Source organism: Lotus japonicus, chromosome 2 (genome assembly GCF_012489685.1).
Source record: "Lotus japonicus ecotype B-129 chromosome 2, LjGifu_v1.2".
NCBI classification, from domain to species: domain Eukaryota; kingdom Viridiplantae; phylum Streptophyta; class Magnoliopsida; order Fabales; family Fabaceae; genus Lotus; species Lotus japonicus.
In genome coordinates, this window is record NC_080042.1 from 56,295,224 (window position 1) to 56,365,462 (window position 70,239).

General features: G+C 37.8%; 7 protein-coding genes, 1 long non-coding RNA gene and 1 pseudogene across 18 annotated transcripts in view; 2 read left to right on the top strand and 7 right to left on the bottom strand.

The window, feature by feature from the left end:
• Positions 1-88, bottom strand: part of LOC130738456 (uncharacterized) — a 2,385-nt gene extending 2,297 nt beyond the window's left edge. The window contains exon 1 of the mRNA XM_057590434.1: positions 1-88. This exon is cut by the window's left edge and continues 164 nt beyond it. The gene's annotated coding sequence lies outside the window, so the exon portion shown is untranslated.
• A 4,186-nt stretch (positions 89-4,274) lies between these two features.
• On the top strand, positions 4,275-9,618 carry LOC130738457 (protein YLS7). Of its 4 annotated transcripts, none has more exons than XR_009019414.1 (5): positions 4,275-4,585; positions 4,809-5,607; positions 6,368-6,642; positions 7,501-8,403; positions 9,239-9,618. XR_009019414.1 is itself a non-coding variant. In XM_057590435.1 (4 exons), exons 2-4 carry the CDS (start codon positions 4,938-4,940, stop codon positions 8,302-8,304), a joined length of 1,749 nt encoding a protein of 582 aa, XP_057446418.1. In that variant the 5' UTR covers positions 4,275-4,521; positions 4,809-4,937; the 3' UTR covers positions 8,305-8,600. The 4 variants fall into 4 exon arrangements, 1 of the variants encoding a protein (XP_057446418.1); XR_009019413.1 differs by having other exon boundaries at positions 4,275-4,521; XR_009019415.1 differs by lacking the exon at positions 4,275-4,585 and adding an exon at positions 4,616-4,700.
• A 1,340-nt stretch (positions 9,619-10,958) lies between these two features.
• On the top strand, positions 10,959-17,057 carry LOC130738458 (65-kDa microtubule-associated protein 3-like). Of its 8 annotated transcripts, none has more exons than XR_009019416.1 (14): positions 10,959-11,389; positions 12,009-12,099; positions 12,217-12,423; positions 12,776-13,021; positions 13,108-13,317; positions 13,410-13,565; positions 13,655-13,814; positions 13,898-14,049; positions 14,274-14,361; positions 14,553-14,626; positions 14,749-14,823; positions 15,001-15,280; positions 16,072-16,238; positions 16,368-16,506. XR_009019416.1 is itself a non-coding variant. In XM_057590443.1 (14 exons), exons 2-14 carry the CDS (start codon positions 12,028-12,030, stop codon positions 16,760-16,762), a joined length of 2,013 nt encoding a protein of 670 aa, XP_057446426.1. In that variant the 5' UTR covers positions 10,964-11,389; positions 12,009-12,027; the 3' UTR covers positions 16,763-17,057. The 8 variants fall into 8 exon arrangements, 7 of the variants coding, with proteins under 7 accessions (XP_057446426.1, XP_057446424.1, XP_057446419.1 ...); XM_057590443.1 differs by lacking the exon at positions 16,072-16,238 and adding an exon at positions 16,632-17,057 and having other exon boundaries at positions 10,964-11,389; positions 16,368-16,529; XM_057590441.1 differs by lacking the exon at positions 16,072-16,238 and having other exon boundaries at positions 10,967-11,389; positions 11,993-12,099; positions 16,368-17,057.
• Positions 17,058-21,332: 4,275 nt separating this feature from the next.
• On the bottom strand, positions 21,333-22,970 carry LOC130736682 (pentatricopeptide repeat-containing protein At1g12300, mitochondrial-like). The gene is made up of 2 exons (XM_057588482.1): positions 22,085-22,970; positions 21,333-22,030 (listed from the first exon to the last, which is right to left on the bottom strand). Exons 1-2 carry the CDS (start codon positions 22,968-22,970, stop codon positions 21,333-21,335), a joined length of 1,584 nt encoding a protein of 527 aa, XP_057444465.1.
• A 2,680-nt stretch (positions 22,971-25,650) lies between these two features.
• On the bottom strand, positions 25,651-26,720 carry LOC130736683 (putative pentatricopeptide repeat-containing protein At1g12700, mitochondrial). The gene is made up of 2 exons (XM_057588484.1): positions 26,100-26,720; positions 25,651-25,782 (listed from the first exon to the last, which is right to left on the bottom strand). The coding sequence occupies exons 1-2, from the start codon at positions 26,718-26,720 to the stop codon at positions 25,651-25,653; spliced, it is 753 nt and encodes a 250-aa protein (XP_057444467.1).
• A 7,747-nt stretch (positions 26,721-34,467) lies between these two features.
• LOC130735469 (uncharacterized) lies at positions 34,468-36,890 on the bottom strand. The gene is made up of 4 exons (XR_009018467.1): positions 36,445-36,890; positions 36,208-36,349; positions 36,048-36,123; positions 34,468-35,232 (listed from the first exon to the last, which is right to left on the bottom strand). It is a non-coding gene; the product is annotated as an uncharacterized LOC130735469 (long non-coding RNA).
• Positions 36,891-41,779: 4,889 nt separating this feature from the next.
• On the bottom strand, positions 41,780-43,408 carry LOC130736684 (pentatricopeptide repeat-containing protein At1g12300, mitochondrial-like; annotated as a pseudogene).
• Positions 43,409-46,088: 2,680 nt separating this feature from the next.
• Positions 46,089-47,159, bottom strand: LOC130736685 (putative pentatricopeptide repeat-containing protein At1g12700, mitochondrial). Its single transcript, XM_057588485.1, has 2 exons — positions 46,539-47,159; positions 46,089-46,220 (listed from the first exon to the last, which is right to left on the bottom strand). The coding sequence occupies exons 1-2, from the start codon at positions 47,157-47,159 to the stop codon at positions 46,089-46,091; spliced, it is 753 nt and encodes a 250-aa protein (XP_057444468.1).
• Positions 47,160-49,299: 2,140 nt separating this feature from the next.
• LOC130738459 (uncharacterized) lies at positions 49,300-50,328 on the bottom strand. The gene has a single exon (XM_057590444.1). It carries the CDS (start codon positions 50,307-50,309, stop codon positions 49,686-49,688), a length of 624 nt encoding a protein of 207 aa, XP_057446427.1. The 5' UTR covers positions 50,310-50,328; the 3' UTR covers positions 49,300-49,685.
• Between the last annotated feature and the right edge of the window lie 19,911 nt (positions 50,329-70,239).

Genomic DNA, 70,239 nt, shown 5'->3' on the forward strand with positions numbered 1-70,239 from the left:
GATGAGATTATAGGAAGTGATGTGAATTTGGAACTAGCTAACTCAAGTTCTTTGAAGAATAGATTGCAAATTCTAAGTAAAGAAGCACTAAATGGACTTGTTTAAGACACTTGGGTTGGGTTAAATAAAATTCTCTCCAAGCTCAATCACATTCTCACTATCAATTGGACCATAGAATGAGCTTTTGAATGAGTTTTGGGCCATAAACACTCAAATTAAGGAGTTTGGACCATATAGCAATCAAACTAATTCACAAAATGTGGTTGCGAGTATTCAATTTTTGGTTTTCAATGAAAATAAAATGTGTTTGACAAAAATTGAGCTGAAATAGTATTCAATTTTAAAATGATTTTAGCCTAACTTTTAAAATTAGTACAAAATACAGTTTTGTAATTATTGTTTTTTATTTTTATAATTGTAACATCACCACTACCACCCTCCACCACCACCCTCCATCACAACTACCACCACAACTATCGTCATCGCCGCCAGACCACCGATGCCAAGGGGTGAAAATGGGCTGGGCTGGGCTAGGCATTGCGAGGCCTAGGCCTGGCCTACATTCAAAACTCACAGCCCAAGCCTTGTGGCATTTCATAGGCCAAATTTTAAGGCTCGGTCTGGTAGGTTGCGAGGTAATATGTCAGCAGACTTATAATCTTTCACAACTATCATTGAATTTATATTTTGAATATTGGAGAATCCAGTTAAAAAATTCATCATCAACAATACTAAAATGATTTCTTCTTAGGAGAGAATGTTTTTAATTTAGGTTTTCATCTTAGTATTTCTTCTCTTTTTTTGTTTTTTTTTTCTACTTTTTTGTACTTTTTAGACATGATATTAAATTTATTAATATTTTTTTTGTTACAACTAAATTTATCAATATATTAATATATTTATTAAATTATAAAAAAATTTAGGTAAATAGACCGGCTTATCAAGCCTAATAGGCTTTATTGTAAGCCACGGACTGGCCCTTTTAGCTAATCAAGTTTTTTAAAAAGCCTAAGCCTGACCTTTTTAGCAAAAATGTTTGGCTTAGGTCTGGCCTTTGGTAGGCTAGGTCATAGGCCCCTGACGAGCCGTCTGGCCTATTTCCACCCCTAGGCCATGCCACTCTCCATCGCCATCACCTCCACCTCCACCACTAGCTCCACCATCTCCATCACCGCCCCCACCACACCTCTGATGTTTGCATCACAACTATCATCCCCACTACAACCTCTACCCTCCACCGCCGCGATCGTCACCACCTCCTTCACCACTATCGCTGCCATTGCTACCCTCCACTATTGTTGTTGCTGCCACCATTGCTTCTAGGTAATATCGACATTTATCACCACTGTCGTATGACCCCTTCAATATCCTATCGTTGCTACAATGCACTTTCGTGAATTTACAAAATTGATAACTACAGTGACTAATGTGAATTTACTTAGTTTGGTATGTTGTATAGTATAAGGACTGATAGTATAAGGTTTGAGATAGTATCAGACTAGATAAAATTTTAATATTATACAGCATTTGGTGACACACTATATAACTTATCATTTCATTTAAATAAATAAATAATTATGCTTTGTGAAATAATGAATAATGATATGTATTATAAAAATGAAGATGGTGTTAGTGGGTGGTAAAGATGGCGGTGGCAGTTAAGGTGGCTGCGATAATGGGGTGGTGGTGGTGTGGTGGTTGTAAAGGTGGCAGCGGTGATGTTGAGTGGTGGTTAGGGTGGTCGTAGAGGTGGTGTTGGAAGTGATGGTGGTGGCGGCGGTGGAGGGTAGTGGTTTAGGTGGTGGTAGCAACGGTGGTGGTGTTAGCAGTGATGGTGATGATGGTGGTGACGATGGTAGAGGAATGTGGTTGTGGCTGTAATGGTGATATTGGGTCATGGCTTTATGTAGTAGTAGTTGTGATGACAATGACAGTTGAAGTGGTGGAGACGATGGTGGTGGTGGAAGGTGATGGTGGTGGCAGTGGCGGGTGGTGGTGGTGGTGGTGGCAATGACGATAGCGATGACGACAACGACAACGGTGACAGTTGCAGCGGCGGTGACGGCGAATGCTGTGGTGGTGGTGGTGGAGAGTGGTGGTAGCAACAGTGGATGGTGATGTGATGGCAATGATGAAAGATTGTGTTTGTGGCTTATACTTGACACTCTTATCATATCTTATCCATCATCTATATGGTGGATTAAATAGTCTATCATTTTAATGTATAAGAAGGGATTGATGTATAAACTTATACAATACAATGTTAGTACAAGTCCATTATATATATATATATATATATATTGTATAAACTTATACTATCATGTCTAATACGGTGTGCCAAACGAGTCCTTAATTGATAAAAACTCTATTAAGATTGAAAACCACATAAACTAAATTTATCAAATTGAAAACTATTTTTTATTTTATTTTTAATTTCAAAACATAAGTTAAAACCATCCGAACGTCCTTAAGATTTTTTAATCCAAAAAATGAAAGAAAATGACTTTTATTAACAATTTTTTATGCAAAAAGTTTGTAATTTTTTTTTAATTCTACTTTTTTCTCATGACAACCAACAAACTAATAGCATGATTTAACATTCAATTAGAGGAATACTTCTAAACCACCCACACGACATCTCACCATTCATTTTCGAACACTTCACCTATTTTCCCATAGTAAAGTAGTACTATAATGTGCATGGAGTATGTGTTTTTTCCATCTTCTTTCATTTATGGTGTGTGCCCAAATCGAATTAAAAGAAAGAATATTGTAATTAAAGTTGAGCAGTTCAATTCAATCTACGAGGCACCAACTTCGAGATTGATGAAAGTTGAGCAGGTATAGTGCTGTTTCCACATGGATGAATTTATGAAATCACTACTTCCACCATATATAGATTCATAGGAATTTTTTAAAGCATGACATCTTGACACGTATGCTAGCTTATTAGTAGTATTTAATTTTAATGTACTGAGTTTTCAGTACAAGCTGAATAGCTTGACTCCCAGGACAGTTTTCGACTTTTCGTTTGCTGAGAAATTGTAATATTACCGGGGAGAATAATAATACATGAAGATTTTATACATTTATTTTCATCTCATTTTCACAATTTTCATAAATATGATATTTTTTTCTAATTCACCATCCTAATATTTCTCACTTTTCTCTCTACTATTCTTAACTCTCTAGATTCCTAAATAAAAGTATGTATGTGACTATGTTTGTGTGAACTATCTCCTCTTTTCTCATTGTTCATTTGAATTAATTTTCTATTTATACTTAGAATAAAATTATATTATCTAGCAAAATAGTAAAATACCGAAAAAAAAATAAGAATCGCTACTGATTCTTCCTCTAAGTTTGATAACATGTTTACAAGTAAGTTTGTCAGTTTACTCGAATGTCTTATTATAAAGCAGACTTTTGAATAGGTTTTCAGGCCGGACCAAACTATCTAAAGGCTCATGCCTAAAAGGAAGTCTATGACAGGTAACAGGTCAGACTCATACCTTAAATTTTCAAGTAGGTCAGACCTATTTAAGGAAAACATAGTCTAGCCTATTCCACCCCTACTGGTAGGTGGCAATGTCTCTTACTTAACAAGTCGCAAGTTCAAACCTCCGCTTCTTGTTGTAAGGTAATGTAAAATTTATGTAACTGCTCTTTAGCCCCAACAACTTTCTCTGCCTTGAACTGATGCATCTTTTCCTCACCCTAAATTTTTGTAAAAAAATCTACTTAAATTGGTTTTTCAGCATATCTCAACTCTTATCCAACTTGATGATTTTTTTCAATTTATTCATTTTTTATCGTCCAATACTTTGGCTGATTTAGACAACCCATTCTTAAAATTATTTTTATAAATATATATTTATTGTTTCAAATATTTAGAAAAAATATCATATTTTTTAAAAATCTTATTTTAATAAAATATAGAATCATAAAATTAAAAAAATTCAGATATTTATATCTACAAAATAGTTCTACTTTACTATCAATGCCGTCATTGAAAGATAGCTTGAGTAGTAAAAGTTAGAAGACAAATGAAATGATGAAGGTCCAGAAATCAATTCGGAAAAAATTAACGGATAAAATTAACTGTAATTACAAAATTTTCTTTTCAAATATTATTTTCGAACCCAAATTGTTATTTTTAGAAGTAAATTCTTTTATCTTTCAAAAAGAAGTAAATTCTTTTAAAAGAAAAATTTATTCATTCATGATTCATCCCTAGTCATTTATTTTCAAAGTCAACTTATTTCTTCCTCAAATTCTCTCAATTTTCCAAATTAATTCAAGAAAACTGTGACCTGAAGCTTGGGAATGCAAAGCGTGCACACAAGAATCTCATTCACTCACCATCTCTTTCAACGTGAACCTCTCACCCTTCCACAACCATAGGACAAACCTGCATGATTTCATTGATGTTCCTTGTCACCCCTTTGCACTACAAATCACTGGTTCCAATTCCTGTCTTGATTCAGATTCTGGAATGAGAGCTTGCTAGTTCTCTCACAGGTTTCTGCCCCTTTTCCCCAATTGGTTTCTGCTACTTCACTTTTCTGCTACTTCAATTTTGTGGGTAAAAAAATGTGTTTTTCCTGGTGGGGTTTGAGTTTTGAAGCTAAAGTTTGATCCTTTATGATTTCTTAGTTTGTTGTAACATGTTAATTGGCTGCAAGAGCAAGTTTTCAAGTGTGAGCCTTTTTGCTCCACTGTTGCATCTTTCAGCTCATTTTCACTTCATTCATTTAGTTTGGATTCATTTTTTCATTTTTTAATTATTTTTTTATCTATTGTTGTAGATGATGGGGTGGTATTATTCATTGGTGGAAGTTGTGTTGTACTAAGCTGTGCCTGTGGGTATTTTCTATCTTTAGGAAAGTCTTCAACTCTTTATGATTCAGGGTTTAGTTTAAAGCTAGGTGGATTGAATGAGAGACATGACTTGGGGGGCTGCACTCAAAGGTTCCCCCAAAGTTTATTCCCATTCAAGACCTATCTCTTGGATTGTGGTTTCAGTAGGAGTACTAGCAGTGTTCTTCTTGACTTTTGCTTGCTGGACTATGGTGTCATACCCTATTGGTTCAACCCTTCATGGATATTTCTATGGTTCAGAGAGTTCAGAAAATTCTTATATATCAGTTTCTCTGATCAATGAAACTTCTACCGATCTTACCGCGAATGTAAGTTTAGATCTTGCAGCTAGTAAAGCATCCCCTGATCTGCAACCTTCCAAAGTTTCCAATGGTGTGTCAAATGATAGCGAGATAGATCACACTCATACTGAATCAAGATCACAAGTACCCTACAGTGAAACTGCCTCACCAATTATTCCAGAATCCAAGGAGGTGGATGCCCTAGTAAATTCTGTTGTGGCGACTTCTAATTCGCAAGATCCTGTGACCTCATTTGGAAACAGCACAAATGTGATTAACAGTAGCTTGCCTGCTCACTCCGATTCACCAATTGATTTGGCTTCAGCTGCACCTACTCCAGTCGCTGGATCCAATTCTTCCAGTGTGACGGATAATAATGGAATGGAGGATCCAAATATAGTAGCTTCTATGAATAAGTCCAACACTCTATTTACAGCATCAAAAGGTATCTTTCTGTCTCCTTCAGATTCATTAACAGCAGCCATTCATGCATCATCTGACAAGTGAAATAATGAATCATATGCTGTCTCTGTTAATTCAGGTTGCATTTGCTGTTATCTTGCAGGCTTTCAGAAACTTGTTTTCGACTTATAATTTTACTGACCATTTGTAATTTATATGGGGACCTCATAGTCTTTTTAATGGAAAAAGCACTTTTATTTCGAATATATTCACTTCTGAAAACTTTTACTGTATTTTTTTCAACTTTAGAAAAAAATTAAAATTTTGAAGATAATCACATTTTTTTTAATATTTTGAGAAACTACAGTGAGCAGTTTTTGGAAAAAAGCAGAAATCATAACTGCCTTTTAAAATAAAGATTTTTTTAAATAATTGTAACCAAATGAAAAATAACCTCTTTTACATAAAATCTCTAAAAAATAAGTCACTCTTTTACACAGTCATGAAAAACAAACAGGCCCATGATCATTATGTAACATTATTTATTTTTGGTTTTCTTTATGTTATTCTCTTTTGAATGCAATTGAGCCAAAATGTCATGAGTTGTTTCATTTTATCAGTTTTACTTTGTTAAGCATTTTTTAATATGCTCAAGCTCAACATATGCCTTTGTATCTTGTTAGTTAAGAATTTCACATAGACAGTAGATTTATGAACTTCTATTTCAAATGATTTGCTTTGGAATTAGTGTATAACTGTATATCTTCTCAGTTTGTTGACTGGTGTTTTTCATTGTTATGTAGACTGTGATCTGTACCATGGAAATTGGATCTATGATCCATTAGGACCATTATACACAAACAACTCATGCCCTGTGCTGACACAAACGCAGAACTGCTTGGGTAATGGGAGGCCTGATAAGGATTATGAGAACTGGCGATGGAAACCCCTTCAGTGTGACCTTCCACGATTTGATCCCAGCAAGTTTTTAGAGCTAATGAGAGGAAAGACATTGGCTTTCATTGGTGATTCAGTGGCTCGGAACCAGATGGAGTCAATGCTGTGTATTCTTTGGCAGGTTATTTTCATTATCCCTTACTGATCTGATTTGCAGGACAAATAGAATGATTTCAAGATGGAATAAAAAATTTAAATATCTTCCCATGATTCCTATGCTGTTTAAAATTGTGATTTTGAATTTTCTTAAAGCGGACATAGGCATACATGATAGTTGATACATACAACATAATCAAGTATTCCAATTATGATTGAGGTTATCCATATGGGTGCTAAGATACGTAAACGTTGAAATCATAGATAGTTCACTTGACAAATGAAGGACACTGATGCTCAATCCCCAGGAAATTGCTTTCCACCTTGCAAGAGCTTGGTGTAATGACTTTTTGTAGAAATAAATGGGATAGCTGCCAATATTTCTTGAATGGATGTGAGGATGTAGTTTACAGTGTATACTTATTACATATTATTGTCCTTTTTGGCATTGTCTACACAAATAAGTTAACTCTCTTGTTGTTAGGTATGCTTAAGTTATGAAGAAACATTCTGGTTTCAGTTGTATGAAATCCTAGCTTAAATTTGAAACTTCTACGGAACTCATCTTAGTACTTATTAGTTATTAACTGCTATACGGCTAAACCTCCAGGAAGGTTACTCCTTTAATGCATCTTGGAGCCTTGATTTAGTTATTAATTGTTGATATCTTCAAGTGAGATCAAATATGTTGATTGCAGCATTGACCAAGTTGGAATGTCAAATTATCTTATAAAAAGGCATTTTTAGGCTCTAGGTCAGGATTGATCTTCATGTATATAATATATATGGACTGACACACACAAAATGAATGTATGTATATGTGTGTGTGCGCCCACTTCCTTTTTTCAAGTGAGATGCTTATCTGCAAAATACGATCTTTCAGGTAGAAGAACCCATGAATCAGGGAACTCGTAACATGCAGCGATATTATTTTAAGTCTGCATCTGTAACGGTTATACGGATATGGTCGTCATGGCTTGTCAAACACAATACTGAACCATTTAACTTTGCCTCATCTGGTGTGGAGAAGATCTATCTTGATGCCCCTGATGAGAGGTTGATGGAGTTGATCTCAACATTTGATGTGCTTGTTCTTTCTTCTGGCCATTGGTTTGCTAAGCAGTCTGTATATATTTTGAACAACGAGATTGTGGGAGGACAACTGTGGTGGCCGGACAAGTCTCGGCACATGAAGATCAACAATGTTGAAGCATTTGGTATTTCTGTGGAAACAGTTTTCACTGCTCTTGTTACACATCCAAATTATACAGGGCTCACAATTTTGCGCTCTTATTCCCCGGATCACTACGAGGGTGGGGCCTGGAACACAGGTGGATCATGCACTGGAAAAGTTAAGCCTCTTGCCCCCGGTGAGTTGGTGGAAAATAAGCATACCGATGCGATGCATGAGCAACAGGTAGCAGGTTTTAATCGAGCGATAAAAAAGACAACAAATAGATCAAAAATGAGACTGATGGATATTACTGAAGCCTTTCAGTACCGGGTTGATGGTCATCCTGGCCCATACAGGAGCCCTGACCCGAACAAGATTACAACACGCGGCCCAAATGGAAGGCCACCGCCACAGGATTGCTTGCATTGGTGCATGCCAGGCCCTGTAGATACCTGGAATCAAATTGTGTTTGAAATCATTAAGAGAGAATATGAAGGTGACAGGGCAGCATGAGATCTATTTTTTTTCCTTGACAGCCAAGCTACATTCACCTTCTGCACTCAGGAGGGTGACTTTTGCAGAAATGTGCCTGTCTGAAGAGGGGTAAAACTGGTCAGTTTTTTTCACATAGATGATTAGATGTATAGTATAGAGAAGTTTTGATTTTTTAGAAGATTAGCATGGTAAGCTGCTAGCTTATTCTGCAAGTTTCACGATTATCAGTACTCCTGAAGATGCTAAATCTGTTCATGAGTTAGAGCAGTTGTATTTTCAATATGAATCCATATCTCTTTTCATATATGACCTTACATTGTTCGGATTTGTTTCTCTAAATTGAGTTGCTGTTCTTGTTTTTTTAACTTAGTTGTAGTGATTGTTTGTTACAACATCATTGCTGGCTATAGAAAGCACGCAATTTAAGTTTATCAATCTCAAGGATAAAGTTAAAAAATAGATTCTAGTAGAAAGATACATTTAACAACTTGTATTCTCCTCCCCCATTTTTCTCGACATTAGCAATTGTAGTTTGTATCTTTTTTATCCCATTTATTTTTGCTTTCTTGAACTACTTAGATTATGTTTGAATATCTGTTGGAACCGTCACTATGCACTTCAAGATTAAAAAGTAAACGAAAATATACTTACTTATTTGAATATTATCTACTACTGTTAAGTCTCTGGGTCAGAATTCTTGTGGCACTGTCTTACAGCTTCTTTTTTAAAATAACCATAGATTCTTTTTGCTGCTGACACTCAGTGAACATGCTTGCTTTAAATCTTTCTGTTATTATCCTTTATGATCCCTGTACTTTGCAATTGCATCTCTTTGTTCAACTATATCTGTGGGGCAGTAGGGGGTATTGCATATTATCACATTATAGCATATAGATGTACCAAGCTGTCAAATACTGTACGAGCTTTACTTGTCTATTGTGTTTGTGAGCAGAAATGAAGATGGGAAGTTCGATTGGCTGTTTGGTATAAGATGCATTTGGGATTTTGAAGCCAAAGTTTGGAAATTGGAGTGCCACCATTCTAGTAGAATGGGAATTCAAGATCTCCAAATTCATGGTATCTGATGTATATTTTGAGTAGTTTTCTACTGTCACGCCAAGGAGATGTTAGTTCATAAATACTGTAGTATGTAGTCCGGGAATATGTCACTTGAACATGTAACCAAGAGGGATGCATAGTAAACGCCCCCCCAGGTTCACTCTTTTTAAACTCTTAGTAACATGAGGATTATGGTTATGTTTCACTTAGTATACTACATGGGGCATGTACTGAATTTTATGAGGAATGAAGGAAGTCTGTTTTTACTTTTTATTGCACTTGTTTTGTGTTTCCTCTTCATAGCATGACTAGCTTTGTGTAGATGATTGAAACCAAGTTTCATTGCTGGTGGATACCGGATACAGTACATATTGAGAGGAGAAATTGGGAGGTAGGTAGGTATCTGTAATTTGGTTGAAGTGATGTTTTTTTTTAATATAAACTGATTAATTAAATGAAAGACGAAATAACTCCAATACAAGCGCTAAAAGTGACTATGGTTTAACTTATGCTACTGTATCCTATCCTATACTATATACTATTTCCGAAATAAAAAAGTGGCAACTCCAACAAGTGTTATTCGCTCATTCTATGTCTTTCTTCATAAGCTTTCCCTCTCGTACTATAATTAGTAGGTAGATGATGTCATATTCATATTTTTGATTTTTTAGTAATTTAAATATTAAATAATTTCATATTTTTGAAAATAATTAATATATTAATATTGCATTTAATAGTTATTAATGACATTAGAATAATTAATAAAAGTTAATTATTTTTTTTTTCAAAAATAACTATATATTAATTTGACATGATTTTTAATGACATTAAAATAATTAATAAAAGTCAATTGTAACTTTTATACCATTAAGATGTATGCTGACGTCATTTCAAAAAAAAAGATGTATGTTGATAAACTCTTTTTTTTTTTTCCGATACATCGGAAAACATGACAAAATCTTCTTTAATGATTATGGTTTCTTTATATAACAAAATAAAAAAATTATATCAAATAATTTTAAAGGATTGATTTGGAAATTAACTCGAAAATTTAGTATTTTATGTTATCGTATATACATATGCAAGATTAAAATAGTTTTGGTATATTGATTCAAATCAAAGAAAAAAGGGAATTAGAATGTAAACAGGATTATAAAAAAGCTTAAATATGTGATATACGTAGTTAAAAAAGAAAAGTGAGAGAGAAAATATGAAAATGTGTTGTGTATATCGACAAAGTACTCTTATTCCATCTATACATGACGTGAGATCAATACTAGTAGTAACTAACTCAAAACATTTGAAGAGGGTCTTTACTTCATGGTGGTGAATATTGGTCATTTATACACTTCCAAGTTCCAAACACTTCCGGCCACAAAGCCACATTTGTTCCCAAATTTTCACAATACGAAGGACCACAACGCAATCCTGATGCAATAATTTTTTTTGACATACAATCGTGATGCAACCATTACCATCACTGCAACCGTAATTTAAAACTTTGGCGGTAAAATGAACCTATCATTTTAATGTATATGAGTATATTGATGGATAAACTTATACAATACAATGTTAACATCAACCAACAGATAAACTCATAATGTGTTGGATAAACTTATACTATCCTGCCTAATACAACATACCAAACGAGTCTCGCATCGAAGATTCAATCAATGAGTGGTGTTATGAAAAATGATTTGTTGGGAGATGTCTACCTATTTAATGTGATCATAGAATCTCGAGATGATTAATCTCATGCTGATTGGCGCTGTGATATTAGTGAAAAAAAACCAAAACATCAAGAAAAAAAACAAATAAAAAAATAAAAAAAGCAAATCAAAATACAACCTCAGCGCTCTTAACGGTTCCCATTCTTCTTAAAACGGCTACATTCCCTCTCTCTCTCTCTCTCTTCCCAAACTCACAAAACTGCATTTTCCTGGAAAATCCATTGTCATTTTCTCAGGAAAAAGCACAACAATTCCTCCTTTCATCCCAATCCCTTTGCTCACATTCACAGGTCAGCACTTCCTTCACTAAATTGGTAAATTTCTCCTCTTTTCTTTCTGGGTTCCCTCAAAGTTTAACCCTTTCGGTTTCTATTTTCTAAGGAAAGTGCGGGTAACAGAAAAGTTTCCAACGTAGGTTCCACAAATTCCCCCAAGAGAGAGAGAGAGAGAGAGAGAGAGAGAAAACATGAACCTTAATTTAGCATCTTTCTATGTAGTTTCTGTGTTCTTCACATCCTAGGTCATTGGATTATTCTATATTTTCCTCTTTCCCACATTCTTAATTGGTCATGTAATGTCTGTGTTTCTGTTTTCAATTGTCCATTTGGGTTGCCGTTTCTTCGCGCTTGCTTTTAAGTTTGAATTTGAGTTCTATTGAATCTCAGGCTTCAATTTGTTATGTTTGGTTGTCTTCAATTTTTGCCTCATTGGATTAAGTAATTTTATTAACAACTATGATTCCTCTTGCATGGTTATCTGTTTGAATCATTAATCATGGGTTTTAACTTTTAAATCTGCTGCAAGATTTTGTTGATTTATATTTCTGTGATGAGTCAATTTCTAGTCAGTTTATTTAGAATGTTGATTAATGTGTTGCAAGTTTCACTTTATTAAATTTTCTTTTGGAATGTTTAAAGAACATTCTTTTTTTAGTAGGTAAAAGTGTTCCAAAATGTCTATATCTCAAAATGATCCTCTTTTGCAAGCTGAAACAACATGTAAATCACTTCTTCAAGAGCTTCAGGTACACATAAATTTTGCTGCAATTTTCTTTGCTACTCCCCCTTCCACAAGCCAATTAAAGAGCATTCAGTAAACTGTGAATATAACAATACTTTTGTTGGTTTATTTTTCACACTAGATAATATGGGGTGAAGTTGGAGAGTCTGAGACTGAAAAAGATAGAATGTTGTTTGAGATTGATCAAGAGTGTCTAGATGTATACCGAAGAAAGGTAGATAAAGCTAATCGGTCTAGAGCTCAACTAAGGCAGGAAATCGCTGATTGTGAGGCAGAACTCGCAGCTATCTGTTTAGCTATGGCAGAGAGACCAGTACATATGAGGCAGGTTGGATATCTACAAATTGCTCCTTTTTTAATGCTGTGTTAGGGCATGTATTTGTATTGTTGCTTAAACAGGTGGAAAAATGAGGTTAAGTAAATAAAAACATGTTTAATGTAATTTGTGTGACAATAATTTGGAATGGTTTCGTGATGTATTAATTAAATTAGTTTCTTCGCATTAATAAGAGTGTGTGCACATATTTGTATCTAAACTGTTTTAGTGATTACTATACTATGTATTAATGTGGCTGTTGAATTTCAAAGTTGTTACTGTTGAATTCTGCTGGCAAGATTATTTGCTATCCAATTGATATAATGAGAAAAGGATTGGTTGTTTTTTGCCTCTATTTTTCTAGTCTGATCAAAAGGCTGGAAGCTTGAAGGAGGAGCTAGCAAGAATTCACCCAGAACTGGAAGAAATGAGAAAAAGGAAACTTGAGCGTAGAAATCATTTTGTAGAAGTCCAGGAGCAGATTCAAAGTACTTCAAATGAGATTTATGGCCTGGTAGAATATATTCCAGCCATTGTAGATGAAACTGATTTATCTTTGAGAAAGCTTGAAGAATTGCACAGACAGCTTCATGCACTTCAAAAGGAGAAGGTCTATATTTACTTCTACTTCACACACATACTTCAAATTTTTATCACACTATTTTACTCTTCATTTCTGATTTTTTTTTCATGCAGAGTGATCGTCTCAAGAAGGTCCAAGAGCACCTGTACACTTTAAATTCTCTTTGTTCAGTGCTTGGCTTGAACTTCAAGCAGACAGCCAGTGGAGTCCATCCAAGTTTAGGAAATTCAGAAGGATCTAAAAGTGTAAATAATGACACCATCGGCAAATTGGTTGTTGCTATACAAGAGCTGCGGGAAGTAAAATTACAGAGAATGCAGAAGGTAAGGCCTCTTTAAGATATGAAACATAACTCTAGTTGTAATTCATGTTATTTCTTCTAGTTTAAAGTCATGAGTTGTTTATGGTCTGGCAGCTACAAGATCTAGCGACAACAATGCTGGAGCTCTGGAATCTGATGGATACACCCATTGAAGACCAACAGAGGTTTCAGAATGTTACTAGTAATATAGCTGCTTCAGAACATGAAGTAACTGAACCAAACACCTTGTCTGAGGACTTCATCAATTACGTGAGTTATAATTTTCTGGAGAAAATAAGAACTACATCTCTTAATTCTTTGTCGTTCCGAATTCCTGAAGCAGTGGTAATTCCATGCAGGTTGAGGCAGAAGTATCTAGATTAGAAGAGTTAAAATCAAGCAAAATGAAAGAGCTAGTCTTGAAGAAAAGAGCAGAGCTAGAGGAAATCTGTCGAAGAACTCGTTTAATTCCAGAAATTGATAGTGAAGTGGAAAATGCTGTAGAAGCTATAGAGTCTGGTAACTCCCATGTGAGATACCACTGGATGATTGCAATTATTTCTTCTGTAAACCTTAAGTCTGTATTCTTCTTTCTTATGCAGGATCTGTAGATCCTGTTAGTGTGCTTGAGCGCATTGAACTTCAGATCGCCCAAGTCAAAGAGGAAGCTTTCAGCAGAAAAGAAATACTTGAAAAGGTTGAGAAATGGTTGTCAGCATGTGATGAAGAGTCCTGGCTTGAGGAGTACAACAAGGTTAGCTTTTTTCATCTTCCTAGTTTTGGTAGCTTACATTAGGTGATTTAGGTTGCAGTCTTGAACACTTACTATACTGTTTAATAACTTGTTATAAACATTTATTGGCGTAATTTCGCCAGTGGTGGTGAAATTGAATGTTTATATTGATATCAGTGTAAGTGGGTCCTCCCTCAAGTAATTGTCAAACTCATAGTGTATTAATTTTATTGTCTTTCTTCCAGGATGAAAATCGTTACAATGCTGGGAGAGGTACTCATCTTACTCTCAAGCGAGCTGAGAAAGCCCGTGCACTGGTTAACAAAATTCCAGGTATTTATAGACCGTAGTTCTCGGTCATATCTGTTAGCTCAATGATTTTAAAACAATTATGTTTTTTCTGTGAGTCTGTGCGTGTTTAATAGTGTAGATTGTAGAATGTCTTTTTCTTTTGTCTTATTCACATTTAGCACATTTCTTACTTGTTTAGAACATGTTTTTGATTTTATTTTGTTTGTACACAGCAATGGTAGACAATTTGACTTCAAAAACTGTAGCATGGGAAAAGGATAGAGGTGCGGAGTTCATGTATGATGATGTAAGTATCCTCTACCTGCAATGAGATAGTGGCATAAGGAATTATTGGAGGTCATCTCTATAAGTCGGTTACTCAAGTAAATTTTGTGTCAAACTAATTTGTACTGTTATGTGACTTTCTAGATCCGTCTGCTCTGTATGCTTGAAGATTACACACTACTAAGACAAGAAAAGGAGCAAGAACGCCGTAGGCATAGGGTACAGACCGTTATTGCATTTAAATGTTTCTCCAAAATAAATTTTCTAGTTATAAGAAAAGCTTGAGCTTTTATCTCAAAATTGAAATCCATGCAAAATTTTATCTATTTGTATCATCCAACAAATAGAAGGCTTGTGTTTTTTCTCCTCTAGTTAAAATGTTACATTTCTGTTTAGGACCTGAAGAAACTTCAGGGACAATTGATAGCCGAACAGGAAGTAATATATGGGTCAAAAAGTCCTTTGAAGAAGTCCCCGAGTGTAAAAAAGACACCTAGGACGCCAACTAGTAGTACCCCTCGAACGCCAACTGGAATTGCAGCTAGTAGAAGAGTCTCAACTCCAAGATCTGATTTGAAAAGTACCCTATCATGCACCCCAAAGAAGACTGACAAAGTGCACCAAATTCAGCCACTAAATTACCTAGATGATGATGGAGATTCATATATATCATCAGGTAGTTTCTCTGGAGTACTTTTTTTTTTTTCCACCTACTTTTTTAGCCACTGGCTTGCAGACTTCTCTCGCCTTATTATGTATGGGTTTAATAATCGTTTTTCTTCCTGTTTGGTTCGGAAGGAAGCAATCTGTTGAGGATTTGTTACCCTTAGTTTTGGCTGAAGTGTGGCAAGGGGATTGTTTGGGATATGTTAGGTTCTCTAGGTCCAATACTTTTATTCGTTTGAGAAAGAAAGGCAACCTTAATATTGTCAGATTCGAACACAATGACATGTTTCTCTGCATTTTTTTTTTCAAAACTGTTTTCGGTTTTTAAGAATTTAAAAATTTAAAAACATGTTTTCAAAATGTGATTTAAAAACAGTTCTTATTTTCAGTTTTTAAAACTAAAATCTCAAAACATCTATGAGATTTTTAACGTTGTAAAACAATAATTTGGACTTCTATTTCTGTTTCTATAAAACTTCATCTATAAAACTTCTATTTCTGTTTTTAGTTTTCAAATTACAGTTTTTTAACGTTGTAAAACATTTCATACAAACTGTTATTTTCTTGAGATTTTAAAACATTTTATGGACTAAAACAGAAATCAAACAAGCCATGAGGGTTTAGAAGAATGTAGTAATGTGCCAAAAAATAATTAATGCGGAACTATAAGATTGTCGGATGCCTTTTTATGTTTTTCTTGGATTTAGAAGAAGATTCTCTGTTGGTTGTGTCAACTTGTTGCCATCTAAAACAGAACTTCAAAGATTGTTGGATGCCTATTTATGTGTTCCTTTGTTTTAGACGAAGATTCTCCAACGGATTCTCCCAAGTACTCTTGATGGATGGCCTTTTGGTAAGGCTGTATGTGGCACCAAGGAATTGTTTAGGCCCTTATTTTTGGTTTTGATGTTGAAGGTGGAGGCCAAAGCCACATCTCAGCTGCTAGATTTTTGCATAATTTCTTGCTGGTACATCTAGCATTTCTTTGATGTTTCTACTTCACATAATTTGCACAAACAGCTTTATACTTCGCACTTTTTATGTACCATATATGTATGTGCATATAGGAAACTCTTATGATTTTCATGTTCATGCAGCTAGAAGAGGACTCAATATTGCTGATGTTACTGGTATTCCCATGAGAAAATGCTCATTTGGTGCTGGAAGTGTCCAGGATGTAGAATCTCCTTTGACACGACAACCTTTTTCTCCCGTCTGTTCGACAGTATCATCGAAATCGAACGTGGCTAATGCCGCAGGTGAGTCTAATATACAAAACAAGAAGTTGCTGAAAGCATTAGAATTTAACAATTTGCCATTCATTACTGCTACCTCAAAGACAGCCGCCACTACTGTTGTAGATGAAGAGAATATAACTCCTAAGGCAATGCCTCCAACTCCTTCATCAGTTCCTTTTAGAGGTGACTTGGTTCAAGTTCAAGAGATTGAATACTCCTTTGAGGAAAGAAGGCTCGGTTATGTGTTAGCATGAATTTGCTTTTCTTGGTTTTCTATTTTCCCCAGTTTACATTGTCATAGTTACCTTTCATGGCAATCTCAAGGCAAATTTAGTTGGCTTACCGGTTATGTACATAATAGTCTATGAGAAGTGGACATGTACAGACAGGGTCTTATTAGTGCAAGATTTTGCAATCTAATTTCATTTGTTTTTCTTCACCAAGAAAAGATTGATCTGAAAACTGTTTTGCTGTGCCAGCTCTGCTCTTCTTTCTGGTTTGATGTCTGCTATAAATGTAATAAGAAATAAGATTTTATATTAAGAGTAATATATGTGGGAGAGCATATGCACTTTATATTCAACTTTAACTTGAAAAAAGGTTATTTTTTGGCTATCTGGCTTCAAATATTGATTACTGTCTACAGCTGATAATAACAAGGAGCCCAAAAAGGTAATTTTCAGTTTTATAAACTGTAATGTATTTGTGTAGCATTGCTCTATTAGGCATTCTTCCTTTTCATCAATGCTCATTGGATAAGTTTGCATGTTTAGGGACGTTACTGCTGGAAAAAGAAAAAAAAAAACAATCATTTTTTTCTTGTGACGAGAAAAATAGTTTCCACTACTTCCATCGGTCGGGTACGAACAACTCGGGCCAAAAATTGGTGATCCGATGAAAACCGAGGCATACAAAATCTGGTATGCTTCCACCCAATTAAAGTTTCAATATCATCTTTTCTTTTCTGGATCAACCTACCCTATGTTTTTTTTTAACTATAAAAGTTCAGGGCAGGAGAAGGTTGCTTCATTCCTAGGTAAGGACATTCCACAAGCCTCAATGAGAGCCTAATGTGGTACTTTTAGGTGACCAGTTATTAATAATGATAATCTATACCACATCCAGCAGTTATGGCATTCATATTGCGCAGCAAAATGTACGACGCCCATGCTAGGTCCTCCTTCAAACCGTCCACTATACCTGTTAACCTCACAAATATTTGCTGCGTTGCATCTGGTAGAGTCGTCTCATCCACTGTTTGGGAACCCTAACAATTTCCCAGACTTGGCTGAGGACCAATACCATACATGAACAATTTCATATTTGAGCTCCATAAATTTACAAATAAACGAAAACCAATTAAAAAAAAAAAGTTCTATTCTAAATCGAAGCATGTTTTACTGAAACCGGTAGCCTTGTTAAATTTATAGAGCTCCCTATATTCAATTCATTCAGTGGAAGCATTACTAAACATGGATAAAAGATACCTTGAGAAATTTGTGAAGGTAAGGCAGCACAATTGAGAAGGAAGCCAAAGACAGACCCAAAAACTCTATACTCTAAATAAAAAAAATGAGGAAATAACAAAAAATGGAATTTTTTTTTCAGAAAACGTCTCTGCAAGCTGGGGTGGTGCACCCAGATTGTGCTCAAACAATTCATCTTTTTCTGGCCAACCGCCAACGTTTGTCAAATATCTTGTACTCGGGAGTTTGTATAGCACAACCAATTTTCTCATTTGATGATATAGATAGTGATTATGACCATTTCTTATTTTTAAGAATTTGAAAAAGTCATGACCTATACAATTTTTTAAAAAATTAGTTCAATAAAAATAAGATCTGGTTTTCGAATAAACATAACCTTTATGCATCATATGAGCTCAAATACTAACCATAAGTCATCTGGTATATGCATATACGGATCTACTTCTGATGACAACCAACTTCACACATCAGCCTACAGTCAACACTATGACTCCATAATAAATGCTAACAAAAATAAAATGAAGAAAGAGAGGATATCTACCAACAGCAATGAAATCCCAGCAAACTACCCAATTTTAATTAGTTCTCCGCGGATGCACTTCATTCTTCACTCTATACAACCATTTGGGTCGGCAGCTACGCGTCACTACCCAGAATTGATAACTATGATTCGTACAGCATGCTTCTTGCCTCCACTGTCTAACCACCCCATCTCAGAAACAGATAAACTCCCAGCAAACTACCCACTTTTAATTCTGAAATGCACACCTGAGAAAAATGTAAAACACACTTCAAACACATAGTAATATATTAAAATAGTCATTTAATCTAATTTTGACATGTTGCAACAGTTCACGTAGTTAAGTGCTGAGAATATTACTAAATTTCATTCTAAGCACAATTTAAAAAAATATCAGGGACTTAAATAGTGAAACCTTCTGATTGCCAAAAACATTGCAGATAACCACTTTAATGAGCTTTTTCAACAGTCAAAAGCAGATGAATATATTTATCCAAGCATCACTTGCATGTAACCGTATGGCTTAATCAAATTGATAAGCTCCTATAAACTCTTTTTGACCCATATCCAACCAACATGGAGTCTACTACATTTCCATGTGGCTTAATTTCATTATCAGTATCACCATAATATCATAGCTTGAGCTTAATCTAAACAAAATATGGGACGAAATTTATGTATATAGATGAACTAGAAACTCACCACAAATTACATATCTCCTCTCAACACCGCTCTAACTAACTGACTAATAAATAAGTTCATTTTCCACACTTTTTTATAACATTTAGAAGAGGAGCACTGTGATAGAAACCAGCCAAATGAGAAGATAGAAACTCTGATATTATTGAAGGTGACCTATTTTGTTCGAGAGAACCTGGACTCTCCTAAATTCCCAATTACACAATAATCCCAAAAGATGCCGATCCCTCTTAGCTCTCCATTATTCATAGTATCCCCTCCCCTACCCTCTAACTAACTCACTCCCCTACTCTCTAACGAACTCACTTAACTAAAAGAACTGAACTAACAGAACTGTCATCAACTAACTACTGAAGTGTTAACTAACCACCTATGGGATGCGGGTACCTATCATCGTGCCCCTAAAGCAACGGTAGGAGTGGCTGCCATGTGAGTATAGGTCACAAGTTTGGTTTATGAAATCAACCTTTTACAAATGCAAGGTAAGACTATCTAAAATAGGTCCAGAATTGGTCAGACCCTTCCAAGCTTCATAGCAGGAAGCTTCGTTTTTCTTCTGGTAGGAGTGGCTGCCATGTGAGTATAGGTCACAAGTTTGGTTTATGAAATCAACCTCTTACAAATGCAAGGTAAGACTATCTAAAATAGGTCCAGAATTGGTCAGACCCTTCCAAGCTTCATAGCAGGAAGCTTCGTTTTTCTTCTTGTATACCATCAAGAAAAATGGAATATATACTAATACAATTCAAACATTATTCAAGAACTGGGTTTCAAGAAAAACTTACAAAAGTACCACTTAAGTCAATTGTCCAAGATTCACTTAAGTTGAGAGGTTGCCCTCTTCCCCGTTACCTAAAACAGTGAAAGATGCACACTGTTTGCTACTATGAGATTGAGTATCATGTTTGTTGCCTTCAAAGCCTGACAAAACATATTGTGTCAAGGAGGGGTAGACAGCAGGGGTTTGATAGAGAACGACTGATTACCAAAGGATTAAGAAAGCATATCAGTGTTAATTACAAATGCAAGGTTAATTACCAAAGGATTAAGAGTGTCATTCAGCTGCTATTCTTTTGGGCAACTATTTTGCATGAACCTAGTCAAACCTTCAATGGCCCATTTATATAGAGCAAATGAAAGAGTTGGAAAGGCCCTGCAGGTGTTTATCAGCTTCTGAAGTTAATATAATATGTCTATCTTTTCATATAACTATGAAACAGGAGTCCATATATATTGTTTTAGTGACAACATTGGACTAGTTATCAATGACAAAGACTCAAGAGTGGCAGTCCTTTCTATCTAGAACGAAGCTTTCAATCTGCCCAATGATAAGCTGTTTGGGAACATCAAAATCAAGAATAAAAAATTACTTGCTAACCAGCATAATAATAGTGAAAACAAGGACGCTTCAGCCTGTGATTCTGATATAATGTTATGCCTAGTGATTTAGAATGGTAAATAAAAGCACCACAATGCTAGAAAGTAACAGGGACAAAAACACACTACGCCGCAAATTACGATTCATGTACAGTTAAAACTTAAAATTACATATATATGAAATCTAATCAATTTCAAGTGGCTAAGTTTCACACTTTCACTATCACCATACTGCCATAGTTTAAGCTTAATGAAAACCTGAAACGACTAGAAAATTATGGATGCAAATAAACTAGAACTTCACCCCAAACTAAATTTACAATTAAATCATGTGATTTGAATTAACATAATCTTTATGCTTCATATGAGCACACATAATAATTAATAACCATAAGAGAGCTGGAATAGCCATATAGGGAACCATATATGATGATGACAACACTCTTTGCTCCACAGTATACAATCTACTTCTTCACTAAGACAATAAATTTTGTGTTTGCTTTTTCAGTTCTCATTCTGCAAAATAACTACAGTAAATGTACAGAAAATAACAAAACCAGTGTTCTACTCTCTAACAAAATCAAGTTTTACAACATCAACTTTAGTCAAAACTAAGGCAATAATGACCCCATTGTGCATTCAATCATCCATTTCTGAGTGTAATTATAAAATAAAGATTGGATAGTTGTCTTCAAAACACAAAATAACTTTACTTGTAAATAGAAAGCATCTTACCCAATCTTATTTTTCCAGTAGACCTCTAGCAATCATTTCACGAAGAAGTTTCTCAGCCTTGTCATTCTCACCATTTTCAAAGAGTGAACGGATAATAGATTCAAAAGTTATAGCATTAGGAGTACAACCCTCATCTTCCATTTTCGACAGTAAGGCCAACGCTTCATCAAACAAGCCTTCTTTACAAAGCCCATTGATCATAATAGTATATGTCTGGACAGTTAAATGATAGCCTTTACTCAAAAGATCATGAAAAATCTCTTGCGCATCCTTAAGTCTTCCAGCTTTGCATAGTCCATCCATAAGTATATTGTATGTGCATAAATCTGGCTGAACACCCTGGTCTTTAATTTTCTTGATAAGTGCAATTGCTTGGTCAACATGATGACCTTTGCATAAAGCATCCAAGAAAGAATTATAGGTGATTATGTCGGCTGGTTGACCTCTAACATGCATCTCTTCAAGAAGCTCCCATGCATTACAGACTCTCCCTGTTTTGCATAAACCATCAATAAGAGAACTGTAGGTCACTGTATCAGGAATAATCATTTTGCAATCCATTTCTGCAAGGAGATTCAAGGCTTCATCCACCATTTTAATCTTACATAATCCATTAATCATAATAGAGTAGCTCTGAACATTAGGAGTCACTCCCCTCCGAGCCATAGCATTGAATACATCTTGGGCTTTATTCACTTCATTAACTAGGCAATACCCATCCATCAAGGAACTATAAGTAACAACATCAGGTTTCACACCTTGTTTAATCATCACAGCTAAAACATTTTTAGCTTCTTTCACCTTTCCTTCCTTGCATAAAGCATCAATCAATATACTATAAGTATAAACATCCGGGTCGATGTTTTTTGTTGTCATTTCATCTAACAAAGAAATTGCTTGTTTCAATTGACCAACAATGCAAAAGCCATATATTAAAGCACTGTAAGTGAAAGCATTAGGAGATATTCCCTTGGCAACCATTTCAGAATATAAATCAAAAGCATGACTTACAAGCTTATCTTTACACAGGCTATCGATGATTGTGCTGTACATTACCACATCAGGTTTAATCCCTCGCCCTTGAATCCGCCTAAGCAACTCCAAAGCAGCTCTTGTTTCCCCCAATTTACATAGCCCATTGATCAAGGTCCCGTAACTGACTTGGTTCAATAGAAATCCCTGAGCTAGCACGTCATCTTGAAATTGTAGTGCTCTTTGAATCTTGCCGTGAAGACAGAGACCTTTGATAAGTGTAGTGAAGGTGATGGTATTTGGGTGATAACCCCTCTTGAGAATGTTGGCCAATACAGAAAAGGCTGAAGTAATTTGTCCAAGATGACAGTAACAGTTGATCAAAATGCTGAGAGTAACAATGTTTGGCGCAATTCCACTAGATTCCATTTGGCGAGAAAGGGATATAGCGGTGGAGTAATGCTCCGTCTTGACTAGGAAAGTTAAAACCTTGCCGAATTCGAAGATGGGTGGGGTAGAATGCATTTGAAGCATGCGATTGAAGTGTGAGACGGCGTCACCAGGATTGTGAAAGGAAGAATGAAAGCGAGAGTGAGAGTGAGAGTGAGAGTGAGAGTGAAAGGAAATAAGAAACGAAGAGCGCTTCAACCTTAACAACAATGACGACGACATTGTAAGAGCGGTGGAGAAGGAAGCAGCAGCGGCGCCCTAATAACAATAGATGAAGATGGATCCTGAAAAACCTTGTTTTGAACCTGTTTTTGCAACTAAAAACTGGTTTTGATTTTATAAAAATTCAAAACTAAAAACAAAATGAAGGAATAATAATTATTTCGAACTAATTAGATAAAGTTTAATATAAAAGAAATTATGTGTGTAAAATTATCTTGTTACGAATAAAAAAAACTTCTTGGTCAGCCCCTACCGCTTAGTGCGCTGACTGTGGGGAGAGGAATTAGTCTCACAGCTGTCGGTTGTGTGGATACCTTGATCAAGACAAAATTCTGAGGTAAAGATCAAAGGTATCTCCTCAAAAGTGCGACTCATAGAAATTGAATTCTTGACCTAAGAGTTTAAACAATCACTTTTACTACTACTGAATATATGATTTGACTAAATGAAATAATATCATTTATGTGCTTTTAATTGTTTGAAGAAAAAAAAAATTGTTTTCAAGAGCTCTCATACTCATGAATTTTATCTCAAACTTTATTTGAGATAAAACTTTCATTCTCCATGTGAAGACAGGATCACATTTTCAAATGATCATTACAAAATGGCTTAATCCTCATATTAGTCCCTGTCTTTGTGTCGCCGTCTGAACTAGGTCCCAGACCGGAAAAAATTGTGGATTAAATCCCTCTCTTTTAAAAACGTATGGAGCCAGTCCTCGCCGGAGCTCAGAGCTCCGACGAGTGATGATATGGTATGCTGACTGTGTAAATGAAGCTGACATGGCACTAAAAAAAATAAAAAAAAAATAATTTACACATAATTTAATGGGTTAACTATCAGATTGGTCCCTGTCTTTGTCTCGCCGTCTGAGGTAAGTCCCTCCCCGGAAAATTTATTGCATTTGGTCCTCGTGTTTGAAAAACTTTTGGAGCAGATCCTCGCCGGAGGACGGAGCTCCGGCGAGTGCTTAAATGGCATGCTGACTGTGTTAAGTCGGCTGATGTGGATTTAAAAATAAATAAAAAATAAATAACATATCATCTCCAGGTAAAATATTTTTTATTTTTATTTTTATAAATAATTATTAAATCAATAATTTAAATAACATTTACATTAAAAAACACCAAATCAACCCAAAATCCCAAATTGACCTAAAAAACATTAAACAAATCCCTTCTTCTCTCTTGCTGCACCTCACCCAGAAGATGTGTTCTTCAACGCCACAACCGCCGCCGCCAACCACTTCCTCCTCCACCGTCCACAAACGCCACAACCAGACCCAGTCCACCACGCTTTCCACCTCCTTGTAAGTTTCATTTTTCCTCTGAGATTCCTGGATCGATGTTCACCAAGGCACGTCTTCAAGCAACTACCTAACGCTGCAAGCGGTGGGGAAAATAAGAGGAAAAGAAGGAAGAGGAACAGAACCAGTGCCTTTGCTAAAACTGAAAACTTGAACAATCTCTCTAACAGGATCAAGCCGTCGAGATCGACCACCCTCTTATGTGCTACAGCAACCGCATCAACGCCCTCAGTTCCTGCAACGGCCTCCTCTGCATCTTCTCCTATGCTCTCTGTTGCGCGAGGACCATGGGCGTTTTCGTCGGCGGGGATCTGCACTGGGTTGTGACTCGGATTTGATGGATTTGGGGGTGGGTTTGATGGATCTGATAGATTTGGGGGTGGAATTTATGTTTGGTGTTTGATGGATCTGCACTGGCGTTTTCGTTTCTGGGTGGATTTGATGTTTGGCGTTTGATGTTTGGGGTTCCGATTGTAGGTGGGGGTTTGGGTGGGGGTGGAGGTTTCAGTTGCAGGTGGTGGTGGTGGTGGTGGTGGTGGTGGGGTTGGGGTTGGGCCTTGGGGTTCTGGTTCCCCAATTCCTGTTTCAAATCAACAACATCAACTACCCATGAGTAGGAAGCAACCGTGGGGAAAACATTATAGTTTACATGAAGATGAAGAACGACAAGATGAGTTACATGAAGATGAATAACACTTTAATTTTTGGGTTTTAAAGTTTAAGGGTTGATGATGGAAAAAGATGATGAGGATGAAGACTTGCGGATTTTGTGTTTGGGAAATGGACCCTTGGCGAATTTAGGGATTTTGTGTTTGTTTCTGGAAATGATGAATTGAAAGATGAAGGTGAGATTGAAAATGAAGATGAATGTGAGATTGTTGATGATTTTGTTTTTTTGGTAAAGAATTGAAGATAAATGAATTTTTTATTCTAATTTTACAATACAAATTTAATTTGAATTGATAAAACCCGTCTTTCTATAATTTTTATTTTTCAGAATAATATGAGTTGTAATTTTTTTTAAATTTTAAATTTTTTTTAATCCATGTCACTTTAGTAAGCACAGTCAACATGCCATTTAAGCACTCGCCGGAGCTTCGAACTCCGGCGAGGATCCGCTCCAAAAAAATTTCAAAGACAAGGACTATTTACAATAATTTTTCCGGCGAGGGACTTAGATCAGACGACGACACAAAGACAGGGACTAATATGATGATTAACCCTAATTTAATTAACATAATTAACCTAACTCTAATTCTAAACCAAAACTAATTAAACAATCTTAATTCCCCCCAACTAATCTTAATTCCCTAACCAACTACCCCAACTCATCTTCTTCAGACTCAGAAACACAAAAGCTCACTTGTTCCACCTTCAGCTGAAACATTTGACCCACGGTTTATCATCATCATTTGTTCCAGTCAAATCAACAAGCACAGAAAGCACAAACCTTGTTCTTCCAATTAAGGTTTTGGTCACGCTTTTGGCAGCAACAGCAAAAACAACCTATGAATTGTTATCACAAGATCCAGTTGAAACCAAGAAAAAAATGAAGAAGGAGAAGAGGAGACAGTGTGAAAAATGTTGAGGGTGGGGGTGGGTTTGTTTGCTCTGGTGAGTGATTTTTTTTTTTTGAACAGCCAAATTAATGAATAAAAAAGGTAGCATTAAGGGATGCTTACAAACGTATATACACAGCAAGCGCCAGATCAGTCCAGGAAAAACAAAAGAGTACATGGGCTAGTAAAGAGAGAAGACGCTAGACTAAAAGAGACAGCAAAAACCAATAAATGAAGCTCCCGTGGGTTACAAGCATGACTTACAAGTTTATCTTTACAAAGGCTATCAATGATGGTGTTGTACATTACCACATTAGGTTTAATCCCTCGCCCTTCAATCCACATAAGCAACTCCAAAGCAGCTCTTGTTTCCCCAATTTTACATAGCCCATTGATCAAGGTCCCGTAACTGACTTGATCCAACTGAAACCCCTGGGCCAGCACGACATCATGAAATTGCAGAGCTCTGTGAACATTTCCGTGAAGACAGAGACCTTTGATAAGAGTAGTGAAGGTGATGGTAGTTGGCTGAAAACCCCTCTTGAGAATGTTGGCCAATACAGAAAATGCGGAAGTGGTTTGACCTAGGTAGCAGTAGCAATTGATGAGGATGTTGAGAGTAACAATGTTTGGCGCAATTCCACTAGATTCCATTTGGCGAGAAAGGGATATAGCGGTGGAGTAATGCTTCATCTTGACAAGGGAAGTTAAAACCTTGCCGAATTCGAAGATGGGTGGGGTAGAACGCATTTGAAGCATGCGATTGAAGTGTGAGACGGCGTCACCAGGATTGTGAAATGAATGGGGTTGAGAGTGAGAGTGAAAGTTACGAAGAAAAGAGGGATTAGGAAGAAAGGGAAAGCTCCTTAATCTTACAAAGAACATTGTAACACTGAAAAGAGGGATTAGGAAGAAAGGGAAAGGGTTCGCTCACTCAGATTTTGTTAAATGTTAAGGTTTAAAATTGGTTTGGGTCCCTGCAATTTACATATTATGAATTTGCTCACTACTTACTTCAGTTTTAGTCCCATTCTATAATTAAATGTTAAATGTTGATGTAGCTATTCACTATTCACCACTCCCACCTCTTCAAACTATTCACTATATCACAATGTTATTTATTTTGGTTTCTGAAATAAACGAACAAAACTAAAGGCCTAAAGTATCACTGTACAAGGACTCAAATTCTCTAAGGAGGAAAGATTTTCTTTTTTGGGATAAACGTGAAAATCGTCCCTGAACTTTGAGCGAGATTTGATTTTCGTCCCTCGCCGGAAAATCTTCCTATGGACGCCCTCCAACTACATTTTTTGTTTGGAAACCATCTTTGTCGTCGATCGAGCTCCAGCCGTCATGCCCAAGTGTCACGGTGAGCTGATATGGCAGTGTCATGTCAATTAATGAATACATGTGGATTTTTTTTTGTTTTTCATTTAAATTATAAATTTACCTCATCATAATTAATTTATTTTTTATTTTTAAAATGCAAAACATATTAATTAACATTAAATAAGTAAAACTTTGAATCTTCATCATTTTATCATCTTCATTCATCTTAACCTCCTTCTTCTCCATCAAAGCTTTCATCATCTTCATCGTAAAACTTCAATTTCAAAACCCCAACAAACAAGCACCAACCAAAAATATAAACCACAAATTCAAACTTCCTCAAACCAAAAAATCAGAAAATCAATGTTCATCCATGCCCAAAAAATCAGTGTTCATCAATGCCCAGAAAATAATGTTCATTCTTCAATATATTGCTTCCTGTCCCACATTCAATATATTGCTTCTTCAATATATGATTTTCTTGAACCACACCTTCACAAAGGCAGCCAAAACATACACAGCGGCACCATCACCACCTTAATGTAAATCTAGTCTTGATACATAAAATCCAAGCATTTAGTGAAAAGAACAAACTCATAAAACACCACCATCCAACCCATAAACAATCCAGAAACCAGAAACAACCATCCAACCCAGAAACCACGTCCCAACAACCCCAATTCCCCACCCCACTGCAACCCCATCCAACCACCACCCCAACAACACCGCGCCACCACTCTCAAATCCCAAATCCAGAAACAACAACTCAAAAATCCCAAGCCCACAACCCAATAATCTCAACCCAGAAACCCCAAATCCAGAATAACCCTAGAAAGAAAAAAATACCACAAAATTCATACAAATGAACAACCTTCACCTACACCATTGTGCCTCCCTTCTGGAAACATCCATTGCCTGACCAAATTTTGAAGCTTTTTTAGAGAACCAGAGTAGAGAAGAAAAATCCCCAAAACCCAGAAGAAGAAGAGGAAGAAGAAGAAGGAGAACAAGACACCATCTTAGATCTCTCACCGTCGTCTCCAAATTTCTCTCAATCTCTTCCTCTTCTCTCCGATTTGATGGGTGGAGGTTGTTGAGGTTGAGGTTTAGGAGGATTTGAGGATTTGTGTTGGATTTGGATCCCGTCTTTGGTTCCAAAGTCCAGTGAGTTTGAGGATTGGATGGAAATTCAAAAGATGAAGAGGAAGATGAAAGAGGAAGGGGGATTGGATTTGGCACCCCACCCATTAGAAATGTCACCCCACTTAAAACACTTTTGGAAACTTAATTTCCGAAATGTTTTAGAACGTAAAAATATGAAGTATTTTCCCACTCAAAAGTGAGGTGTTATATTGTATTTTATACTGCCGAATATATAAATCACGAATTAATTTCGGAATATAAAATTCTGAAATAATTCGGAACTTAAAAATCCGAAAATGAGGGGTGTGAAATCTAGTAGTGAGGTGGGAAATCTAACCCCCAAGAGGAAGAGGATCTGATTATCTGAAAGAGAAAACTTTTTTTTTAAAAAAAACGTCATTTAATGAAATTACGTGGCATGTCCACTTAGGCACAAAACTGCCAACTGGGCACGACAGCCGGAGGTAAATCGGCGGCAAGGACGGTTTCCAAACAAAAAATGTAGTCTAAGGGCGTCTCTAGGGAGATTTTCCGGCGAGGGACGGAAATCAAATCTCGCTTAAAGTTCAAGGACGGTTTTCAAGTTTAACCCTTCTTTTTTTGAAACACCAGAGGAATGTTCAATTTTTTTTAAACTCAGAGGAAAGTTAAATTACCTAAAAAAAGGAGGAAAGTTAAATTTGATATAGTAATTCATAGAGTGGGGGAGCTTATACCTTGGAAAAAAATAGTAACTTTTTTTTAAAAATAAACTTGTTATTGATTTCTTTTTTTTTTTTAAGAGCAAAATGGATATTATTCAATAAATCAAAGGAAGGTACAGCCCAACGGGAATGGAAAAGCAAAAGAAAACACAAAACCACCCAAAGAACAAAAACACACACCCAAAAGAGACAACGCAAAAAACCTAACGCATATACGAAAAATTTCCTTTAAGATCCACTGCCAACCCTCTAATGGCCTCTTCATCACTACCTGGAAAAGACATGCCTACGGACTTTGCCAAAAACCAAGCTTTCGTTGCACGCGTGAAATACGGGCCGGAAGGAGTGGGGGGACTAGACGACTGCGGCGCAACATCAAGAGCCACACTCTCCGATTTACGAGGACGACCCCGAGGTCGACGAGAGCCCTCCAAATCGCGCTTCGCCTCTTTTATCCGCTTAGGTCGACCTCGAGGACGGGGCCTCGGAGGGGAAAGATCAAGAACAGGATCATCAGCAACAACATCGCTATCCACCCCGAGAGAATCCTCCACCCTCACGAAATCATTACAAGCTTCCAACTGCACTGAACCCAAGGTAGAGTAGGCGCCAACCTCATAGCAAGAGTGCGCTGGGCGACCAGGGGCAAGCCCATCAGAACTCAACACACCTACATCATAAGCTGAGTCCCCAACAACCTCCCTTGCTTCGAGAGAGCCAGGACCAATCACCTGCCGAGGAGTCGCCAAACTAGAGGAGAAGGCGCCACCCACAGGATCAGCCAAGAAAGGAATGAAAAGGTGCACCAAATAATCATTTAACCAAGGCCAAAAATTACTCCTAGTTCCAAGGGGAGGAGTTATGAAAAGTTTGAATTTCAAAAATCCAATTTTAAGAGAAGCCAAACCATCTCTAAACTCAATCCTTGGTGGGGCCATACCAGAATAAGCAATTAAAAAATCATTAATGGCTATTAATGGAGAAAAAAAATCCCTCTCTCCTGCTACAGATTGCACCTCTACGAGTTCCACCGCCTGCACCTTTCCAACTTCCACCGCCAGCGACCTCCCACCTTCAACGGGACCAGCGGCACGGGCAGCCAAAGTCGTCCACGAATCCAGGCCAGGCCAAGCAGCCACCTCCGGGAACAACACATCGTCAAAACCGTGTTGCACCTCGTCAACCCCATGCCTTCCCGCAACAGCCAATTCAGGGAATAGAAGTTCATCAGAGATCCGATTCAAACAGGAAACATAACCACCAGCGCCCATAAGCATGACCTCCGAGTCCATCAGCAGCTGCTTTTCAATCCTCGCCACAGAATCTCCCTTTATCACGTCGCTCCAGGAACGGCATGACGAAGAAGCACCTCCTTGTCGCCCCTGAGAACGAGAATCCTTTACCGCCGCCATAGGAGCCATTGTAACAGAGCATCTTTTCCAAGACCTCCCCTTCATCTTGCCAGCAGAATTTTCAGGCTTCACAGATAGATAAGCACCTCCAAGCCTGACATTGTAAAGATATTGTACCACATAGAATTACTCTATACACGTAGCAACATTAACGTGAATCTTTATTTGTCACTAGTACTTTTGACCCGTGCGATGCACGGGGGTATTTATTTTTGTTTATGGTGTGATTTTTTTAAAATTTGGTGTTATTTTTGTTATATTTATCAAAAGATTATTGATGAAATAAAAGAGAAAAAATAATTTCAGATATAAGAAAACCTAAATCTATAAGTTTTTTTTTGTGTCATGAATGTATTTGATTTATTTTTTAGAAGTGAAATTATTTTATTTATTTGTGGTTTTTTTCCTTATTTATCCAAATGCTACATTATTTAATTTTGCTTTTAATAGCAATTTAATATATATTTTCTGTAGAGGGTTGTATTTACATATATGAGCTAATTTTAGACACTAAGGAAATTATCATATATTTTTTTATAATTTGAATAATTAGAATGAGAATAAAACTGAGAATAGTGATTTTCCTTATAAATTTCCTAAAATAAAAAAAAAAACAGAAATATAGTATGTCAGTTTAAAATTGTAAAAAATTATAGAGGATGAAACTTACAATTGCTATTGTGATTCCACATTTCCTGAAAAGAAAAAACATGAGTATAATTTGATTAAATGGATTCAAGTATTGTTTATTTTTGTATTTAAATATGTAAAGAATTTACGTATATGACATTGCGAAGAACTTATTTGTAACTACATTTGAAGTAGTATGAGAGTTGTTGTGATCGTTGTCGCAAATGAGTATTATTAGTCATGCACGATTTGTAACTATAGAGAATGGTATATATAGTTGGCTATGTGAAAATACCAGTTTTGGAAAATATAAACAAACATATTTCAATGATTGTCCTTGACATGTTTTTATTGTCATGGCAAAAGAAAGTGTAATGGAAAACTATCTCCTTTGAAAATTTAAAGGGATTCTCCTATTTGACAGACTTAATGTTAATTTTGTAATGAACACTGTGTCCAACATTTGATCCAGATATCACCTTGCTTCCGACAAATATGTTCCTATTCAAATAACTCTCAAACGCGTACCATTACAAATTTTAGGTTATTGATCAATGTTTCTTAGAATCTTTACCGGAATGTTTTGTTTCAAAGCTTAAAAAACACATCGTACTGGAAGCCAAAGATGAGTTTCACCAGGGCCCCACGGTGGGCGTCAATGTTCACGTAATGAAAATGATGTAGGTATCAAGTCTAGATCTAGTGTGATCCGCATTGAACGTGGATATTCATGTTTATTTATATTGTGCACTTTTCCAAAATCAATGTTATTTTTATGATCTTTTTTAAAAGAAAGTTTATGAATTAATAGAATGAAATTAATTTTAGATATAAGAAAATATAAATTTGAATATTTTTTAAAATAATTTAACCACATGTAAAATTTTAGTACCTTATCATTTTTACCAAATCGAAAGATGGGAGACTGTTCATTCATGCATAATTTTTTACCGGACATTTTTTGTGTGTGATTACAACAGGTATCAAGGACAACTTTCTCGCACCTTGACTAATCCTACACACAGGGGTATCAAGGACAACTTTCTCGCACCTCGACTAATCCTACACACGGTGCGTGACTGGTAAAGCTAAATATTAATAGTTTTTAATTCTTGTTTGGCATATCTTTGCTAACATATTATCATACTCATATTTATATTGTGTTGTAGCTACGTTCGTAAGGGAGGTCTTACTGCCTTGAACTTTAGTCCCAAGCGAGTTTCTAGCCATGTTGAATGGGTCTGGCTGTTGTCATGGCGAAAGATTAGAAGAGAGGGGGTGATGACAACCTTGGGAAGACATAAAAGAGGAAGGGATGTAATAGAAATATGAGAAAGGGGTGTCATAGTAACTTTATAAAGTTATTAACAACCACTCATTTTTTATTTTTTTCAAGTTCTTTTCATAATTTCTCATATTTTTTATGGGATCCAAATTGCTTCTTAGAAATTCTACACCTTGTTCCATATGAGTTGTTGACTCACCTTAGCCTTTACCAATCCGATATGACATTTGGATGTCAACTTAGAAAAAACTAATTTCAAAGTTGATCATACATTGTCAGCATGTAGCAGACTAAATGGAACATAAATATGCAAAAAAAAAACATAACTAAATAAAGGATTAATCATTCTCTTTTCAAAAGTTTGATAAGTTTAGCATTAGAGCTTCCATAACCATCTCCAATCAAGTAGCTTCCAAACCGCTCTACAACTATCATCAAAAGCAAGATCATCACTTTCTTTTTCAAACCTTGCCACTAAAGAACCCTCTATGAAATATGTTGCATCAAGGGGTGGACATTGACTATGATATCTGGTTTGTAGTCCATCAGCCCTGCCACCTCCTCTATGAAAAATGAGCTAGTGCAATGCCAATTTGAAAACACACCTTAATTTCATATTTTCATAAACATTGAATATGTGATTTAGAAATTCTTAACTCACATATTATACCGCTAAAGAAACTATTGCAATTTTTCAGAGTAAAAGGGAAGGATTGTCATTGCAATTCTCAATAAATGAATAATGATAAAAAAAAAAGGCTGTCTTAGAAGTCAAAGTTTATCAGGTAAAATTTTCATATTAGATTATGATCTACAAATCAAAGTTAATTATAAAGTGGAAAATCATTAGAAGAGGAACATACCATTGGCTCGTTATTTAGTAGGCAATAATCGCAGCAAAATAAGTGAATCCATCTGGGAGAACTTGTATCAAAAATGGAATCAACTCATTGACGTGTCAACCTAAGAACGAAATGTGGCTACGGAAAGGTGCTATATTATAGAGCTGAAATGTACCCAGGGTTGTTCGCGGTTCGGTTTGGACCGGTTTTAGGTGAAACCAAAAACCGATCCAATCAAAATTTATTGGTTCGGTTTCGATTAATTGTTAGCAAAAAAAATTCCAAAACCGAACCGATCCGATCCGATGATGAACGGTTTGGATCGGTTCGGTTCATTGGTTTCACAACTGTTTTTTTAGTAAATATCAATTGCACAACTTTAAATATATAGCAAACACATATGATTCACAACTTAACAATGCATAAAAATGGAAAATTAATAACTCAATTATAGCTTAATCATAAATTCATAATTCATAATTCATAATCAACAACTTAAGTACTTCTTTTTTTTAAAAAGCAACAACTTAAGTACTTAACAATGTAGAAATGCTTAAAGTAGTGTTTACTGTTTAATATTAGTACCATTACAAATTAATAATAGAAAACAAAAACATAATATATCTAACAAACATAAAAAGTCTAATTAACAATATTTCTTCAAAACATTTCTTTAATAAATACACACACACACATATATATATTTAAATATTTTATAAATAAATATATATCTTCGGTTCGGTTCATCGGTTCATTGGTTTTTAATTTTACAAACCGTGAACCGAACCAATCTTCATTGGTTTTTATCAGTTTGGATCGGTTTTTAACCGAATAACAAAAAAAACTAATCCAATTATTTTGGTTCGGTTCGGTTCGTCGGTTTCATTGGATTGATCCGATCCGATGAACACCCCTAAATGTACCTCTTGGAAACCCAAAAGCTTACTCAGTGACTGCAATAACATTAGACTTTGTAACTGACTCTTAAAGACACTTTAACCAAGATTAAAAGCACGAAATAAAACTGACAATAATGAATTATTTTTAACAGGTATTGGAAACCCAAAAGCTTACTCAATGACTCCTAATAAATTGCAATAACATTAGACTTTGTAACTAACTCTTAAAGACACTTTGACCAAAATTAAAAGCAGGAAATAAAACTGACAATAAACAATTATTTTTAACCGTTATTGGCAAATATCAAAATAAGCTATATTATTAATCATAACCTATCAACTAATCAAATGAGGAAAACATAAAAAAAAACACACACTAATGGGAGAGTATAGGCCAAGATGACATAGCTGGCATAAAACTCACCCAAAAGACTTGGGAAAGCAAACAAACCAAAAAATCTCCTCACTACAACCCAAGAGCGGAAAAGATAAACACAATATAAAGCTGAAATGTAACTCATGGAAAAACTCAAAAGCTTACTCAATAACTCTTAATAAGGATCACTACCAACAAACTTTATAGCTGGCTCTTAAAGACACTTTAAGCAAAATTTAAAGTCGGTTGTTGAGTTCTCAACAAAAGACACCTTATACATTAACCATTTTAAAATCTTGGACCACTTATCACTTTTCTTAACAAAAAAACAACAAAGGCAGGATCACTTGAAGGAAAACTTCAAGTTTGATATGAACCAAAATGTGTCCAGGTTAGTTAAAATTGAATACAAATAGAATAACACATGAATAAGATAAACATGTTCTAATATAAGCACAACGCTGGGGTTGGTTTATTTTTAAGCGAGATTGAATCTAGAGATTTGAAATTCATTCAGACTATATGCTAAAAAAGTATGTATTTCAACAAATAATAGGGAAATTGCAGAATGCATATATAGGGGGAGCTCAAAAGAATTGGAATAACCAAAAAAGAAGGGGAAAATTAGTAAAGAAAGCTTGAATCACTTTCAGACCGCCATTGTCTTCATATACTTAATTGAGAACTTCAGAAAATTAGAAAAATAAAAAAAAGGTAATCGACATAACCTATATTCACTTGAAGACGTTGACGAACATCATTTAAGAAGTGTAGTCCCTGCAAAATAGAATAAAAAATGAAAGGTGTTACTTTTTAGCAGATGATGAATTAATGATTATTTACGAAGACCTCAGTAAAGATCCAGATTTCAGTTAAAAAAAAGCTCTAAAGTCTGAAGGCATTCCCATGATTCACAAAAGAAATCAACAGTTTCAATCAATTTAATCCAAATAAAGGTGACTACATGAACATGAACTTGACCAAACTGAAATGCAAGAAATTTATCATTTAATTCACCAACAAAAATTTTATAAGAGACCAAAGAATCTCCATGAATGCCCTTGTTTTCCTAGAGACCAAAGCTTCCAGCAAAGTTAGCAAAGTTATCACATATAAAGTGGCAACAATTCCGTAAGGGATAGAAAAAGTTAAACTTTGATTCAAAATTTGACCAATAAAAAAAAACATTTAGATATATATCAGGATAAAATAAATAGACCAAAGCAATGATATTACTTCTTTATCAAAATCCTAAGCGCCAAGTATGTTTTTCTTTCACTTTTGTGAACTATCAGTGTATCATCAATCCAAAAAATAGAACCAAAAGATCCTTCTAAAAATTTCAGAGTGACACCAACCTCAAAATCTGAAGAAAGCCCATGCACCATACTCCAACAACTCTTCAGATAAATGATGAACTTTTTTATTTCAAGAAAAGTGAGAAAGGGGAGAATAGAAATCTCCCAAATAGAAGACAGAAGGCACAAAATCATACTATACATATAGGAATATCACATCCTTCTTTCTTTTGTAAGGTAGATCATGCGTGAACTGCATTTTTAATAGTAAATTGGTTATTAATGAATCTTTACCTCACTGGAAATGGGCCATTGCAGATCAACTGGGAGCTGAATCACATCATCAGATTTACTTCCTATCAGAATCGCCCTGTACAAAAATTAAGCACATTGCAAACATCACTCTCAACTTACACCTCTGCATCCATATGAAATTAAGAGAAGTTTGCCTTACCAACTTTTAAGACACCAACGGATAACGGATGTGCGGAGATGATTCACTAAACAAAATTCAATGAACAGAAATTGAAAGAACTAATCAACGAATCGAGCCCAAAATTGAAACTAATTGTACCTAATCTCATGCGACTGAAAACCTTGCAAAACAGTGAACACAACATCATATAGAATAAGAACAGTGATGTGAAAAATAAAAGAAATCAAAGAAGGAAAGAGGAGTCTTTGGGCTCACTGAAACGGGGTAGCAGAGATCAAGCGTCTGAAACCCCAGCGGAACATACGACACCTAAACAGTGAAGAAGAAAACTTACAATGACCGAACCTCAGCAGATCGCAAACGATATCAAGGATGATTTTGAACCTTAGCAGATCACAAACGAAATCAATTAACACCGTGATGAACCCATCCGAGGCGCACAGCAGCGAAGGAGCAAGAAATCCAACGCGGAAGAGCGGTGCTGAGATGAATCCAGTAAACAGCAGCGGCAGAGTAAGATATTGAGGGCAGGGGAAGCGGCGAAGAAATCGAAGGCGCAGAGAAAGATACCCATTAAACAAAACACTTGGAAGATTATTGTGCTGGGTTGGGAGAGAGATCAAAGTTGTGGTGAAGAAGAAACATGCGATAAAAGGAATGGAAGAAGAAAGTTAAAAAAAAGGTGAAAACAATTTCGTTCGTTTCAGATGAATGGAAGAGTGAAAGTCTGATGCAATTGGAAACCCAAATACTTGTCAATCAACGACTGAGATGTAATTTAAGTGAAATAAAATGTTTTTTTACTAAAATATCCATGCCCAACTTTAACAGTTTTTGGAATAAATTGTTGAATGACTTATTTACCCTTGATGCTGCAGAAACTCTGCTTTTATATATAGTATAGTATAGATAGATAGATAGATAGATAGATAGATATAGATATCACCGATCAATAATGAAATATTATCAATAGTGAGATACTCTAAAGTGGAGACTACAATCAAAACTATTTATAAGAATTTAGAATTGGGATTAAAATCATAAAAATTAGATCACATGCATCAAAACCAAATTTGACACAAACATTAGAGACAAAAGAACTCATTTAGCCTTTTTTTTACCGAAAAAAAGCCTTTTTAATAATTTTTTTGAGCCTTTTTTTTGGTACATCGGAAATTAATTTTTTTGAGCGTTTGATTTATGAGTTATGAGTTATGACTTATGTTCTACACAAAAAGATTTATGTCTTTCTATTCTAGTTTTTGGGTAAGAATAAGTAACCACATGAACACCTAATATTTTAAAGAGTTATTTCGTTAGTAATAATTAAGAATCGAACAATCAAATATTTGTATAACGGATGAAATGTTGACTTAACTCACTAGATCAAACAACTTGATTACCCACACACCTAATATATAATCTCGTACCGTGTAATTTCTTGAAATGTTCATGGTAAATTAACGTTTGAGAAAAGAAATGTAAAAATAAAACCTTTTCAGAAATTTAAATTAGGAAATAAGGTATTTGAAATGCATTCCAGAAATTTGAATCTCGTACCGTATAATTTCTGTTTTATTTTCCATTTTTATTTTTTGAAAATAATTTTCATTTTTCAATTTTAAATTTACAAAACATATTTGTTTTGATGTTCTGTTATCATTTCCGTTGTCGTCGTCGCCACATTTGCAATTGTCGCAGCTACTACAACCATCACCTTCGCCACCTCCACCTTCCCACTGTCACTGCTTTCAGCCCCACAGCACCGCCGTCGTCACCACCACCACCAACCTTATCACACGAGGGAAGGAACACTATAATTGAGAAATCTTCATTAGACTCAATTCAATCAGGTAATATATCCTCCAACCAACCAGAGGCATAAAGAAATTCATATACAGCCTTGTGACCAGTAGTTGCCATGTGATTAGGAGGTCATAAGTTCAAGTTGTGGACTCATCCTCTAGCAAATGCAAGGTAAGACTACTTCAGGGTTTTAAATTGCGGTTGCGGTTGCGGCCGCCGCGGTTGCGGACATTGCGGCGTGAATTTATTTTATCTTCGCACAATATGTAGAAAAACACCATAATTATTATAATTATTTGTTTTATGGCTTAAATACTCTAGAGGTCCCTGAAATTGTTCCCCGTACGAAAATAAGTCCCTAAATTTTTTTTCCTATTCCGGATCCCTAGAATTTTTTTAATCAAAATAGGTCCCTACTGGTGTTTCCAACTTATGCGGCTTAATTTTTGCAGAGTCATTAATTACACGTGGCTTTTAGATTTTTTTTAAATACACATGGATAAAAAAATAAAATTAAACATTTAAATTTAAAGTTAAACCCTTAGATTTAGGGATTTAGGGTTTATTAGATTTAGGGTTAATTATGTTAATAAGATTTTAATTTTAAATTTAAATGTTTAATTTTAATTTTTTAATCCATGTGTATTTAAAAAAAATATAAAAGTCACGTGGAATATTTGACTCATCAAAAATTAAGCCACATAAGCTGGACACACGAGTAGGGACCTATTCTGATTAAAAAAAAATTCCAGGGATTCGGAATCGGAAAAAAAAATTCCAGAGACTTATTTTCGTACGGAGAACAATTTCAGGGACCTCCAGAGTATTTAAACCTTGTTTTATTATAATATTTAACAAATTATTATTTAATTTGAACATTTTACATCATTCTAATTAACATTTTAAATTAGATTTAACAATGGAACAATATAGAGTATAGAATAAAAAAAAAAGAAGAAAGATAGGAAGAGAGGGAAGATAAACAACAGAAAAGAAACAGAACCAAAGAGAAAACAGGGGAAGAGAAAAATTAGGAACTGACTCAAGATACAGTGAAGAGGAGAAAGGCATGGCAACATAGGATGAGTTTCCTTTCCCTTCCTTTCAAAAACATATCCGTTCCAACCCCACCAGACTCACCTACGCAATCCTCTGTTCTTTCTCTTTACCTCCCCAATTTCCCCATAAACACAATCCTCTTCACCATTATTTTCTCTCATCTTCACTATTGCTTACAGCGGCCACCACATTACCACCACCGGAAATGTCGTTCTGAACTCCAAAAACTTCGTTCCAACCACCAGAAATGTCGATCTAACCAACTGATATGCCGATGCGGTTCTGTTGCGGGGTAAAAGCGGTTCTGTTGCGGGTAAAAGCGGTTCTGTTGCGGGTGTTGCAGGAGAAATTAAATCTCACCGCAATTGCGGCCCGATGCGGTTGCGGTGCGCTCCGCAACGGCAATATTGCGGCCGCAACATGTGTTGCGGTCCACAATTTAGAACCCTGGGCTACTTATAATATACCCTTTTTTTTCAACAAGCAAGGGTTGAATGCACAACAATGATCATAATTGAGTTTCAACAATTGATCAAATAACTTTTAAAGGAAAAGCAACCCTTCATGAAACAAAATGTTATTTCCACACTCAGTGCTAGTAATCCAGAAGATGAAGATGTTTTTCGAGCTTCTAGCATATTTAACCAGAAGACGATATGCATACTTAACCAAAAAAGTTATAACATGCATCAGGAGGAAAATATAGAGTACCTTTCACATCATAGAGACCACTATTTTCAAAAAAAATCATGAACCAACCAAGAAGAATTTCTTTTGGTGAATCATCTGTTATGTTCTAGCTCCAGTTCCAGTAGCCCCCTGCACATATATCTCCTTGAATAAAATATAACAGCTTTAATCATGGAAATTGGAAATCATTCCAGAGTAAGGAAAATGAAGGAAAGCATAAGAGTAAGGAAAAAAAACATGGGATTGAGAGAATGAATTCTAATACTGAATCAAAGAGAGTTCAATATATTCTACATGAGCAGTAACTTTTCACCACTATGTAAACATCTAAATATAATCTAACCAATCATAATAGCCTCTACCAGCTCAGTAGGATGAGAGTAATCCATATACCCGAGCAGACTTCACATGCATTGTATAATTCGACTACTTGAAAATTTTATTTACTGAACTAGTAATTTCAAATTTACATCATAGACAAAGAGAGCCTAATGTGGTACTTACAGGTGACCTATAATAAATGAAGGACCACAGGACCAATCAACCAAACATGGGCTTGTTTAAGTTAACAATGACTACGGACCAATACCATATATGATAAACTTCATATTTAAGCTCCAAATATATACAAACAAAAATGGTTCTATTCTTACTAAAAATGTGTTACTGCTACTGGAAGCCTTGTTATATTAATGGATCTCCATATACATCTTTAAGTGTCTTAATGAATGTATTAAATTTAGGCAGGTTGAAAGCATTAATATGCATGGATAAAAGATCCTTGAGAAATTTACCAAGGTAAGGCCGTAAGGCTGCAAAATTGAGAAGGAAGCCAAAGATAGACCTAAAACCTCTACTCCACATGAAAATGAAAAACGCAACAGTTGAACCCCAACCGAGAATGATAAATATATTTAAATAAATATAATGGAAAATATAATAACATCTGTGCATTTATTTTCAAAGAAATAATAATAATAACTTACAAGCTGGCCTAAGGAAGTGATTTAAGAGCAGAAGTGAAACAAAGACATAACCTATCCATCTGGGAAAGTAGGAGCGATACTAGCTTAACTATTAAGCATACTTCTTGAGTGGAAGGTACCGTGGACTTCATCTGAAGTATCTATCTAGGCAAATAAGCAACATGTAGTGCACCCTCATTCTCCTCTTTTCTTAAATTGTACAGCATCATCAAGGTTCTTATAAGCATACTAACTATATTGATTAGTTGGTAATTAATAACAGAATGCCAGCTATGACTGATGAGCTAGCATACCAGAATTCTAGCTATCACGTGGCTAATTACTAGACTTCTCATAACTATCATATACATATATACTCTGAACCTTCATCTAAATGCTATATACAAGTAAAGCTAGTGCACCTTCATCTCAACTCTGAACCACCTGTCAATTGAGCAAAATTGAGATGAAAACAAACCTGCATACTCAAATTCATAGAACTGTTCTCACAGTATTCATGTTATGTTATAGGCTACTTCATTCAGGTTTATAGTTTGAAAAAACCTTACTCAGATTGAAAGACTAGAACTCATTCCAATAACAAAGCTGGGGACACACACACATTTATAATAGGAAGAAAGAGACCTACAATGGAATTCACACTTACTTCACAAATCCCTTGAGGAGCCAGATCCTGAAATTTAGAATCTAAAAAATTCATCAAATTCTCCAATTATTTGATCTAAATTCATGTATAACAGAATTTAACTGCCTCTAAGGGCAGGATCCAGTACATCCGAGTACACATAACACAGTACTCTCACAGACTAACATACTATAATACTCTCAGCAACTACAATTTGTTTACGTGACCACCATTGTTACACTAAAGCAACTCTAAACACTGCAACAAAACTTCTCCTACAAAAAGGATAGTTATGTCACAATGAACAAATCAATCATTGCTATTGTTACAATATCAAAATGAACCTAACAAGTAACAACACATGACTTTTAGCTATGGAGAAAGTGAGCCCATTGTGTAGTCCATCATCCTTTTCCGTGTGTATCTATAATTTTTCCAGTAAACCTCTAGCACTCATTTCACGAAGAAGTTTCTCAGCCTTGTCATTCTCACCTTTTTCAAAGAGTGAATGAATAATTATTTCAAAAGTTATAGCATTAGGAATACAACCCTCATTTTCCATTTTTGACAGTAAGGCCAACGCTTCATCAAACAAACCTTCTTTACAAAGCCCATTGATCATAATGGTATATGTATGGACATCTATATGATAGCCTTTTCTCAAAAGATCCTGAAAAATCTCTTGTGCATCCTTCAATCTTCCACCTTTGCACGGTCCACCCAGAAGTATATTGTACGTCCACACATCGGCCTGAATACCCTGGTCTTTAATTTTCTTGATTAGTGCAATGGCTTGGTCAACATGTTGGCTTTTGCATAAAGCGTCCAATAAAGAACTGTAGGTGATTATATTGGCTGGTTGACCTCTAACATGCATCTCATCAAGAAGCTTCCAAGCATGAGAGACTCTCCCCGATTTGCATAAACCATCAATAAGAGAATTGTAAGTCACTATATCAGGAATAATCATTTTGCAATCCATTTCTGCAAGGAGATTCAAGGCTTCATCCACCATTTTAATCTTACATAATCCATTAATCATAATAGAGTAGCTCTGAACATTAGGAGTCACTCCCCTCCGAGACATAGCATTGAATACATCTTGGGCTTTATTCACTTCATTAACTAGGCAATACCCATCCATCAAGGAACTATAAGTAACAACATCAGGTTTCACACCTTGTTTAATCATCACAGCTAAAACATTTTTAGCTTATTTCACCTTTCCTTCCTTGCATAAAGCATCAATCAATATACTATAAGTATAAACATTTGGGTCGATGTTTTTTGTTGTCATTTCATCTAACAAAGAAATTGCTTGTTTCAATTGACCAACAATGCAAAAGCCATATATTAAAGCACTGTACGTGACTACATTAGGAGATATTCCCTTGGCAACCATTTCAGAATATAAATCAAAAGCATGACTTACAAGCTTATCTTTACACAGGCTATCGATGATGGTGTTGTACATTACCACATCAGGTTTAATCCCTCGCCCTTCAATCTGCCTAAGCAACTCCAAAGCAGCACTTGTTTCCCCCAATTTACATAGCCCATTGATCAAGGTCCCGTAACTGACTTGGTTCAATAGAAATCCCTGAGCTAGCACGTCATCATGAAATTGTAGTGCTCTTTGAATCTTGCCGTGAAGACAGAGACCTTTGATAAGTGTAGTGAAGGTGATGGTATTTGGGTGATAACCCCTCTTGAGAATGTTGGCCAATACAGAAAAGGCTGAAGTAATTTGTCCAAGATGACAGTAACAGTTGATCAAAATGCTGAGAGTAACAATGTTTGGCGCAATTCCACTAGATTCCATTTGGCGAGAAAGGGATATAGCGGTGGAGTAATGCTCCGTCTTGACTAGGAAAGTTAAAACCTTGCCGAATTCGAAGATGGGTGGGGTAGAATGCATTTGAAGCATGCGATTGAAGTGTGAGACGGCGTCACCAGGATTGTGAAAGGAAGAATGAAAGCGAGAGCAAGAGTGAGAGTGAAAGGAAAAAAGAAACGAAGAGCGCTTCAACCTTAACAACAATGACGACGACATTGTAAGAGCGGTGGAGAAGGAAGCAGCAGCGGCGCCCTAATAACAATAGATGAAGATGGATCCTGAAAAACCTTGTTTTGAACCTGTTTTTGCAACTAAAAACTGGTTTTGATTTTATAAAAATTCAAAACTAAAAACAAAATGAAGGAATAATAATTATTTCGAACTAATTAGATAAAGTTTAATATAAAAGAAATTATGTGTGTAAAATTATCTTGTTACGAATAAAAAAAAACTTCTTGGTCAGCCCCTACCGCTTAGTGCGCTGACTGTGGGGAGAGGAATTAGTCTCACAGCTGTCGGTTGTGTGGATACCTTGATCAAGACAAAATTCTGAGGTAAAGATCAAAGGTCTCTCCTCAAAAGTGCGACTCATAGAAATTGAATTCTTGACCTAAGAGTTTAAACAATCACTTTTACTACTACTGAATATATGATTTGACTAAATGAAATAATATCATTTATGTGCTTTTAATTGTTTGAAGAAAAAAAAAATTGTTTTCAAGAGCTCTCATACTCATGAATTTTATCTCAAACTTTATTTGAGATAAAACTTTCATTCTCCATGTGAAGACAGGATCACATTTTCAAATGATCATTACAAAATGGCTTAATCCTCATATTAGTCCCTGTCTTTGTGTCGCCGTCTGAACTAGGTCCCAGACCGGAAAAAATTGTGGATTAAATCCCTCTCTTTTAAAAACGTATGGAGTCAGTCCTCGCCGGAGCTCAGAGCTCCGACGAGTGATGATATGGTATGCTGACTGTGTAAATGAAGCTGACATGGCACTAAAAAAAATAAAAAAAAATAATTTACACATAATTTAATGGGTTAACTATCAGATTGGTCCCTGTCTTTGTCTCGCCGTCTGAGGTAAGTCCCTCCCCGGAAAATTTATTGCATTTGGTCCTCGTGTTTGAAAAACTTTTGGAGCAGATCCTCGCCGGAGGACGGAGCTCCGGCGAGTGCTTAAATGGCATGCTGACTGTGTTAAGTCGGCTGATGTGGATTTAAAAATAAATAAAAAATAAATAACATATCATCTCCAGGTAAAATATTTTTTATTTTTATTTTTATAAATAATTATTAAATCAATAATTTAAATAACATTTACATTAAAAAACACCAAATCAACCCAAAATCCCAAATTGACCTAAAAAACATTAAACAAATCCCTTCTTCTCTCTTGCTGCACCTCACCCAGAAGATGTGTTCTTCAACGCCACAACCGCCGCCGCCAACCACTTCCTCCTCCACCGTCCACAAACGCCACAACCAGACCCAGTCCACCACGCTTTCCACCTCTTTGTAAGTTTCATTTTTCCTCTGAGATTCCTGGATCGATGTTCACCAAGGCACGTCTTCAAGCAACTACCTAACGCTGCAAGCGGTGGGGAAAATAAGAGGAAAAGAAGGAAGAGGAACAGAACCAGTGCCTTTGCTAAAACTGAAAACTTGAACAATCTCTCTAACAGGATCAAGCCGTCGAGATCGACCACCCTCTTATGTGCTACAGCAACCGCATCAACGCCCTCAGTTCCTGCAACGGCCTCCTCTGCATCTTCTCCTATGCTCTCTGTTGCGCGAGGACCATGGGCGTTTTCGTCGGCGGGGATCTGCACTGGGTTGTGACTCGGATTTGATGGATTTGGGGGTGGGTTTGATGGATCTGATAGATTTGGGGGTGGAATTTATGTTTGGTGTTTGATGGATCTGCACTGGCGTTTTCGTTTCTGGGTGGATTTGATGTTTGGCGTTTGATGTTTGGGGTTCCGATTGTAGGTGGGGGTTTGGGTGGGGGTGGAGGTTTCAGTTGCAGGTGGTGGTGGTGGTGGTGGTGGTGGTGGGGTTGGGGTTGGGCCTTGGGGTTCTGGTTCCCCAATTCCTGTTTCAAATCAACAACATCAACTACCCATGAGTAGGAAGCAACCGTGGGGAAAACATTATAGTTTACATGAAGATGAAGAACGACAAGATGAGTTACATGAAGATGAATAACACTTTAATTTTTGGGTTTTAAAGTTTAAGGGTTGATGATGGAAAAAGATGATGAGGATGAAGACTTGCGGATTTTGTGTTTGGGAAATGGACCCTTGGCGAATTTAGGGATTTTGTGTTTGTTTCTGGAAATGATGAATTGAAAGATGAAGGTGAGATTGAAAATGAAGATGAATGTGAGATTGTTGATGATTTTGTTTTTTTGGTAAAGAATTGAAGATAAATGAATTTTTTATTCTAATTTTACAATACAAATTTAATTTGAATTGATAAAACCCGTCTTTCTATAATTTTTATTTTTCAGAATAATATGAGTTGTAATTTTTTTTAAATTTTAAATTTTTTTTAATCCATGTCACTTTAGTAAGCACAGTCAACATGCCATTTAAGCACTCGCCGGAGCTTCGAACTCCGGCGAGGATCCGCTCCAAAAAAATTTCAAAGACAAGGACTATTTACAATAATTTTTCCGGCGAGGGACTTAGATCAGACGACGACACAAAGACAGGGACTAATATGATGATTAACCCTAATTTAATTAACATAATTAACCTAACTCTAATTCTAAACCAAAACTAATTAAACAATCTTAATTCCCCCCAACTAATCTTAATTCCCTAACCAACTACCCCAACTCATCTTCTTCAGACTCAGAAACACAAAAGCTCACTTGTTCCACCTTCAGCTGAAACATTTGACCCACGGTTTATCATCATCATTTGTTCCAGTCAAATCAACAAGCACAGAAAGCACAAACCTTGTTCTTCCAATTAAGGTTTTGGTCACGCTTTTGGCAGCAACAGCAAAAACAACCTATGAATTGTTATCACGAGATCCAGTTGAAACCAAGAAAAAAATGAAGAAGGAGAAGAGGAGACAGTGTGAAAAATGTTGAGGGTGGGGGTGGGTTTGTTTGCTCTGGTGAGTGATTTTTTTTTTTTTGAACAGCCAAATTAATGAATAAAAAAGGTAGCATTAAGGGATGCTTACAAACGTATATACACAGCAAGCGCCAGATCAGTCCAGGAAAAACAAAAGAGTACATGGGCTAGTAAAGAGAGAAGACGCTAGACTAAAAGAGACAGCAAAAATCAATAAATGAAGCTCCCGTGGGTTACAAGCATGACTTACAAGTTTATCTTTACAAAGGCTATCAATGATGGTGTTGTACATTACCACATTAGGTTTAATCCCTCGCCCTTCAATCCACATAAGCAACTCCAAAGCAGCTCTTGTTTCCCCAATTTTACATAGCCCATTGATCAAGGTCCCGTAACTGACTTGATCCAACTGAAACCCCTGGGCCAGCACGACATCATGAAATTGCAGAGCTCTGTGAACATTTCCGTGAAGACAGAGACCTTTGATAAGAGTAGTGAAGGTGATGGTAGTTGGCTGAAAACCCCTCTTGAGAATGTTGGCCAATACAGAAAATGCGGAAGTGGTTTGACCTAGGTAGCAGTAGCAATTGATGAGGATGTTGAGAGTAACAATGTTTGGCGCAATTCCACTAGATTCCATTTGGCGAGAAAGGGATATAGCGGTGGAGTAATGCTTCATCTTGACAAGGGAAGTTAAAACCTTGCCGAATTCGAAGATGGGTGGGGTAGAACGCATTTGAAGCATGCGATTGAAGTGTGAGACGGCGTCACCAGGATTGTGAAATGAATGGGGTTGAGAGTGAGAGTGAAAGTTACGAAGAAAAGAGGGATTAGGAAGAAAGGGAAAGCTCCTTAATCTTACAAAGAACATTGTAACACTGAAAAGAGGGATTAGGAAGAAAGGGAAAGGGTTCGCTCACTCAGATTTTGTTAAATGTTAAGGTTTAAAATTGGTTTGGGTCCCTGCAATTTACATATTATGAATTTGCTCACTACTTACTTCAGTTTTAGTCCCATTCTATAATTAAATGTTAAATGTTGATGTAGCTATTCACTATTCACCACTCCCACCTCTTCAAACTATTCACTATATCACAATGTTATTTATTTTGGTTTCTGAAATAAACGAACAAAACTAAAGGCCTAAAGTATCACTGTACAAGGACTCAAATTCTCTAAGGAGGAAAGATTTTCTTTTTTGGGATAAACGTGAAAATCGTCCCTGAACTTTGAGCGAGATTTGATTTTCGTCCCTCGCCGGAAAATCTTCCTATGGACGCCCTCCAACTACATTTTTTGTTTGGAAACCATCTTTGTCGTCGATCGAGCTCCAGCCGTCATGCCCAAGTGTCACGGTGAGCTGATATGGCAGTGTCATGTCAATTAATGAATACATGTGGATTTTTTTTTGTTTTTCATTTAAATTATAAATTTACCTCATCATAATTAATTTATTTTTTATTTTTAAAATGCAAAACATATTAATTAACATTAAATAAGTAAAACTTTGAATCTTCATCATTTTATCATCTTCATTCATCTTAACCTCCTTCTTCTCCATCAAAGCTTTCATCATCTTCATCGTAAAACTTCAATTTCAAAACCCCAACAAACAAGCACCAACCAAAAATATAAACCACAAATTCAAACTTCCTCAAACCAAAAAATCAGAAAATCAATGTTCCTCCATGCCAAAAAATCAGTGTTCATCAATGCCCAGAAAATAATGTTCATTCTTCAATATATTGCTTCCTGTCCCACATTCAATATATTGCTTCTTCAATATATGATTTTCTTGAACCACACCTTCACAAAGGCAGCCAAAACATACACAGCGGCACCATCACCACCTTAATGTAAATCTAGTCTTGATACATAAAATCCAAGCATTTAGTGAAAAGAACAAACTCATAAAACACCACCATCCAACCCATAAACAATCCAGAAACCAGAAACAACCATCCAACCCAGAAACCACGTCCCAACAACCCCAATTCCCCACCCCACTGCACCCCCATCCAACCACCACCCCAACAACACCGCGCCACCACTCTCAAATCCCAAATCCAGAAACAACAACTCAAAAATCCCAAGCCCACAACCCAATAATCTCAACCCAGAAACCCCAAATCCAGAATAACCCTAGAAAGAAAAAAATACCACAAAATTCATACAAATGAACAACCTTCACCTACACCATTGTGCCTCCCTTCTGGAAACATCCATTGCCTGACCAAATTTTGAAGCTTTTTTAGAGAACCAGAGTAGAGAAGAAAAATCCCCAAAACCCAGAAGAAGAAGAGGAAGAAGAAGAAGAAGGAGAACAAGACACCATCTTAGATCTCTCACCGTCGTCTCCAAATTTCTCTCAATCTCTTCCTCTTCTCTCCGATCTGATGGGTGGAGGTTGTTGACGTGTGTAACTTCTGAAAGCCACGACTTAGTAACCACTCGGCATTGTCGAAGAGGTTTGTGTCAAAAAGTATACTTTCAGCCTGATTGCTCAAACTGAAATTCCTAAGGGGGCGTTTGTTACAAGTTATGAAAAATGATACCCGGGTAAGAGGATTCCCGGGAATATTAAGATAGGAATGTTATGCCTGGGAATCATTAAAAAATGTGTTTGGTTAACAAATTTAATTCCCGGGAATCTCTTTTTATATTCCTGGGCATAATTATAAAACACGTTTGGTTAGAAATGCATATTCCCAGGAATAGGTAATGAAATTACCAAGTTATCCTTACTGTAAATTATGTACATATTTTAAATGGACTTATTAAAAATTGAATAAAAATAAAAATAACGTGATTATTATGCTTATATTATGAAATAAATGTATTTTTATAGATATTATTTATACAAACATTATTCATACATTGGTTTCGTAGTAAAAAAACATTGGTTATTCATGACTTTGCACGTAACTAAAAAACCAGTAAAAAAATTAGTATCACCAGAGTGCTAGAAAATATAATAAACTGGTTGTGTAACAAGCTGCCACATTTAAATAGGGATCATACATCAATCATAAGAACTAAAACTTGTGATCAATTTGGCAACACCAAGAAGTGTCACACATCCACAACTCCCTCCACTAAACTTGTACTGTATTATAAGTCCCCTATCCACATGACAACTTGGCTTGAAACCAAACCAACAACCCACCATATTCATGAACACAACAATCTAATTAAATCTAAGTGGAAAATCATTACTCAAAAGCAAATTCAAATATTTATTCAATTAGATAAAACTGCATAGATAGTTTAACTTAATAAAGACTTGTCCTAAACAAGAAATACAAATAAAACTAACTGGAAATAACTGAAATAAATATAGTTCATGCATAAGATTCCTACGATGAAGATTTAAGCAAAGTAGACACTCCAAGTTTTTTCATGCACCATTGTTATTTAAAACACAGCGCACAAAATCCGTCTTCCTTTCAAGAGTACGCATGGAGAAAAAGCAGTCACAAAGATTGTTGTCGTTGGTGATCAAGATAGCTGCCCTTACCACCTCCATCGGAGTTAATCCTTCTATTTCTTCCAACATATCAGCAACTTGACTCCTCCGATCAGCAGTTTGTTTCTCAGGTAAAAAGCAAGATGTTAGTTGTTGCATATTACCAACAGTTCCAGCATAAAACTCACCTAATTTGTTCAGAGAAGTGACTAAGCTCTCAGAAATGTCATCGTTGTGTGTGGCTTTTTTCCCCCCACGTCTTCCACCTCTAGATGCAGAAGCTTCAGATTGATTCATTGGTGCTCCTTCAGTTGTGCTATAGATAGGTGTTTGTGGAATTTGTGACTCAACATTGTGTTCATCTTCATTCAAGTTTACTTCAGGCTCACCCTCTCCTCCTTGTTGATAATACTCATTATACATAGGAAATGCAGCATCAGCTGGACTTTCTGCATGAGCCCCAGTTGCTCTGTCTTTCCCAAACACAATCTCCAAATTGTCAAATTGAGGAAATGGTTTTCCATTCAAACCAACAGCAGTGGGATGTGACTGCATTAAAGAGAAATAAAGCAAATAATTCATTCAATAAGAACATTATTGCTGAAAAAATAAAAGGAAACCATGCTATAAACACTATTGCTGAAAAATAATCATACCCAACACAACTTTGAGGTTATTCTTGTAAAAGGGATGTGACACATTACCTTACACCATTCTTTATAAATTTCCTTGTCCACTACAATCATCTTCCTTGTCTCATCCCAGCCAAAGCCGCTTGCATTGGGACCTAGCATGTCCTTAATGGCAAAATACTGCCTTTTGAGATGTTTTACCCTTGATTCAATGTGAGGGTTAGCTTTCAGCGTACAATTGGGAATATTCTTCTGAAGATACCTCTCCAATTCTTTAATGTACCCAGGTTTAAAAGAATTGGCATCAACCTTCCAGCCATTGTCAATCAAGTGCAACAAGCCTGCCACCAACATTGCATCTTCTTCCACGGTCCATTGTCGTTTTCTCGTTTGTTGAGTTTCAGATGACTCTTCCATCTATCAAAAAACTCATCAAGTATGGAACAAAATTAAGCACAACATATAAATAAATCATTATATTCAAATGCATTGATGCTTAAGTAAAAATGATAAACACTAATTGATTGGGTAGAATGAAACATATAAGCCAAATGTGAACAATACATTTAAATGAAAATTTACATAAAAAAAAGAAAAACAATTAATCACAAACATGACATCTTCTAATGATTTCCACCTCTCCATCTAGTAAACATTTCTAACGCTAAATTATCTCTCCATTGACTCCATGCATCACTTGGCTCCACGACAGTTATCCTATCACCTGGCAAGACTTCATTAGAGGACTCAACTTCATCTAAGTTTGATTCCAAAGGATCCACAGTCATTTCTTTACGAATATGGTTGTGTAGAAGACAACAAGCAGTTATTATCCTTCCTTGAGTTGCAACAGGATAGAATGACTTCTCTCTCAATATAGCCCAACGTCCTTTCAAAAGTCCAAAGCATCTTTCTATAACATTTCTAGCAGAAGAATGTTTCATGTTGTAAAATTCTTTTGGTGTAGTCGGTTGTGCTCCATTCCTCCACTCACTCAATTTTCTATAACATTTCTCATGTCTGGGTATCTTTTTTCCTAATCTTCTACCAAACAAAGGAATCTCCATTCCCACCCCCATCATTCCCGGGAATGTTTTACATACCCATGTAACAAACGCCCCCTAAGTATTTCATCCATGCAATTGGTCGATACTTTCCATACTTCCAATATCAGCAACCGTCGTTTCGTTGCTTACACCTATGACCTCGTGAAATCTGTTTCGAAATAGACAAGTGGACCTTATCGGATACCCCATTCTTTTTTCCTTGACCACTTAATTTTACTTGCTTCAATTTTCTAAGCTCGAGTCTATTCGACCGGTCGTATCATGCTGAATGTCTCACATGTTCTTCTTTTGTTTGTAAATGAGCCTTTTACTCACATGAAACATGGTAACTTGTGTCTCATGTTTTGGCTTTGATTCCGATAATATGAATTCAGCAAAAGTGAATTTGACCGCCAACAACACGCACTCAATCTCGCCTCTGATTTTGGATGCGAGGGGGAGGTTGAGCTCCTTCCCTCCTCCCATGGACAAAAGTAATCTAAACTCAAACCCCCCAAAACCTTCATCTCTTCTACTAATCTTCACAATGCAAAGGCCAGTAAAGCTTGTAACATTTACTCAAAACCAGAAAAAACCACCAGATCCAAGCCTAAAAGATGCAAACTTTAGAGGAGTGGATTTGACGGAATGACACGGCTCGTAGCGGATATCGAAACAACAATCCAAGTGGGGCGCAATGAAAGCAACTCCGACCGTCTCAGGATGTATCTGCTCCAACGGTGGGTCTCATGTTTACGGGTTGTGAGTTTGAGGTTTTAGGTTCAAGGTACACCCGAATCAAAGCGTATGAGTACCATCATACCTTAAGCTAGTGGGTTTAGGGGAGGTTCTGCGCATTTGAACGTCACCTCCATTTAGATTGTGGTACCTTTAGATATTGTTTGCTCTCGTTTTAATGTTTTATCATGAGAAGAACCTAATATTGTAAAGGACGATGGTGCTGCAGTAGAGGGGGTGATCATCCAATTTGTTGGGGCAGTGGACGTCCCAAGTCTTGTGTTTCTTGGAACGGAGGAGGAGGCGATCCAATCCTGTTTTGAGCATCTTAGAAGAACCCTCTTGGCGAGGTATAGGGCATCTTAGGGGCGCTTGACTTCATGGCTTTGCGTATTTGCATTCTGTTTGGTATTTTTTATGTTTCGTTCTTTTGTGTGGATCATCGTCATCTTGATGTATTTGCATTCTTGTTTTTTGCTTCTTCTGAGTCTTGACGTTGTATTGTGTTATCTGTTTAGAAGACTTGTTTCTCAACTCCTTTTAAATTCAATAAACTTTACTTTCAAAACAAAAGTTGACTTTTAAACTGAACGAAATAAACAATTGCAAATTGCTCCTACATAAGCTAATAAAACTTAAAAGTAGTCTTTAAACTCAAAGTAAGCTTGGAAAATGCTACCTTAATATTTGTTTTAATTCTACAATCACAGCGATTGATCATGTAATTAACTAATTACATTTGCCCATTTTGAATCTCTGACCATTCACTTTCTTTGGTGTAACCCAACATATTTACCACTGGCAACAATGACTAAGTCCCTCATCGTAGGTGCTCGCACAAAACGTTAAACGACTGAACACGAATTATATTATACTTCAAACCCATAGGTGGAGATCAAAACGCAGACCTCATGATTAAGAAACGAAGTGAGCAACTAGCCCATTCTTAAGTTATTTTAACATTCGCAACTAATACTATAACTGGCATCTTCATTTAATTTTCTTTGTTTTTCCCATAACAATTCATATCATAGGATCAGGCTTAGATTGGAAAGGTAAGACTATGCACATAATTTGCAGGACTATATGATATTAATGGACTTGCTTGGAATTCAGCTCTTGCCCATTTCTTGTTACTGCAGTAAATATGGAAGTCTCATTTTTTAGAAGTCTTTCACGATCAATTTAGCAAAGATGGAGTTGTAAACAAACCTGCATACCAATGAATTTCATAGTACTTATTTATATCATACAATCTACAGATCAACTAAAAAATGGTATAACAATACATCTCAAGAAATACTCAATTGCTTCGAATTATTCTCAGAGAAGGCTTGCACAATATTCATTTTATAGGCTACTTCTTTCAGGTTTATATTTTGAAACACCAAATTCAAAAACTAGTACCCATTCCAATAATAAAGATGCAGACACATTTTATAATAGGAAGAAAGAAGCCTACAATGGAAATTCACACTTAATTAACAATTAAAATATCAATTGCAAAGTCATCTAAAAATATGTAGAAAAAGCCAATGCCTTCATGTCTCAGTTTGTTGGCCAGTGCTGCAAGCCAGTTCCACTATCGATAAAAACTTTGTAGCCCTCTATGCACCAGAAGAGAGCAAGTTCCTTGAGGTACTGTTTACGTGGTTTTTTGGTAAACAAATATCCTCTTAGTTCGATTAAAGGAAGTTTAGATTCGGGGTCCTTTTGAGAAAACGCTTTGCCAAAGTATTGTGTGTGTAAGTGCTTTTTCGACAACACCAAGTTGGTTTAAACAGAACTGAATTTCATTAAACACGGGTCAATTACAAAGAAATCACATATATCGAAATAACATAAAAACTACAAGAGATAAGGATCTCGACAGGGAAATGCATAGAAGAACTGGGGAATTAACAAGCTTAAATGCAAGAAAACTAAAGTGTTGGTTCTGCAACATACTCCTCCATCATCACGTTTTGCTCTCTGAGTCTCATTGATGCGGACGTTTAGAGCTTTTGGTGAATTTTCAGAGTTTTCAGTTGGGAACCCTTCTTTATGCTACTGCTTCTTCTATTTATAGTGCTGTTCCTGCCCACGTTCTTGGCGGTTTTTCTTGGATGCATGATGGCTTCGTGGGTTTTGAATTTTGGCGCCATGCCCCACGTTCAGCCTGTGGTCTTCGCGCACGTGACTTTATTACCGCGTGGATGGTTCTGAGTCGTGGGCAACCGTTGCTATTCGTGGCATCGTGGGTATATGCACGTGCTTGTAGTTGCTTGTTACTCGGTAACTGCCTCTTCCATTAAGATGGTCGAGATTTCTTCATCTGCTGAGTTTGTCGAGATATAGCTCTCACTAACTTGACTTTGAGGGACACCGTATGCTGAGTTGCCGGTTTCGCCATAACCCTTGTTGTCGAGAACTCACCTTTGCACCATGGTGTCGAGAGTCGTAGTGCTCGTAATTTTAGCTTAACAGTTGCCCCCCAAGAATGTTGGTTGTCGACTGCTTTGGCTTGAAGACACCAAGCATTTTTGATCGCTGCCGTTCGATTCCAACGATTCAAATACTTTGTGCTCTTGACCATTCGATCTTCAAGTCCAATCAGCAGCCATAACGTCTGATGACTTCTCCACTAGCTGACAGTTATAGCCTTTTTAGGGCCATGATTTCGCCTATGCCAAAAAGCTGAGAAGTGACATGAGTTAACTAATAAAATAATCGCTTGGACCCCAAATTTTTATAAATTACTGCTCAATGCGGCCTGGGTTCCGTTTGCCCTTCTGTTTATAAATACCCTCTTGGTATTCCTCGTTCAAGCTTTACACTTTTCTCAAACCTTCAGCTTCTTCCCCCAGCGTTCTCACTTCATCTTCTTCCGTTCTCTCTGGAATATCTACCGTTTTCTTCAATGGCTTCCAATCCGGAGCAGACCATTCCGCTGGCCACTGAGCTTAAGCTGGATGAATCCAAGCGCGTGGCAATCCCGGAACCCCCCAACGAAGCAGAGAAGAGAGCTATCTGGAAATCCCAGGTACTCATTCCTTTCTCTGTTAATGGTACTTTACGCGCCATTTTGGGTCCTTTGAAAGTAGTAAGGCATGATAGGCCCAATAGTCTCCCTGAAGACCATGAATCATTTCATCCTAGCGTTAGGGGAGAGGAGCTTATTTTGGCATTTCAACCTTCTTACCGTATGCCATTTCTTTCTGACCCAAAATGAGCCTTTCGTTCAGCTCCTCCTAACTCCTCTGCTAACGACAAAGCCTACCTGAAATGGTTAGATAGGGTTGAGGAAGATAAGAGGCAACACTGGAAGGATGTCGGGATTCTCGACTTGATTCAGCTGTCGAGATCTCCAATCTCGTATAACCCTGCTATGTTGTTGAGTGCACTTTATTTCTGGGAGAGGTCCACCAACTGCCTTCATGTTCCCTTTGGCATGATCACCCCCACCCTCTTGGATGTTGCTGCTATCACCGGATTATGGCCCATTGGTGATGATTATCACTCTGCACCTGCCACTGTTAAACCCATCTCGATTCCTACTGACAACATTTCTTTTAGTCGATTCATTAAGGACCATTATGTCGAGAGTGGTGAGGTGTCTGATGCTGAACATGTCGCTTTCTTGCTGTATTGACTGTCTGCTTATGTTTTTTGCACCAAGTCTTTGCGTATTCCTGCCAAGATTTTGCCCTTAGCCAATCTACTTCACGAGGGTCGACAACTCGCTATGGCTAGGCTTGTCCTTGGCAACCTTTATCAAATGCTGAATGAAGCTGTCGAGGATATCCGGAATACCAAGACCGTCTCTCTGAATGCAGCTGGACCTCTTTGGTTGTTTCAACTTTGGTTGAATGCAGTTTTCAATCTCTTCTGCCGGCACAAGATAATCCACCAACTGTTTCTAACACCAGGATTGATGCCCACAGACTCGAGACCCTAACCCCAGCTTATGATGCGTCGAGTTTTGAAGCTGATTTTAGAAAGTACTTTACCATGTTTCTCGAGCTGAAACACTATCGTTCCAGTTTCTCTCCTTACAGCAAGGCTGTTCGTGGCCCTTTCTGGCTAAGGAATTCTTATCCTAATGCTTCTGATTCTGCATTGCCCAAGGAGCACCACATCACACTCTGGAGGACCCTCTTATCTCCTAGGGTTTTAACTGTGGGCTTTGCTAGCAGTGACTATACTCTATGTGGTTACAACCCTCAATTGGTTTCTCGACAGTTTGGGCTTAGCCAAGTTCTACCCAACACTTTATTTGACAAGAGTCTAGTCCTGTACCCCGGAGCTATTAAAAGGGCTTCTGCTTTCGACACGACTGTTCAGTTTTATAACAAGAAACTCCTCAACTTAAGCCCCTTCACTTACGCTCCTTCATATTATGCTACTAATGCTTTCAAAGCCTGGTGTTCTGAGTATTGGGCTCAAATTTCGAAGCCCCTCGTCGATTGTCTGCAATGCATGACAGATGCTTTTCTTTTGCAGAAGCAGGATCCGAAGAAGACCAAAGGTATGCACCTGGCAGAAATTCGATCTTTTCAAGAATTCTTTGGTGTGGTATATTACCCAACTCTTCGCCTTCGAGATACGGTTGCGAAAGCAGCTCAAGTATTAAGGCAAAAATGGGAATTTAAAGCCAAGAAATCTAAGTTAGTTGTTCCTCCTGGTGAGGAGGGTCTATCTTTTGTTATTCGAAAAACTGGCTTTAGGTTCCCATCTTTGCCTACGAGTAGGTTTGCATTGGCCTTTCCACCGGACCGGTCTTGCCTAAATGGGTTGACCATGTAAACATAAATGTGTTGGCCAATCAAGCTCTACCTCCTCGAAAGCGAGTGACTTGGACTAAGTACCACCTATGGAACTTTCCGTATCATGTGCCCGTCGAAATCTTCAACCACATATCGCTGAACATGCGTATTGGTCAAGGTAATACTTCGACTTGGCCTTGGTTTTCCTTGTTTTACTTCTTAATTTCTCTTTTGTTTACAGCCGAAGTCATTACTCGACCGGCTCCTCAAGTTATTTCCCCGGTGGCTCATTCTTCCAAGGATAAGCCAGTCGTGATTGAGGATGATGATGATGATGATGAGGATGATGATGTCAGTCTTGCTGACAAGCTCAAGGTACTTTCCTCATGCTTTTCTTTTCGATTTCTTTGGATTATGAACTAACATATTCTTCGACAGAGTCGAAAAAGGAAACCCAAGCCTGTTGCTTCGGCCAGTCAGAAGAGGGCCAAGGGGGCTGGTGTTTCCACCCCTAGTGGGGCTTCTAAGTTGGCATCTGATGCTCAACCAGAAGTCGATGACAAAGAGGGTGGTGGCGACGTCGCCATTCAGGTATGTTTTCCATTCTCGAGGGTACCTTGTGACATTTTTAACCTGTGGTTTCCTAATCTGAGTCATTTCTTGTTTGTTTTGTTTCTTTTAGGCTAGCGTCCATGAGCATTCCACTTCCAATCCTCCATCCCGTGAGACTTCTCCAGCTCCCAATCCTGCAAAATCCAAAGCTGAAGGTATCGAGAAACCTCTCAAAGCCGCATCCTCGGCTAAAAAGACTTCAACATCCGAGGGAAGGAGGAAGGTCAGGAGCAAATCTGGTCATAAGTCTCCCCGTCGTTCCAGAAGCTCTACCAACTCGAGCCCTTCCAAGGAATCTTCTTGCCAGGTATCTTTATATTTTTCATGTTTTGTTGGCTCCTCTAATATGCATTTTACTTTATCGAAAAGAGCATTAAAGAGGTTTTCCTTGTAGGAAACTCAAGGTGCAACCTCTCCCATTCGCGAAGCAGAACCTCTTCCAGGCAAGGATGATAACCCTATGCCTCCTCCAAAATCGACTGCCACTGTGCAACCTTCGCCTCAAGCCAAGGGTGGCTCTTCATCTCATGTGTCTAGTGAAAAGCTCGACACTTTATTTGAGGAGGACCCGCTGGCAGCTTTGGATGGCTTTCTCGATGGCACCTTGGGATGGGATTCTCCACCCCATCAAGCTGATGCCACTGCTGAGACTGCTCAATCTAGTGGGGTGACCAATTTTCAGCAAATCGAGGAGAGTATGGGTCGGCTGAAGGCTATTGTTTTCGCCAGTGGGTTTATCGACCAGATCCAAGTTGATCCTCAAGCGAGCCATGCTGCTAAGGAACTGCTCGTCTTCCTTCTTGGCCAAAAACTTGATTCTCATCAGGCTGCTGCTTTGGCCAACCTTCAATCCTTCTTAGTGGATGCTTCAGCCACGTTTCATCAAGTTAAGGACGTTGGTCAAGCTGTCAGCCTTAAGGAAGCAAAAGTCTCTTCTGGTAAAGCTCAAGTTGCAGCAATGAAAGAGGACTTCAAGAAATTCACTTCTAGGAAGGTTTTAATTGCAGATGAAATCTCTGAAGTCGACACTAAACTTGAGGAGCTGCATCGAGAGGTTGCCAGGTTGGAGAAAAAGCGAGCTGATTTGGTCGAGGAAGGCCCTGCTGTGAAGGCTCAGTTGGATGTGCTTACTAAGGACTCCAAGGCTCTTATCATCTCGACAAAAGATGTTATCAAGGAGTTGGAGGTTGACCAGGCCGTGAAGAAGGATCTCGATGCCAAGATTGCTACCTTCGCTGATCGTTTGAACTCTTTTAAATCCCTGCTTTAGGATTCTCTCTTATCAATATGTAATGATGGCATTATTTTAACCATGGCTTTCGATGCCAATGTAATATTTCGACAATGGTTTTGGCACGTAGGCCATATAATTTGACGTTTAATTTGCCAAGTCTTTTCAGTTTCCACTACGCATTTATTCTGACGGCTATTCACTTATTGTTGCACCGTTCAAACTCCCTTGCACCCCCTTACGTAGTCGTTGCTTGGTTTCTGGGGAATGAACCCATTTATTGCAATCTTATACCACGTTTTCTTGATTCAATGTAAGTCTTTGTTCATTAAAGGCCAAAGCTATTCACGATGGTAGTGGTAATCTACATGGCCTATGGCCATAAGATGAAGAGTTGGCAACTGATTGCCATTAATTAATGCATTCCTTTGTGGTTATACTATAAATAGAGCATTCTTGGTTACTTCTCTTCAGCAACTTCTTCAAGCTCTTCCTTGCCTTTTTTCCAGAATTCTTTTCCTGCCTTTACACACTCTTTCAACCATGGCTAGCCGTCGTGTTCTTAACCAGATCCGGAGCTTGGCCTTTGACGAAGACCTGTTTTGGGAATTGCATTCCTCCCTTTCTCCGGCTGAAGAGCTTACCAGGCTCATTAACCAGCTTTTACAGAGGAATATTATTGCCTCTGTAAAAACCCCTCTCCTGGAGTTCCTGGGCCTCATGCATGAAGCTGTACCCCTGTATGAAGAGCACCGGGAGCTTACTGCAAGAGTGTTCTTTGCTGAACACCAGATTGAGGAGAAGATGGAAGAATTTGAAGAGTTGAAGGCTGCTCTGAACCAAGCGGACCCTGAGGGGAATGTGGGAGCTCTGAAAGTCTTGGTGGACAAGCTCTCTTCCGCTGCCCGTGAGGAGCTGGATCTTCGACAGGAGAAATCGAGACTGGAATCCCAACAAGAGGATGTCTTGAGGCGCATGGAGCCTCTTAGGGCTAAATATGATAGTTATAGGGCCAATCCCCCTTTTTAAAGTTTCTTTGCCATAGTTGTAAATGCTCTATTCCAATTAATAAAACATTCGAGTTTGGCAATTTACTTTATTTATTTTCTTATTCTTGCTTCTTTATTCGATGCTTATTTCATGCAACGTTGGCTTATACATTTTTAAGTATTTGCCATTTACCGTTATTTGTCGATTTCGACCTCCTAATTCTTTAATCGAATAAGCGTTGTTTAAAAGTACTTTCTCGACTGTGAAAGGGCCTTCCCAGTTTGGGGCCCACTTTCCGTAGCGTTTATCCCTTTTATCGACTGGTAAGACAACCTTCCATACGTAATCACCGGGCATAAAAGATTTAGCTCTAACCTTTTTATTGTAAGCTTTAGCAACGCGATCCTTTTGCCTGGTTAAGATATCCAACGCCAATAGTCTTTCCTCGTCGAGATTGACTAATTCATCAAGCATAATATTCCAATAATCTTCACTTGGAATTTCCTCTTGCCTTTGGATTCTACATGACTGCAAATACATCTCTGCTGGTAATACCGCTTCTTGGCCGTACGCTAGTCGAAATGGTGTTGCCCCGGTAGCTTCTTTAGGTGAATTCCTGTAAGCCCAAAGCACTTGGCCCAATGTTTGATGCCATCTTTTAGGTTTTCGACCAACATGTTTTTTAATCAAGGAGATCAATGTTTTGTTGGCCGCTTCTACTTGACCATTCGCTTGAGCGTAATAGGGAGTTGAGGTTAGGAGTTTTATGCCCCAAGATTCCGCGAATGATGCCACTTTTTGGCCTACAAATACTGTGCCTTGGTCTGTAGTAAGTGACTCAGGTAACCCAAAACGATACACTATGTGATTCTGAATGAAATCGATCACTGTGTCCTGGGTATAAGGATGGCAATGGGTAGTGTCTGGGTAGGGTACTATAGTACCCATCCCCATACCCACGTTTTAAAAAATTACCCGTACCCATACCCGCGTGGGTAGCAACTTGAATGCCCGTCCCCGTACCCTCTGGGTACCTATATGCCCGTACCCATGCCCATTACCCGCAATTTAGCTAACCAAAATATATTTTTCACTATTTTTGTTAATAGAAAACAAAAAATACAATTAACTTTTTAAATAAAAAACACTAATATAAATACAAAAGATTATCTACGTAACAAATAAAATCATTCAACTAAGAATATTTTTTTTAGAACGAATAAGCAAGAAAGATATAACTTAATTTTTAATTTTGTATTTATAATATAGTCCTAAAGTTGTAGGTTATTAACTTACTAATTTTAAAAATAAGTGGAAGTAAATTAGCAATGATTATGAATACTTTAAATATTCACCTATTTTTTAAAATAAGTAAGTTTGAAAGCTATAGCTTAAGTTAATTTGTTCATATAATAATAATAATATGTGTGTGCGGGTATGGGTGCGGGTATGGGTACTATAGTACCCATACCCGCACCCATACCCAATACTTTTTGCGGGTAATTACCCATACCCAACCCCATACCCATCTAGCAGGTTTTTACCCTACCCATAGTGGGTATTTTTTGCGGGTACCCTATGGGTCCGAGACCCATTGCCATCCCTACCTGGGTAACATTTTGTAGAGGAATTGCCTCTACCCACTTGGTAAAGTAATCTATAGCCACTATTATGTACTTGTGTTGCCTAGAAGAACATGGGTTAATTTCGCCAATTAGGTCTAAAGCCCATCCCCTAAATGGCCAAGGTTTAATGATTGAGTGTAATTCACTTGCTGGCACATGTTGTATCCCTGCGTGTCTTTGGCAATCTTGGCACCCCTTGGCATACTCCATACAATCTTTCATAATAGTAGGCCAATACATCCCTTGTCGAAATAGAATCCATTTCATCTTGATCCCTGCCTGGTGGGCACCACATAACCCATCGTGAACGGCCGAGATTGCTACGAACGCGTCGTCTTCACTTAAACACTTCAGTAGTGTTCCGTCGACGTTTTTCTTGAATAGCTCGTTTCCCATGATGACATAGCTCATTGCCCTGTATTTCGTCTTTCTGTCTGTGGTACCCACAGGATTTTGCAAGTAATCGACAATTGGCTTTCTCCAATCATTAGGTGCCATGTTGTCAATGACTAGGACGTTGAGGTCAGAGGGGTTTAATTTTTCTTTGACTTCGATAAGCTCTTTTAGCCTATATTTATCGACCATATATCCTGACGCGATTTGTGCCAATTCATTGGCCTCTTGATTGTCTACTCTGGAAACATGGCCTAGCCTAGCGTCGTCGAATTTGGCCAACAGATTATTAGCTTTCGTGTAGTACTTAGCTAGATTTTCACTGATGCATTTGTATTCCTTGGTGAGTTGCTTTATTACCAACTCATAGTCTCCTTTTACGATAACATTCTTTGCCCCAAGGGCTATCAGGATTTCGAGGCCTGATATCAATGCCTCATACTCGGCCTCATTGTTCGAGCAATTCTTCTTAATCCTAAACTTGAATTTCGTGGGGATGCCCCCTGGGGATACTATGAACATCCCAATTCCAGTGCCATTTTTATGGCTGGAACCGTCGAAAAACAGCTTCCAAGGTTGGATGCCCACATAAGTTACCATTTCTTTAGGCAAAGTGTGATCTACTAGGAAATCAGCAATTGCCTGCCCCTTAACTGCCTTTAGTGGGGTGTAAGTGAGTGAATATTCGGTTAGGGCCAGAGCCCATTTACCAACTCGACTATGCAAGATAGGTTTAGATAACATGTGCTTTATTATATCATAGTGAGAAAAAACCATTACATCAATTGGCTTTATATAATATTTCAGCTTTACACAAGAGAAGTACAAGCATAAGCACAATTTCTCGATCATGGTGTATCGAGTTTCTGCATCATTCAACACCCTACTTAAGTAAAATATGGCTCTCTCCTTGCTATCTTCATCTTCTTGAGCTAACATGCTTCCAATGGTTCCATCTGTGGCAGAGATATACAGCTTCATTGGCTTTCCCCCTATAGGTGGTGCCATTACAGGTGGACTGGACAAGTACGCTTTGAGTTCATCGAATGCTTTCTGGTGCTCTGCTTCCTAACGAAACGTGTCTTCTTTCTTGAGTCGAAGAAGTGGGGAAAATGATTTGGTCTTCTCGCTGAGGTTGGAAATAATTCTCCTTAGGAAGTTAATCTTTCCTAACAATGATTGCAGTTGTTTCTTGCTGGTTGGTGGACTTGTGTCGAGAATGGCTTTGGCTTTGTTCTTGTTGATCTCGATGCCCTTTTTATGCACCACAAAACCCAAAAAGTCACCTGCAATAACACCAAAGGCACATTTAAGGGGATTCATCTTCAAGCCATATTTTCTCATCCTCTCAAAGGATTTCCTTAGATGCAACAAATGGTCATCCCTTGATGGGGATTTCACCACAATGTCATCAATGTAAACCTGCATGAAAGTTTCAATAAAATCATGAAAAATGGTATTCATTACCCTTTGGTAGGTCGCGCCAGCGTTTTTCAACCCAAATGGCATGACCACCCACTCGTATGTTCCCAAGGCACCAGGACATCGAAAAGCTGTTTTCGACACATCCTCTTCTGCTATGAAGATTTGATTGTAGCCTGAGTAACCATCCAACAAGCTTAAGTATTCATGACCAGCAGCTGAATCCACCATCATTTCAGCAATAGGCATGTGATACTCGTCTTTTGGAGTGGCAGCGTTAAGATCTCGAAAATCAATGCAAACTCTCGTCTTGCCGTTCTTTTTGATCACTGGAACCACGTTGGCTAACCAGTCCACGTATCGAGCCGTTCTGATAAATTTACACCTAAGGAGTCTTTCGATTTCTTCCTTGATTTTTACCAACACATCTGGATGGAACCTCCTGGGTAATTGCTTGACTGGTTTCTTGTCTTCTTTGATGGGTAACTTCAATTCCACCAATTCTCGACTGAGGCCAGGCATTTCATCGTAATCCCAAGCGAAATAGTCTTTGAATTCCTTGAGTAATTTCACCATCTTATCCTTTAATTCTGGGTCAATAAGAGCACTGATGTATGTTGGCCTCTTATCTGAGCCATCACCCAGGTCCACTTCTTCCAAAGGGTCTTGTGCTTCCATTTTCTTGGACACGTCGACCACTGGCTTTTCGAAGCCTAATGGGCCGTCATCGTAGATGCAATCTAGCCTCAAATTGCAAAGGTCCTCGAATTCGCATTCATCGACGCTCTGCTCGTTTTTCCTTATGCACATGTTATCCTTATGTGCTTTCACCTCCTCCTGAGATGTCATTTCGACAGGCAGAATTGAGGCATTGGCTTCGTCAGTAGCCATTTCTTTGGCTATCCTTGCGGCCTCCAAGGCCGTCCTTATTCTGTTTTCGGCTGCGTAAGCCGAAATTCGAGCTAGGCTCGAATTAATCATCTTTAACTTCGTTTTGCCACTCAGTTGTGGCATCCTTTTCTTCATCGCTGTGCCATCCACTCATGGCATCAGGTTTGTATGCTTCATTAAGGTTTAAACCCCTGATGGGATCCAACGTCACCGAGTACTCCGAATACGGGTTGGAATATTGAGAGGCCACTGTGTCTAGAGGAGCAATTGTGGCTAAACTCTTTTCGAAATTCTTCTTGCTGACGTAACCTGTCTCCGCTAAGTAGTAGCTCTGATCTGCTTGCACGTTCTCGATGATTCCATCTGCTTTCCAAATGGAAATACGTTGGTGCAGGGTTGAGGGCACTGCCCCCACGCCGTGGATCCATTCTCTCCCCAATAGCAGGTTGTAGTTGGCTTTTGAGGGCACCACGATGAACAATGTGGAACGGGCCACCGTTCCTACGGTTATGTTCATCATAATTGCTCCTAAAGAAGAACCTGTCTTCCCTTCGTAGTCAGAAAGGACCATGTCGTGAGGGATTACTACGGTTATGTGAAGGTATGAAAAACGGTAGAAAGGGGGGGTTTGAATAACGTTTTCAGTACAAAACTACCACCTTAAAGATTTTAACAAATCTTTTCGAGAACTAAGTGCAAAAGATAGAGATAGAAAAGCACACAAGGATTTTATCCTGGTTCACTTGATAAATCACTCAAGCTACTCCAGTCCACCCGTTAAGGTGATTTCTTCCTTCTTAGAATGAAGGCAATCCACTAATCAGGTAAGAGTTACAACTGCACTTGAAACCTACAAGTGACTAACAATTACACTGACTTAGCTCACACTAAGATTCACTCTCTTAGTCTTCTCTAGGATCCGATCAACCTTGATCTCCTAAAGGAAAATCAAACAACTGTTTGAGGTTGGTGTTTACAAGGGTTTGCTTCTGAATAAGCTGAGTGTAAACTAAAATAAATTACAAGATGAAAGAAAGCTTAGAATATATCTTGCGCGTGTGTATTGCTTCTTGTATATTTTTTTCTTCTAGCCGCTTCTTTCAATCTTCAGCCTCTATATATACTCCAAGGATTAGGGTTGAGCGTTGCATGGGAAATGCTACCGTTGGAGGGCAGTTCTGGAAAATCCAGCTTCTGCTGTGGCTGAGAACGTTAGGTAGGTCGTCAGGAAGGTACACTTGCTTTTGTACTTGGATAGCGACTTGACCTTTTAACCTAGGAGACTTCTGATCAGAGGAATGCTTCGTATTGGAACTTGTGAAGCCGGTTGATCAGAGTCAGAGGGATAGCACAGATCCTCTGACCATTGTATCTTCTGATTCTGAACTCAGAGGGAAGAACATGGCCTTCAGAGTTTCTTGCTTCTGGACTTCAGAGTTTCCACTATTCAGCTTCTGGATCTTCAGAGTCTTCTACACCATCGGAACATCTGAACCTTCAGTGTTTCTTGGTTGTCAGAATTTCTGGATCATCAGAGCTTCTAGCGACTGAGTCCTCATCAGAGTTTGTATAGCTTCAGATCTTCTGAAGCTTTTCCACTGTTCATACTGAACATGGTGAATGCGAAAGCGTTGCTTGGGTTACCCTTTATACACAGTGCTTCTGATTTGTGTGAAATTGAGTCAGGGTCAGAGCCTGTAAATAGCACACTCAGAAAAACACGTTAGAGTACCACAATTGTTCATATCAAAAGGTTAACTTGTAATCATCAAAACATAGAGTTGTACTACTAGATCAAAACTTGATCTTACAATCTCCCCCTTTTTGATGATGACAAAACTAAGATTTTTGATGAACAATTCTTAAACATTAAACTGAATTCACTCAGAGTTTAGAGATATAGAATAAGACTTATCCTGATGTGAATAGTTTATCTTGCTCATTCTGAATTCAAGTTACTGCTTGATTCTGAGCTTAGCTCCCCCTGAATCTAATACTTGATGAAAACGTTAGTAAAGTCTAGATTCTGAGCTAAATCATATAAGAGTTCAGAGTGAAAAGCTTATGACATAGATGAAGAACGAATAATCAGAGCGCATAAGTGATCAGAGTCATGGACAAGGTATCAGAGTCTTGGGTATCAGAGTCAACTTAGAATCACTTCAGAAGAAGTGAAATGTATTCCTTGTATTTGCCCAGTGACACATCTATGGTCATGAAGGTGGAACTCTTAAAAATCTCCAAAAGAAAAATAAGTCACACTAACACATCTTACATCAAAAACTGGGTTTACTCCCCCTTTTTGTCATAAGCAAAAAGCTTGGGGTGTGAAAAACTTAGCTTGAAGTACAAGGTACTTCCCCCTTAGAGAAGGTCTAAGTTGAAAGAAAATGAAGACGATGTAAGAATCAGAGTGAGGCGATAATAAATAGAAGAGTTAATGCAAGGGATGAACGTTTACCACCGGTCAAGTGAGGAAATAGAAGGGTCAGTTACCAAGTACTTAACCTCGAGAAACTGTAAGAGCATTAACTTTCAGAGAGAAAGTGAAGCCTATAAAAACGTTGGAGAGAAAGGTAAGCTTCACACCTCGAATAATATTCAGAGAAAAAAAAATGGCATCATACAGAATGGCATTAGAAGAGCTCAGAAGGAAGGCGTTTGAGGAAGATATGTTCCTCAATATTAGGCATCCCGATGGTACAAAGACCATACAAGAGCTGACGAAGATACTGCTTGAAGAAGATCTTGGTCCAGAGATGGAGAAAGATCTGAAGGAGTTCCTCTGCTTCGTGGAAGAGATTCAGGAGCTGTGCCAGCGGGAGCTGAATCTGCTGGAAGAGAAGGAGACTGTGGAAAAGAGACTTAAGACGACAGAAGATAGTCTAGAAAAAGATGATCTAAGCATCAAACTTGGCAACATAGAGTATGCATTGGATCGTCTGGAGAAGGAAAGAGTGGAGCAGCGCCAAGAATGCAGAAGAATGAGGAAGGATCCTCCATTCTAGATATAGGGAATAATGTATGATGGAAAGAATTATGATGTAAACATAGAACAATTATGAATAAAACAGGTTTTGCAAACATATGTGACACAAATATATATAGATATATGCATATAGAATCACAAATGAACAAATTAAAGTAAGTAAATAAGCAGAATTTAAATAAAACAACGTTAAATAAAAAGGAAAAGGAAGAAAAAGAAGAGATCCTAAAAAACTAAGATTTGGCAGTACGGCGCAGAAGTTCCATCATCATGTGCTTCATCTCAATCAGCATGGATTCATGAGTGTCAAGACGTTGTTCCATGATGTCGAGTCTGGATGAGCTTGTCGGAGTAGAGCTTGAAGGAACGTTCTGAGCAGCTTGAGGTTCTGGAATGGAAGCAGAAGCAGCAGGAGTAAACAGAACTGGTGCAAGTCGCTCTGCCTCAGCCTCAGCTTCAAGACGTTCTGCCTCAAGTCTGGCTTGTTCAGCCTGAGCTGCTGCTTGACGGGCAGCTTCTTCTTCTTGTTCTTTCTGTCTCTTGGCTTCTTCAATGGCTTCAAGAAGCTTGGTTCTCTGTTCGAGTTCATGAAGAGCCACCCTCCTAGCAAACCTTTGCTTTGCAGCCTCAATGCTCTGACGTCCCTCTGCATGCAGGAGCTGCAGCATAACGGGAAACTGAGCCACTAGCCAAGTGCTCAACTCGTTCCACTCATCAGCCACATTTTCAGCATTCTCACTGAGGTCAGTCTGACCGTGCACATTGCGGAGCCTCAAGGAGGCTTCATGATTGAAAATATTGATGCACTCAGAGAGAGATGTGGGTTGAAGGTGAGTATAGGGAATGATGGAGAGGTTGGGTGCAGGAGAGGCTGGGTGATTGCTGCTATGAGCTTCAGAGGCACCTTGTGGAGAACCAATGTTAATTATGGGAGCATTGGGTTCAGAGGTTCCACGGTGAGGGTCTGAAGTTTCAACCAGAGGGTGAGGTGATCTAACCGAGGATTGGTTAGATACTGATTGTTCAGGTTCAGGGTCTGGTTGAATTGGCTCTTGTTGGTCAGGGACAGGGTGAGCCTGTTGGACTAAGGGGTCTGCCTCTTGGATAGGATTGGCCAAGATAGGTTCATCTGGGTCAACTAGACGTTCAGGTCTAGGGCCAGGATATTGCCTAGGGCTTGGACAGGTAAGGTAATATTCTTCCAAGGCAGATACCTTCTCTTTCCTAACCTCCATGAATTTTCTAAGTGATTCAGAGGTATTGGAGGGAGGAGAGTCAAAGACATTGATGGGGAAGGATACAGGTGTGAAGGCTGATGAAGAGTCTGTATCCGTAGTTCTGACAGCAGGACGTGCTGATGCTCTGGGAGCAGAGTGATCAGACGTTCTGGGTTGTGGTTCTGTTGGTTTGGGTTCTGGTTGGTTGGGGATGATGGGTTCAGAAGGTAATGGGTCGTATGGAATGGTAAGGAGAGAGGTTGGATCTTCTGACCTAGAGGATTGGTTCTGAAGCAAATTCCAGAGTGGTGCTTCAGTAGGAGAAGGTTGAAAGAATGAAGATCTTGGGGAATGTGGTGGAGAGGTGGTTTGTGCGGCTGGCTGGGATTCATGAATAGGAGTGAGGGGATTTGAAGAGTGTTGGAGTAAGGCAGAAATTGGGAGTGCATCAAATAAATTCAAATCATCATCAGAGGTAAGTGCAGGCTTACTTGTATGTGCTGATGATCGAGTCACTCTGGCAGGAGGTTCAGTCCTTCTGACCTCTGCAGCAGCTGGTTCCACCCGAGTAGGCTTCACCACAATTCTGACTTTCTTCTGCTTCTTCTTTGGAGGACCATCCTCACTATCATCACCATCATCATCATCAGGCTTGCTCTTCGCCTTCTTGACCAGAGGGACATCAGATTCCTCTGAGGATTCGTCCAGAACCATCTTCCTCTTGGTTTTCTTCTTGGGAGGAGAAGGAAACTCTGGAGCTGGTGGAAGTCTGCTGACGAAATCATCAAGGTCAATCTCGAATCCTTGAGCCCTGAGGTCTTCAACATAGCATCTGATGGCTTCAGGATGGTCTGCTTGAGTCCACAGAGGGTAGTCATTCAGAGGCATTCTTCTTCCTCTGATCTCAGAAGATGTGTCCTCATGAGCAGGAGCAATCTTCTTCTGGACCAAACCCATCTTCTTCAGAGAGTTGGCAGTGAAGACATCGCTAACAATTGTGCTCAAGTCCTCTGTGCAACCAGCATTGATCAAATCTTGCACCAAGTTGCTTTCAATGAGAAAGTCTGAGATCAGCCTCCCAAAAGGGATATATTTGATGGCTGACTTGATGGAGGAGGTGGTGCGAGACTTCCGGATGCATTCCTTCAAATAGGAGAACAGGAAGTAGGGAAGGCAGATCTTCTCCTTGTCTTGAATGAAGAACAGCATCGCCTTCTGATTGAAGTTGATGTAGTCTGGAGAACTGCCCTTTGGTCGTTGATTGATGCAGTTGAGCAGGATCTTGTGCCAGACCCTGAGTTTGGGTTGAAGGTCCATCACTTTGTAGCTCGTCTTGCCCGGTTTGAAGGTGGTGTACAGGGCCTTGTTGACGATGTCCTTGGTTCTGGGTTTCAGCTTCGATTCCGTCAGTGAGAACCGATACCCATGAGCAGTTTCTGCACCTAGCAGATTCACGAATGACTTCTCCGTGATGATGATCTTCCTACCCAGTATGTAAGAGACCACCTGAGTGTCATCACAATCAGCGTGCTTCCAGAATTCCTTTACTAGCTTCTCATACACCGGTCCTCGAAGTCGATTGAAGTAGTTTCCCCAACCTTGAGCTTGGACTTCAGGACGGAGATCAAACCCATTTGCAGCCAAGTTGTCGAGGTTGAATCTCCATTCTGCCAGGACTTGGAGTTCCTCAGGAGGAAATACACAGTGAACGGCACAGCCCCGTTCTGCAATAGGAACAATCTCCTCTTGAGCTTGAGCTTGTTCTTGTGCTGGGTTCTCAGAGCCCCGTTGACCCGTTGCCAAACCGACTACCATGTGAGGGAACTGAGGTGCATCTGCAGTAGATCTTCTGGTTTGTCTCACCATTTTGAAGAGGTTGAAGGTTTGAGGTAGAAGATGAAGTTTGAAGGATGAAGAGAGATCGAGAGAGAAATCACGAAGGAGGCGGTTTTGA

What these genes read in the sequence shown, in the direction of transcription:
- LOC130738458 (XM_057590441.1), top strand. Translation starts at nt 12,028, where the DNA reads ATGTCTATATCTCAAAATGATCCTCTTTTGCAAGCTGAAACAACATGT. An exon ending in GACCAGTACATATGAGGCAG is followed by an intron (nt 12,424 to 12,775) that starts GTTGGATATCTA and finishes CTATTTTTCTAG; the next exon opens with TCTGATCAAAAGGCTGGAAG. An exon ending in ATGCACTTCAAAAGGAGAAG is followed by an intron (nt 13,022 to 13,107) that starts GTCTATATTTAC and finishes TTTTTCATGCAG; the next exon opens with AGTGATCGTCTCAAGAAGGT.
- LOC130736685 (XM_057588485.1), bottom strand. Translation starts at nt 47,159, where the DNA reads ATGTTCTTTGTAAGATTAAGGAGCTTTCCCTTTCTTCCTAATCCCTCT. An exon ending in GCCTTTGTAAAGATAAACTT is followed by an intron (nt 46,221 to 46,538) that starts GTAAGTCATGCT and finishes AACAATTCATAG; the next exon opens with GTTGTTTTTGCTGTTGCTGC.
- LOC130738457 (XM_057590435.1), top strand. Translation starts at nt 4,938, where the DNA reads ATGAGAGACATGACTTGGGGGGCTGCACTCAAAGGTTCCCCCAAAGTT. An exon ending in TCTATTTACAGCATCAAAAG is followed by an intron (nt 5,608 to 6,367) that starts GTATCTTTCTGT and finishes ATTGTTATGTAG; the next exon opens with ACTGTGATCTGTACCATGGA. An exon ending in TGCTGTGTATTCTTTGGCAG is followed by an intron (nt 6,643 to 7,500) that starts GTTATTTTCATT and finishes ACGATCTTTCAG; the next exon opens with GTAGAAGAACCCATGAATCA.
- LOC130738459 (XM_057590444.1), bottom strand. Translation starts at nt 50,309, where the DNA reads ATGCAGTCACATCCCACTGCTGTTGGTTTGAATGGAAAACCATTTCCT.
- LOC130736682 (XM_057588482.1), bottom strand. Translation starts at nt 22,970, where the DNA reads ATGTCGTCGTCATTGTTGTTAAGGTTGAAGCGCTCTTCGTTTCTTATT. An exon ending in AGCTGTGATGATTAAACAAG is followed by an intron (nt 22,031 to 22,084) that starts GTGTGAAACCTG and finishes GGTATTGCCTAG; the next exon opens with TTAATGAAGTGAATAAAGCC.
- LOC130736683 (XM_057588484.1), bottom strand. Translation starts at nt 26,720, where the DNA reads ATGTTCTTTGTAAGATTAAGGAGCTTTCCCTTTCTTCCTAATCCCTCT. An exon ending in GCCTTTGTAAAGATAAACTT is followed by an intron (nt 25,783 to 26,099) that starts GTAAGTCATGCT and finishes AACAATTCATAG; the next exon opens with GTTGTTTTTGCTGTTGCTGC.